We start from the raw sequence: 72,089 nt of genomic DNA, 5'->3' as shown, positions 1-72,089 counted from the left end.
ATGAACTTGATGAAGTTCTTCAAGAAATTCTGGAAATCGCGCGCTAGATCCTGCCTTCGCTTGTTTCCGTTTGAAATCTTGTTTCCCTCCGGAATGGACCAATAGGAGAGCGCCATGTAATTTAATTAAACTACCGCATTTTGGCCAGGGCATTGGTTATTACAAGTTTGCCATTCGCTAATTATTAATCCATTTAAAACTTAAATAAACATTTCAATAATTTAATTAAACTTCAAAAAATCATAGATTAATCATACTTAGTCCAAATAATCTGGGATTTTTTTTGTTAGATCCCAAATTTGATCTACTTTTTTTTAGACATAGTAGTGTAAGTTGTGCCTGGTAATTTTTTAGATTGGTTTAGGGATCTTTAACATGTGTGCTATTTTCATGTGTTTTACCATTTTAATCACCAAATATTCATGCCTTATCCAAAATTAATGAAATTTCATATGATGATTCTTGACACATTTCTGGAGATTTTGGTATATCATTTGTGATTTTTGGATCTCTAGATTGGTAGATATGAATTATTCTTTTTGAGTGTGACAATATGTGTCACACTATGCTATGCAATGTTCATGATTTATTTTTCCATGCTTCCCTTAGGCCTATGGCCCTGATTTTTTGTATGAGATACAATGTATATGTTAACTTTCAACATGAATTTTTGTGGATTCAATTGATCCATTTTCTATTTGATTAGGATTTTTGATTGTTGCTTAGCATTTTTAGGGCTTTGCTTGTGTAACATTTTTACATATGTTGCCAAATCCTCATCCCTAACCTTATGAATATGAAATTTGGTGGAGTGGTTTCTAACATGTATAGCTTTCATTTGGCTTTGGTCCCACTCATTTCTAATTGGATTTCACTGTTTTACAATTGATGGAAGTTGATACTCATATTGTGACCTAGTTTTGATTGTGTTTTTGCATGCTTTAACATGTTGATTTAATTGACATAGTTCCTTTTGTCCAAATGGCATGAAAATTGACATATAGCTCATTGAGTGTCCTCTGTTTAGGATATAATTTTTGTGGGATTTATTGAGCTGTTTTGATATTTTTTTGATTTGAATCATTCTGGTTGTTCATATGTGATTCAACTTTGATCACTTCGCCTTAAGTTGTGCATAAAATGAAATAAGTGCATAGTTTGGATATGAGACCAATTGGGATCTCTTCTTATTTTAATCATCTTGACTTTGATCATGTTTTACTTGCTGTTTTAAGATTTTTCCCTCCTTTGGACCCTAGGCTTGTCCTAGTGGTCTTGTTACTTATGTTTGAGCTTGACTTTGACTTTTCAGGTTAAAAAGCTAATGCCCCAAGGAGTTTGATTCATATTTGAGTTGTTTCCTTTGATCATTGTATACTAATTTGTTTGTGTTGTAGGGTGCTTGGTTCTCTTGGACTTGGTGCTATGCACATTATTGTTTGATTGTTGATTGATTCTTATGTTGTTGTTTTGTTTATGTTGGGATGCTGATTATATTTGATTGATTTCAGGTACCCTTAGTTGCTCAGTTCTCTTAAGAACTTGCATTGCTTTGCTTGTATAGCATTTGCATTGAGGTATAGCACCTTCTTCTTCATGTAGTCTGGAAGACCTGGCTTGTTATTTAGCCAGGCAACTGTCTGAAGTCCTCCTTAAGAGGCGATGTTTGTGATTGTTTATGTTTGTCCCAAGCAGGTAAAGTCCTTTTAAAGGCAATTGGTGGATATAAGAGATATGTAGCCTATCTCCCACTATTCGATGAGTCTTCTCCTTGCTCCCATTTCATGGTTGTAGCATTGAGATCCAAACCCAAGATCTATCGAGTCTAATATGTGGAGAGAGTTCCATCTTTCTGAACTCCCACACCTTCTGATATTCAATACTCTCTCTGACCAGAGATAAGAGTGATGAGGCACACCCCTCATATCCTTTCATCTGCTTCACCTTAGCCCCTCAATGGCAAGGTTAAGAGCAACTTTAACCCTATTACAGTTGGCTTTAATGCCTCACCCTTTTGCTTGAGCCTCATTGAATGGTTATAGTGTGTGCTACTTGAATTTATGTGATTGATTACTTGATTCATTTATACATGATTACTTGATTTGCCATTGTGCATGTACTATCATTGATTGCCATTGTGCATTTATCGTCTTTGTTTGCCATTAGTGCATGATCGTTTCATTTGTCCTTGTGACATTGATGTTTTCCCATTGAGGACAATTGTAAGTCCATATTGATTGGCTTTTGTTCCTATGACATGGAAGGGATAGAGTGTAAGACCACTTCATTGGTCACTCATATCCTCTTTGCTCTTTGATTGAGCTTGTTGTTGTATGTGAGGATTCATTGTAAGCCCATGTAAATTTGGCATTTGTTTTTCCTATGATCATATGTGGAGGTTAACCTAAGTCCAGATAGATTGGCAGTTGACTTCCATGTTTTGTTTTTGTTTTGCTTTGTGAGATTGGAGTAAGCCCATTTATTGGCATCCGGTATCATTGTTTATTTTAGGAGATCGGTGTAAATCCATTTATTGGTATCCGGTATCCGCTTTTGTGTGAGATTGGAGTAAGACCATTGAGTGGCATCCGGTATCACCGTATCTTTCATTTTACTAACTCGTTTTGTCCCTCATTCCAAAGGACACACTTGAATCATCTTCTATATGATTTCAAGAGGTGAACCTCTAGGAAGTTTTACACTCCATCATCCATACCTTTTGTTTCAAATCCTTTTCACATTGTTGACTTTTCAAACTTGTATATACATGTTGTGCAAACATTCTCACCTCTTTCCAAATTAGAAACTTGGACCTTAAGTCCATGATTTTCCAAACTTCATTTTGTAAATACTTCATTTTGAATTGACTTTAATCATACTTTGACCATATTTTGTAGATAATCCAAATCAATTAACTTCACCCATTCAAATGATTTTGTGGCTTTGTCCATGTTTGTTAAGTTTTCATACATTAGCTATAGGTTTGATTTACCCTAGTTGGTTGATATTAATCTCACCTATTTGTCCTTAGTTGATTGAATTGTAAGTCTTCCTTGCTTATTATAGGGTTAACCCCTCTCTAGCAAGTTGAAGCTTTTTTCACATGGTGGACTTGTTGTTTCTTAAGGTTGAGTTTTCTCCCGTGGGTAACGTAAGACCTTTGAGCTTGTGTTTTAAAATTGAATCCACTAACTTTTGGAAGTTTTTAGCCGAACTACGGAGTTTTGATCCTTACCTTTGATGGAAGGTACGTAGGCAACGGGTTCATCCGTTCGAACAAAAAAATAATTAACATGTACATTCTTTTCTCATCATCCCACTCATGTTTGCACAATATGTCAAAAACAAATAAATATTTTTCTTATACAACAATTGTGAAAAAGGTTCCCTAGGAGTACCTAGGACGTGATGGGTGCCTAACACCTTCCCATTGCGTAATTTACCCCTTACCCGATCTCTGATCTTTTCATTGGTTTTCTACGTGTAAAACTTCTTAGGCTTTTGTTCGCTTTTTAGCCAGTCCTTTGGATAAATAAAAGTGCGGTGGCGACTCTATGTTTATTGTATACTTTGCTTATGATTTAATCAATAGATCATATAGCGACGAATACACCGCTACATGCATATCAATCATCTTGCCCCAGCCTTCTGCGTTACCTGAATTAATGACCTCCAAAGCTTGCTTATATGACACAATCGAGGTACCTAGCTTCTTCTGTTCAACAAAAGCCACCTTCTCAATATCAATAGTCTCAAAAGCTTGGCACAGAGTTCCATGAATTTCGCCATCCATCTCTACATATTTGAAAGAGGATAAATGGCTAACAAGAATGTCCTCTTCGCCACACACGGTCACAACCTGACCATTCCACACATACTTTAGCTTTTGATGGAGATTTGAAGAAACTGCTCCGGCCCCATGTATCCAGGGACGCCCCAACAGACAACTATATGCTAGTTGAATATCCATCACATAGAAGACAATATTAAACACTTTCGGGCCGATCTTCACAGGCAACGTGACTTCACCAAAAATTGATTGCTTGGATCCATCAAAAGCACGGACAATGAGATCACTTGGTGTAAGAACAACCCCTTCAACATCAAGCTTACTCAGAACCTTCTTGGGTAACACATTCAAAGAAGAGTCGGTATCAACCAACACATGCGACAACACCGCGCCTTTGCATTCCATCGTGATATGCAGAGCTCTGTTGTGATTGCGACCCTCAGGTGTCAAATCTAGATCTGTGAATCCCAAACCATGTCTCGTGCTAACATTTGCAATAACACCTTCGAGCTGGTTAATAGAAATCTCTTGAGGCACGTAAGCCATATTCAACATTTTCAGCAAGGCGTTACGATGTGCCTCGGAACACATTAACAGGGAGAGAATAGAGATTTTTTACGGTGTCTGGTTTAACTGATCCACAATCTTGTAATCACTTTTCTTGATGATTTTCATAAATTCCTCCACGTCTTTCTCGAAAGAACCCTCGGGCACCTCCTTTTGCACTGGTTCTTCTTCACCCACAACTTGTTTCCCTTTTGCTTTAGCAAGAGCCTCAGCATTGTTATCCTTCAGAGCCTGTGGTGCAAACAAACAACCACTTCTCGTAAACCCTCCGGGTCCTCCCACATTGTCCACAGTCGAACCAACTGTTACAGGAGTCTTATCTGACAAATCAATCGTCACTAGAGCCTGATTTACCGGTCTGGTCTGATTTTCTGATCTTCTATTACTGCGGAAAGCATTGTCATACTGCCACGGAATTGCTTTACCATTCTCAAAAGGTCTTCCACTAGAAGCAGCAATGGTGGTAGGAGCACCAACAGTCACCGGAGCAGATATGGTCACCGGAGCAGCTACAGTCACAGGAGTACCAATAGTCACAGGCGCATTAACAGTTCTCGGAGCACATCCCGAACCTTTTGACGGTGTGAAGTAAATGGTAACAGTTGATACCTCTTCACGGCCTTTCACTACTCGACCAAACTGCAAACTACCTTCATCCATCAATCCCTGGATACCTCTTTTCAACTTCCCACAGCCGTTCTCATGATTATCACAATCTGAACAAGTCTCATCACAACCCGGGAACACTCCCCCTTTCAGTAGACGTTCTTTCACCATAAACAACGAAGTCTGAACATCATCAACATCGACTACCAAGTCCAAAGCTTCCTCATCTTCCACACTGTTTACTCTGGGTCCACCATGCTGAGGCATAAGATTATTCACTACATTCGGAACAGGAGCAAAGTTAATCGCCTTAACATCAATCAAATCCTGAACCTTATAGTGAAAAGCCCGACAATTCTCAATGTGATGCCCTGGTGCACCAGAATGAAAATCACAACAGACATTAGCATCATACCCAGCGGGAATCCTCGTTAACAGAGCCATGGTGCGAAGTTCGACAAACTTTAATCTGAGCAGTTCAGGGAGCAACTCAGCATAAGTCATTGGCAACGAATCAAAACGACGATCTGGCATTCTTTGTCTTGGTTGAAATTGGCGTTGCTGTTGTTGTTGTGGTGGTGGTCCTCTTTGTTGTTGTTGGGGTTGGGTTGCTGGAATAGTCACAGCAGCAACTTGACGATATTGTTGTCCTCTGTTCATGTTTCTCCGATGGTGTACCGCATTTGTCTCACCCTCTCTCCTTCTGGGTGCCCTCGAAAATGGTTTCTTAGAACTCGAAGAACTTGAGGAACCAGGGTCTTGGATTTTTCCTGCTTTGATAAGACTTTCAGTTCTTTCTCCGCATATCACAACATCTGAAAAGCTACCAAACGGGCAACTTCCCATACGGTCCATGAACACACCTTGCAGGGTCCCAATGAACATATCAGTCAGTTCTCTCTCCAACATCGGAGGTTGCACTCTTGCAGCTAGTTCACGCCACCTCTGGGCGTATTCCTTGAAGCTCTCACCAGTCTTCTGAAACAAACTCTGCAGTTGGGTTCTGCTCGGAGCCATGTCTATGTTGTGCTTGTACTGCCTTAGAAAAGCTTCACCCAAATCTCTCCAGCTTCTGACAGATTCTCTTCTCAAGTCCATGTACCAGTCCAAAGACGCTCCAGACAAGCTGTCTTGGAAAAAATACATCCACATCTTTTCATCATCAGTATATGCAGATATTTTCCTGTAGTAAGCTTGCACATGAGTTCGAGGACAAGAAGTGCCATTGTATTTGTCAAAAGATGGCGCTTTGAACTTGTAAGGAATCCTCAATCCATCAACCAAACCCATGTTAGTAACATCAAAGCCCAAAGAATTCTGACACTCCATGCCGCGAATTTTTTCAGCAAGGGCATCAACCTTTTTATCCCTCTCTTCCGTTCTTCCTACTTCATCATCATCACTGAGGATAATGAACATATCTTCTTGTCTGTCAACCAAATGAGCAGGATGGCGGGCTGGAGCACGGGCCGCTCAAGCATTAGCAGTCTCTGCAAAGGTGGGTTATCCATTAATTCTGATACCCCTCAATTCATCACCCATAGCATAGTTATTGACAGGGATGGTGGCAGCAGTAGTGTCATTAACAGGGGCTCCTTCTGGCGAATTCCGACTGACAGGGGGAATCACAACCTCTTGTTTCTGGGCCAAGGCTCGAAGTTCCTCTTGCCCTTGCACGACCCCTTGCATCATATTCATGAATTGGGCCATGTTAGCCCTCATCTCTGCTAATTCTGCCTGAACTTGATCCATGATCCTCTGTTGATTCAACCTTGTTGCGTAACGGTGCGGACGATGCTCAGCAATCCTGCCTAAGTGGGGAACCAGAATGAGAAACCTTCTTCCAGAATGCCTGTAATGCAAGAATGATATGTGTATGATGCGTATGATGCGTATGCTGCTTTATCAGGAATGAACCTGAAAAGGACATGCATATGCGGGTTAACTTTTTTTCTTTTTTTATGCATTATTTTTTTTGGAAATAATACATGCTATGATGCAAATTGATGAAGCCATGGCAGGTTGGTTGTGTATCCCAAGGCGTAGGACCAGAACTTCAGTATCGGAACCAACAGTCACCAACAAAGCAAGTCATCGTCTGAGCAAGTACCCTCAAATTCAACCCAGGGATCCGAAATAAACGGAACCCGCTGATAAATACCACGGACAGAACTCCGGCGTCTCAGAAATAAATGTCCATAAATCCGACTGAACCAAAGTCACCATCACAGCATCACTGACAGAACCCGTATCTGTAGGAATCAAACCCTCCCCTCACAGGTGAATTCTAATGAGGTCATCCTAAGGCGGATAATGGTCTCGATAATCGGACAAGATACTCAACGGGTTTGCCCTTTCGGGTGTGTCGTTGCAGCTCTCATCTAAACCAAAGATCCGAGAAAGAACGGTCACCGAAGTCAACAACTCGAAAGAGATAACCCAACCAGAATGGAATACTCCAAACAGAAGGACTCTCTCTCAAAAGAACCTCGTCCGGCTGTGGCATGTCACGTCGCAACATCATGTCATACAACATGTGAGGAAACATGAGACCACGCTAATCCTAGGTGTATACTCGGGCCTGGGTTTTAGCCCCACTAAGAACACCCACCCCAAATCAGAGGAACCAACCTGTCTAGAATCCAACACAATGATGATATGATGCATGCAAACATATATGCATAAATAACACACAATAGACTATAAACAAACAAACGCTAGGAAAGGCCCACTAGGGAAGATGGACCAGCAAGAGGTCAACTTCTATAGTCCCCAGCAGAGTCGCCAGCTGGAGCTCCCTAGGATTTCCCGAATCCAGGTACAAACGCGAAAAAGAGCGGCGAGGAAAAAAGAGTAGAGTCGCCAGCTATGTACTTTTATCCCAATAGGAGGGAAAGGTAGTACTGCATAACCAAGAGGGAACGGATAAAACAAAGTCTCAAACCAAAGAAAACTGAGTAAGGGGGCCGGTTACGTGAAGGGAAGGTTATCGCACCCCTTCACGTCTGTGGTACTCCACAGGATCCACGTTTGCTATTTATGTCTAAAGTGTGTGTAAAAGTCCTACATGCAATGCGAAAAAGAGAAAATCAAAGTAGGGAAAATAAAGAGTTATTGCTCGCACAGGCCCTACCCTGCTGCATACGTATCTCAAGAAGGATTGAGAATCAGAGCACCGTTGCTCGGCTAGCCTGTTTCTGTTTTTTTTTTGTGTTTTTTAGGTGAACGACGTTACTACACAATCTACCGGATGCTCGACCTTTGGAGACTTACTCACCTGTAGTAGAAGGAGTTAACGTGTCCTTAAGAGAAGATAGAGTTTGTTTGTGTTTTAGGAATGCTCATGCAAGAAAGGAAGTCCTAGACGAAGGAACCGTGCTACCTTAATTGACATGCAAACGAGAGACTATACGAAGTCTAGCAATCCTATGGGGATACAATCACACCACACAAAAACATATACAACATGAAGTAAACACACCAACAAGGGGGCTCAAACATACAAGGGTAAGGCTTTAGTCAAGAGGGGTCATATCAACCTCGACAAACAAGCCAAAACTGTAGGGGTATGCTGAAGCTCTTAACCACTAACATTGAGAGTTAGGGTGAAGCTGATCAAATACGGAAATGAGGATCAGACCTCATGCTCTTAACCAGGGCCTGGGTGAGCTTAAATCAAAGAAAGCGTGGGGATCCAGAATGAGGGACCCTACTCCACTTGACTGACTCTATACACAGATCTTGGGTTATGTTCAAGAGCATCAACACGTAGTGCGAGCATAATGAACGACTCAACGAATAACAGGGGGTTGATTGCTAATCCCTTCTATCTGTCAATTGCCTCTTCACTTAGGAGGACTTAACAAGTAATATGCCTCATTTAGAGGTCTTTAGCACAAATGTAAACAATCACAATCATTGCCTCTTAAGGAGGACTTCAGCCAAATGCCTGCCAAAAAGGTGGCAGGACTTCTAGACTACATGGAGTAAAAGAGTGGCTACCTAAGTGGTGTATCAACCACACTCCAAAGCAAAGCTCAAGCAAGAGCTAAAAGCGACTAATGTACCTGTACAAAAGCCAAACAGTCAATATCTCAGACAGAAAAAACCAACAGACAACAACAGTGGAACTTTCCAATATCTATACAATGCAAGTCACAAATGCAAACACTCAAGTGAGTTCATCACATCAATGGACCTACAACACAACAAGAGTTAGTGATTAAAGCAAATAGCATCTCATGTAATGAGATCACATCAACAATTAGTGTTAAATGCTCAAGCCTGAAACACAAAACACAATTGGTAAGTACAAACCACTAGTACAAAGACTAGGTGTAACACCTCAAAATTTGCCCTCCTCTCTTGGGACTAGCTTAACATATTGCATATCATTTTTAGGTCATTAGTCATTGCATCTTTGCATATCATGTGGAAACATTGAGTAAGCCATCCTCCTAGGTCTTTCTCAGAAGATAAAGAGTTTAAGGGATGCAAGCCTGAGGGTTCATGAATTGATCACTAATCATCTGAGGATTGTGCTTCAATTAGGGTTTCTTGGTTCCTCAAGGAGGTCGATCATTATCTTGGTTGAAATGGTACATCATTATCATCATGGTCTTATCATCACCAAGAGATTCATTGTGCTTGATCATATTCCTTGGGATTAGGGTTTTGACCTCTGGTCAACCCTAATCAATTGTATTATGCCAATCAGGGTTTGTTGAGGAGATGAGGTCTTCATTGAGAGAGGGATCATCATATGGTTATATTGAGCTTTTGGAGGCTAGGGTTTCATCCTTGGAGCCATTTCATCAGGAGATTGAGGCTCAAGCTCAACAGTCAAGCTGGAATTCATCTATCAACTGAAAAAGTTAACCACAAGTCAACTGATGGATTTGGAGGTGGGAGAGGGTTAGAAACACTTCATTCATGTCCAAACAAGTCTCATTTGACATTTCAAACATCAACATTGAAGAAAATAAAGTCAGGATAAAACTTTCCAAAAATAGAAAGTGACTTGTAATTCAAAATTGCCAAAAATGGAAAGGTTTTCTCCTCAAGATTACATGTCCAAAAATGCTTCAAATGAAATTTTGTCCAACATGAAAGTTGTAGATCTTGTTCTCCCATTTCCAAAAAGTCCAAGAACATGAATTTCCCATGTGTGGTTGGCAAGTTATGGATCAATCTTGGTCAAGAAAATTTGAACTTCAAAAGTGCATAACTTTTGTACCAAAAGGCTAAATGGAGTGGGATTTTTTGCCACATTCTTGTTTTGAAATGTTCTATCCAATTCAAGCATCATAATCCATGAATTTCCATTGCAAAAATATTTGAATTTTCATTTGGATTTTGGAGGGAAAAGTCCAATTCAAAAAATAGGCATTGCATTCACTTGGTTTCACTTGCATTTGCCTCCAAACCACATTTCCAAGTGAATTGAGACAGAAATGAGCACTGTTACATTGGTCGTTGTATGCATAGGATGGATTGGCTAATTTGCACATAACACTCCAACTTCACTAATACACATGCATTTGGCTAATCATGATTACCAACATCATTAACAGACCCTATATAACCATAATCATAACCGTTTTTGGCCTAAGCATAACAGAATTCTGAAATTGAGATCTAGATCCAAAAAACTCTTCAATTGTTCTCTCTCACTTTTCGCCAAAATTCTTCACAAACCTTGCTGTTTCCACGATTGAATCATCATCTACAACCATAACTGAGTTGGATTGAAGCAAGATTGCAAGGATTTTGAGCTGATTCTTGAATTGTTGAAGCTAGCATCATCAATGGCAACTGTAGATTTGAGCAAGATCAAGCAAGACTGAGCATCCAACATTCATCCAAATCATCACACTAGCATTGAAGATCATCTGTTTTTGCTTCTCAAGGCTTGAAAGTCACGAATTCAGTTCTGCAATCTCTTGAAGGTAAGATTTCGAATCTAACAATTCATGCAATTAGGATATGCATGTTGTAGATCTTGAATCCATGAGTATTCTGAGCTTTGTGGCATTAATTTTCATCAAGATTTGAGTGAGATATGTGGAATATAAGATTGATGTGTGAATTTTCTTTTACTCGATCCAGACATGATAGTGAGAGTTAGGTTGAATTGATGTTAGATTGATGATGTACATTGGAAGACGAATCTAATGATATAGGTTTTGTGCATTTTGGTGATAATTTGTTCTTGAGCTGGAAATTCGTGAAGAACATTGCATGAACCCTAGGTTTATTTCCAGATTCACGTGTTTGATCCGTTTTTTGCCTTGCTGCATGCGTTTGGTTGTTAGTGGCTCATGTATTGGACCACGTGTACTGGTCCATTAGTGAAACGCAGCGCTTCACACTGTAGCGCGCTCAATTTCAAAACCATACTCCCTTCGATTCCGGGCGAGAGCACCTTCATTTGGCCTTTTGTATTTTTACTTCATTTCATTCACATGTTCATACCATGCTTCATCATGCTCTTTTTATTTTTTTCATTCATTCCAAAAATCATAAGTCCATGAATATTAATCCAATTGAGATGAGGTTTTTTGCATAATGTTCATCATGATCTCTACTATTTTTTGATGATTTTTACAGAAATTGTGCACGCCTGGATTTTTATTTTTCCTAGAGAATGTTCATACATGTGTTTTCTTGATATGTTTTGCCATTTTGATTGTGAAATGATGAGATTTTATCCAACACTCTTGAAATTTTGCATGCTTAAAATAGACACCTTGCTGGTCATTTTGGTATAGAGTTTGCATTTTTCTCATGTCTGGTTGTGGAGTTATGATATGATTAATGTAGGTGTGACAATGTGTGTCACACCATTGCTTTCTTGACTTGTTGATTTGATTTTCCATGCCATTTCAATTCCAAATGATGTGAATTTTTGCATGATGCTACTTATGGATGTTAGGATTGCTTGTGAATTTTTGTGGAATTTTTGGATTCAATTTGGATTTGTTTGAGATTTTCTTTGCTGATTGGTCATTTGTGGACTTTTGATGAGTCATGAACTTAGATGATTTGTGAAATGCTTGATGTTTATCATATGGAATTGAAATTTTGCACATTGATTCTAGACACTTTGAAGTTTATCTTGGCTTTGGTTTGAGACATTTATCATGTGTAGATTCTGTTTTAGGCTTGTGTGAAGTTGATGCATGAAATTGTGCCCTAATTGAGCTTGTTTGTGCTTACCTTGCCTTATAGAATTTAATTACCTTGTTTCCACTTGTCCAAATGACTTGAATTTTGGTATGATGATCATGTGATGTGTGCTGTTTAGCCATGATTTTTCTGGAGATTTATTGAATTATTTTTGAGTTAGTTTGGATTGATTCATTCTGTTTGGTCCAATGAGCTTTGAACTTGCATGCTTTACCATATTTGGATTGTGAAATAATTTTGGTACATGATATGAACATGGTACCTTTTGGATGATGTTTTAATTTAATTGAACTTGATTATTGTCAATTTTCATGTTCTGTTTTGAATTATTTCTCCCTCTTTGACCCTAGGTCTTGTCCTAGGGGTTTGCTTATGTTTGAGTTATGTTTTCAGGACAAAGAGCATATGGCTATGAGGGAAATGATTCACTTGCTTGAGTTGACTAATTGGTCAATGTTGAACTAATATTGAGTTTGTTTTGTAGGTGGCTTCTAAGTCATTTGAGTTGAGCTTGAGCTTTGCCTTGATGCATAGCTTGCTTGTCTGTTTGCTTGTGTACAGTTAACTGTTGACTTTTAGTTTGTCTGTTTGACTTTTTGAATTGTAAACTGACTGAGTTAGATTGTTTTCAGGTACATTAGTTGCTATAGTTCTTTTGAACTTGCTTTTGCTGTTGCTTGGTTGCTTAACCAATTGAGGTAGAATTCTTTGACTCCATGTAGTCTGGAAGACCTGGCCTGTTACTTGGTCAGACACCTGTCTGAAGTCCTCCTTAAGAGGCAATGCTTGTGTTTGTTTATATTTGTGCCAAGCAGGAAAAGACCTTTGATAAGGCAATTGGCAGATACAAGAGATGTGCAATCCATCTCCTGCTATTCGGTCGAGTCATCCCTTTGCTCACACAACTGGTGTTGATGCATTGTGGATATTAACCCAAGATCTATGTTGAGTCAGTCATAAGTGTAGAAGGGTTCCCACTTTCTGAACCCACACTTCCTTTGTCTAAAGCTCTCCCAGGCCAGGGATAAGAGCTGTGAGGCACACCCCTCACTTCCTATTTCATCTGCTTCACCCTAACTCTCAATGTTAGGGTTAAGAGCTAACATCACCTGATACAGTTGGCTTGCTTTTGCAGCCTGACCCTTGTGTGAGCCCACTTTGTCTGTATATAGTGTGTGCTAATTGTGTGTATGTTTGCTTGGTTTTGATTATGCTTGCATGCTTTGCTTTGCCTGTTTAGGATAGCTTGCAGCCAGTGCAAGTTAGATAGAAAACTCAACCTAGGACCATTATGGAATACATGATAACTATTAGGCTCGAGTCAGTCTCCCTTCTAGTTTGTCATTTCCCAGTCTCTGGTTAGGAGATAGTTTCTCCCCTGTTAAGGGGAACTACGTTGCCCTGGTCCTCATACCAGATGAGGTACGTAGGCAGGAGGTCGCACGAGATCTCTCCGGGCACCCTTTTTTTTTGTGTGTGTGTGTTTGCTTGACAACTATCAGGCTCGAGTTCCCGACTCCCTGTTAGTCTGTGTGTTCACCCTTTTTTTCTTTTTGTGTGTGTTTGCTTGACAGTTGCTAAGCTCGAGTGCCAGACTCCTTAGTAACTTGTTGTCTGTTTGGTTCCTTCTTGTGTGTGTTAGGAGATGGATGTAAGCCCAGCGATTGGCTGTCCGTATCCTATCGGTGTTTGTTGTGTGGAGTCTGATGTAAGTCCAGCGATTGGCAGTTGGTTTCCTGTGTGTGTTTGTTGGTTCGGAGTCCGATGTAAGTCCAGCAATTGGCATTTGGTTTCCATGTTTGCCTGTTTGCGTGTGTTTTGTTTCGGCGTGCGTGAGCCGAACTACGGTAGCTCTGATTCTCATTCCAGATGAGATACGTAGGCATAGGATGCGATATCCTAGCGAGCCCTTTCCCCTCTTTCCCCACCTGTGTTGTTTCTAGTGTGTGTGTGTGTGATGTTTGTGAGCAGTTTTAGCAACCTTTTTCTTTCCTTTTGAGCGTGGATCCCGTCGAGTACGACGGATGCGTAGGGGTGCTAATACCTTCCCTTCGCATAACTGACTCCCGATCCCATCTCTCTTTGGTCGCGAGACCATGTCTTTTCCAGGTTTACTTCGAGCGTTTCCTTTCCCTCTTTGGGATAAATAACGCACGGTGGCGGCTCTGTTTGTTTTGTTTTAGCCCGCCGGTTGTTTTTCGCGGATGCGACACTAGGGTCAAAGGCAAGTCAAATAGTCAAAACAGAAGTCAATATTTCACATGAAGCACATTCAATCAAACAAGAAAGAGTCCTCAAAAGGACCAAAGCCAATTCATAAGGCAAAGCCATCAAGTGATCAAGATAAGGCAAAGGCAAGCAATGTGATCAAAATTGGACATCAAGAATAGAAAATTCACATTAAAACAGAAATGTATCCAATGATCATGAAACTTTCTATGTGAGTTTAACGTGTTATGAACAAGCATCATACCAAAAATTAAATCCAGAAGAGGTCAATTGGTGTATGAATGAAAATGCACGAGTACAAGGCACAAAATGTTACACCAAATGTCACACCACATGTCTATGTGTCCAAAACAGTGGTATCAAATGATAAAAATGCCAAACAAAAGCCAAAAAATCATGTCACATGTTATGATCAGGCATGTCAAATTTCAAGGCAATTGGATAAACCATGAGCATTTCATAAAACAAATAGCACAACATAGCAAATTAGCATCATGTTCAAACAATCAAGCACAATTGAAAATCCAGCAACATAAAAATCAGGAAATTAACATCACAAAATAATAGACATCAAAACAAGAATGTGAAAAAAAGTTTGGATCAATTTGGACATGTATACTATTTTTTGTGATTTTTGGAAGTTGAGTGAATAAAAGTGAAATAATATGAAATAAATGGAAAATGATATTTGAAATGAAAAATCATCAACATGCATCAGGCAGGGATCGAACCAAGGCAAAGCAGGTCACAGCGCTCAAGTAAAAAACAAATGGAAATATGCGCTAGGGAAGAATCGAACACAGGCCAAGCAGGTCCAAGGCGCGCTCACAAAATAAATCAATTAAACAAACATTGCCAAGGATCGAACACAGGTCTGGACGTTTGCAAGCGCGCTCAAGTGAAATAAAAGAAAAAAGCCAAGCGAAGGTTCGAATAGAGGTGTGTGAGGTCCATGCAGCGTTCAAATGAAATTAAAAGAAACAAGCCAAGCGAAGGAATCGAACTGAGGTGTAGAAGGTTGCAAGCGCGCTCAAATGAAACCCTAAGGCGCTGAACCAGACGGCCAGAATAGTGATTCCGATCGTCTTCTCTGGTCACACGCCGGTGGAGGTTCATCATTTTTTTTCAGAATCGCGCGTATCATACATCATTGGAAAGGTCTTGCTACCAGGAACAATATTATCATGATCAATTAGCCTAAAACTCCATGGATTAACCGGATCGAAGGAAAACAATATGAACATCAAAACTTCATTTTCACATATCTCACTCGATTCTTAACCAAATCAAGTTCTAAAACTATCAGCATCATCAGCACAAAAGGATCTATCTAATCATGTACATGAAAAGGCAAAACGTGAGGATCAAATTTCACTTACTTGGAACTTGCAGTGATGGAATTCGCGTGTTTAAGGCTCCAAAACATCTAGATCTTCTCCTCTACTTGTATCTTGAAGCTTTGTGTGCGAAATAGCAATTGAATCACCTTGAATCCAGCTCAATTTGAAGCTTCCATGCTCATGTTCAAGCTTTGGATCTGCACGAATCTGCACCAAATTCTTCAAACCAAACCTTGATTCTTACTCAATGATACATGCTAAACACGATTGTGCAAGAATTATGTGGAATTGGATGAAGAAATTTGAAAATTGAAGAGAGAGAAATTTGAGAGGGAAATGAGATTTTGATCCAAATTCTGTTATCCTCCCTGATTACAGTTATCATTAGGCTTATATACTCCTCATTAATCACACTGAAATTAAGATTAGGCATTGGTTAAGTGAAAATTAAGGAGAAATAAGGTGAATGGCAAATTTGGCAAGTGTGAGGTGGCATGAGCAATGTGCACGTGAACAGTGCCATGCAAGGTTCATTTTCACTTAAAAACATCCAATAAACAACATGGAATTGGTATTAGGCTTGTATGATTCACCAATTTTGAATTCTCCATTTTCCCTCCAAAATGCACTTGTATGGACACTTGATCATGTGAGCTTCTTTTATGCAATGCAATGGTTGATTTGGAAAGCCTTGGTCATAACAAGTATTTTGCAAAAAGAATGGACCAATTTGGAGTTTTGAAGCCAAAGTTATGCCATGTTGAACTTCCATGTACACTTTGTAATCATTTGGCCATAACTCCTCAACCATTAATCAGATGCTCATGATATAGGACTTTTTGAAAAGAGGAGAGAAAGATCTTAAACTTTCATGTTCACCAAAAATCCATTTGAAGCTTCTTTGATGTTGGAAAATCAAGTTGAATATGGTCCAAAAACTTGCCATTTTTGGAAACTTTGAATTACAGGTCACTTTCCATTTTTGGAAACTTTTGATTTGACTTCAAAACCTTCAAGATAGATGTTTGACATGATGAATAGGCCTCTTTTGAACATGATTGAGATGCTTCCACTCACTTCCCCAACTCAAAGCCCTCAGTTGACTGCACAATTGACTTGTATGGTCCTCAGATGACCTGGAAATGCCTTGATGAATTTGGGCCTCTACCACTTGGTAAAATTGCTTCAAAATGAACCCTAGCTCATATAAGCTCTTTAGAATAATCATGTGGCCTTCATCTCAAGGAAATACTTGCTCTTTTGCACTGAGGATTCTCTTGATGCCAATTCTGACTGATATGGTGCAATGCAATATGGAATGATAAATGACCTAAAAAATGAAATGAATGCATGAATGGGGAGGGCAAATTTGAGGTGCTACACCCTTGTTTCTTTGGAGGCCACTTCCTTTTTCTTCTCCTCAATCGTCCCCAGCAATTTGGTGACCTCTATGTCGGCATTCATCACCAACTCCCATTTCTCCTTCACAAAGGCCTCAGTAGTTACAATCTGGCGTTCATTTTCCCTAACGCTGTCGAGATGACGCAGCATGGGAACCAGAAGTTTTTCTAAAGCGGCCGTTGCACACTTAACATATTCTGAAAGTTGAAGGTCTTTGAGTTGGGCAAACCCATACAAGATCTCTGGGCCGACAGCAGGCTTATTCATAAGCACATGAGGGAGGTCTGGATTCAAGGCGTGAAAACGAACCTTGTCCATTAGAGCTTTGATTTTCGTCGCCTCAGAACCCATCTTACCAGAATGGTGAAGCTGCTCAGAATCTGAAGAAGCTTCACGTGACCTTACTAGGCTACGAAGCCTAGCAATTGCTTCTAGAGCACAAGGCTTTATGGCTAGCCCCTAGGAAGATGAAGGAGAAGTGGTTGATAGAGGAGTAGTCTGAGAAGGTTGGTTTTTTGTGGTGCCGACATCCCCTGGTCCCTTTGAATCCTGCAAAGGCGAGGAAGCTGAAGAAAGACTAGAGGCAGAACTATTCGAACTGGAATCCGTGTGCGTTGCAGGGCTAGTGACGGAATCAGAGTCACTATCACTAATATGGATAGGGAAGCCAATGAACTCACCAGCAGTGTCGACAAAGGGTGCTTAGTGAGTTGGAGAAGAAACCGACGACGAGGGAGTATAGTCGACGATAGGGTGAGATGGCTCACCAAAAGCATTAGCCTGTTGAAAGAGAAAAATATGTTTGTAAGAAAAGTCCAGTAATTCAAGGGAAAAGATAGTAAAACAAGTGATTACCTGTGTTGGTATAGGGGAAACAACATTTGGATTTTCTTCCCCCAAGACAGCAGCAATGAGGGTGTTAGTCGACTGCGAAGCCCCCACAGTTGGATCAGGAGCTTTATTAAGGAGGGATGTGTCGACCACAATAGTGTCGGTGTCTAAAGAAGGAGCCTCTGGAGTGAGCACTTTATGGTGTTTCTTTTTCTTGGCTTCACCACTCCTGGAGGGAGAATCATGCTTCTTCCTTTTGTGGCCCTGATGGCCTTTGGATTTGTGGGAGTGCTGAGAAGATGGTTGAGTCGGCTGGGGAGTCGGCTGAAGACATGAAGAGAGATTATAAGCAAATATTCTAATCAGAAGATCAGACAAGCCGACAAGAAATACCTCAGGTCTTGTGGCAGCAAAACGTTTATGTTTTTTGGATTTCTTGGAGTGAGAAGAGACAGTGGGGTCTGTTGAACGTGGTTGACCCTGCACATAAGTAAGAAGTTAGAGATTACGTATTGTTTTCCTTAGAGAAATAACAAGGTTGAGTGAGATGCTTCATATAGGTGCATACCGAAGAACTGAGTTTTTTCAAAACTTGGGAAATAGGTCACTCATCATCATCAGAGGACTTCTCAGGAGCAGACTGCAAAAGGGGAAATGACAGTTAAGAATAAAAACGAGGTAAAAGAAAACGACAAATCAACTAGAGTTGAACCTGAGTCTCTTGTGTCGAAAGAGTAGGCTCATTGGCAGGAACCTGATCCACAGTGTCTAGGGGGATCGTTGTAAAGAAATATAAAAAGCAAGTAAGCAATGAAATCCAACTAAAAGGAGGTGTTAGCTTTCCAGAAAAGTGTTACCAATTTGTGTGGATTCGAACACGCTAACATATTGAGGATTAATATGAAGTGGCCCTGAGTAGTAGGGCAGATAATGCTTCGTCGGTACCACTTTGTCAACCTTTTTCTTATAAGCATTTTGCATGTCTGAAAAAGGACAATAATACCAATATGGAATTGAATTGCCAAAGGCCAAAGCCAGCGGGCTAGATGGCAAAGGAGGAAATTTGATGTTTCCAAAATGAAGGGCGTAAAAATACTTGTCTTTCGCGTAACTAGTGATTTTAAGTCTTGGGAGCCTGTCGGTTACCTTCTCCTTTAATTTGGACGCGGCCTTAGAGATGGTCCGACGAAGATTATCAGGTCGATATACAACTTGGAAATAGTTCTGAAAAGCGAGAATTTGTTTGGCATGGAGAGCCTTACACTTGGTCGATTTCGCCTGCAAATAAACAAGAGCCTGAGTTAGTTGAGATCATTTGGCCTCAGGAGCGCCAATGTAAACAGCAAGATACGACTGCCACCAATCATCAAACAATTTGGTGCAGAAGAAGGCTGGTTGAAAGGGAGTGGAATGAAGCTTTGGCCGGTTTTCCCAAAGGGTCTCAAGATCTTCTTGGATCACACTCCAGGGTTGATCACAAAGGATGTTTGTGAGTAAGTCGGGAGAAGAATACAGGGACTTGGGAATAAATTGACAAAGGCCAAATTGTCTGGCTACCAAGTTGGGTTGGTAAGCAACTAGGCCAGGGTTGCTGCCGGAGGTTACAACCGACAGAAATTGGGGGACCAGAATACGTCTCCATATAAGGAAGGATTCATTTTTATGCTCATCTTCAGTCGGAGGAAAGCCCTGGTGAGCCATTCAGGACCTTCAGTTCGACGACTGAAAGGGGCCATAGAAGGATGAAAGTCGGCGCGGGTCAGCATGATGGTGAATAAGAGGCGAAACACCTTGACGTCAGGAAAAGTTTTGTCGATGGGCGTCAAAGGGATCAGTCGCTTTCAAAAAAGGTGTCGTTCTTTTGGGGGATACGCAACCCTTCTCATCCCATAGGGTGCTATGTCTTTAGATAAAATTGCGTTGAGCCACAGTTGTAAGAACCAAAAAGGTCCATGGACCAAAACATTTTTCTTCTTTGAGTTCTCAGGGTCAAAGAGTTTGATTTGACAAACAACTTCAGACAGAGATTCATAAAGAGAGGCCAAGATTAATTGGTCCAGAGCGATGTCACGCTCTTGGTGCAGCTGGGTTGCCAGAAGAGCAAAATGTTTGGCTATCTGCATAGATCTAGAGCAGAAAACGAAACGAGATAGCCAAAGAGTCAGGAAAGCCACATGTTCTTCAGTGGTCACATGGCCTGAAGAGGTGGCATGGTGATCAATAAAATTGTTGTATGTCAGCTTGCGAGAGTCACCAACGTCAAATCGCAGAGAGATTGGTGCTACGACTTCATAGTCGAAAACTTCGCCAGTCGGTTTTAAGCTGGTGAGGGCAGCGATATCCAAGAGTGTCGGCATAATCATGCCACACTTGGTATGGAAAGAATTGGTCGAACTATCCCAAAATTGGAGGGCAACCAGTAACATGCCACAAGATTGAGGAGGCCCACAATGGGCAATCTGCAGAAGGGTATAGCTATTTGTCCATTTCGAATGATCGATTTTCTCTGTTTCTAAGCGATCCATCCAGGCGCAAAACATAGGGCAGTTCTTGGGAGGAGCAGTCCTAAAATTCCTGTCGACATAACGAAGGGAAAAAGGTTTTTGGGAAGAAACCAAAGGTTCAGAGAGATGACTGGTGAGGAAAAAGGAATCTGTTTTGGTTATCTTAGGACGACGATTTTCTGGAAGTGGACCTAGAAATGCTAAAGGTTCGTCTGCCAAGGAGAAAGGAATCAATACCTGGGAACGTCAGATTTTTTCTTTCTCTTCTGCAAATGGAGGTTCAGGAACGTACTCCTTGCCATCAATGGTGAGTGGTTATGCGAGCTTCGCAACAGAGGGAAGTGTTTTGCTTTTACTTGAGCTAGCCATGAAGGAAGTTGAAGGTTTGGAGAAGAAAGATTGTTTTTTTTACTAAAACAGAGTGCAAGTGATTATCGTTTACTGAAGCAAAAAGCGAAAAAAGGAAAGAAGAAGAAGAAACAAGGGTTTTATAAGGGTTAAGCCCTAAGAAAAGGAAGAGTGAACGTTTGATCTTTTGATTCGACACGTGTACCCATGTTCCCACGTCTGCAGACACGTGGAGGCGAAAAGGCAGTTACGGCGGTAAGCACGTTTCAGTCATAAAGACGTGAAGTGATGGAGATGTGATTTTGTGTGTCTCGAGGAAAAAGGGAGACATGTGTCATGATTAGATGACATCATCAGCGTGGGGCAAACAGGTGTATTACTAAGTAGAAGTGGAAGCGGTAAGGAGCAAGTCGACATCTCAAAGATGCCATTATCTCACAAAAAGTCGACATTCGAAAATGGCATCTCTGGGGGGCATTTTGTTACCACAAGAAATTTATAAGGCATGTTGAAGGCGTATTCAATGAAAGTGCCTATAACCCATCAAGGGGTGGAGAGGTGCCTAAGATACGCAAGAGTTGAGAAAAACATAAGTCACCAGGAGATGAAACCGACAGAAGAATCATGTTTGGTCGAAAACCCATTCTGTCGACTGAAATGAAGACTGAGACTTAAGGAATTTCTAGTTGCGTCAAACGCATAGGAGACAGGGTCGACCCAACACCTGGGCGGGAGAAGTTTAAAATTTAAAATGACTAGCAGTTACAAGGAGAATAAGCGCCAGAACATGGAGCAGTTTGCAGAACGTGTATGGGGCAGTTTGTAGATCGTGTGGCACGACGTCTGCTATTTTTTAGGAGTTTTGACCTGTAGGCAGTTTCTTTAGTTTAGTATAAATAGGATATCCCACGAGGGGCTCGGGGTGTTCACTTTGTACCAAAATCACTTGTAAAAAAACTTCTCATTCCCAACGCGAGGAAGCAAGAGTTTTTGAGAGTGCTATGTACGCGAATCACCACATTTATTTCAATGCAACTTCCTTATTTTTCAATTGTTCCCGTTGAACACTTTATTTTAATTTCATTTACTTTCGAGTTATCACTTTACGTTGCCGTCTACGCCGTCGACACTGGTTCTATTACGATAATAGAATTTGTAACACCCTTTTTTCTACCCCAAAATACTTAACATATAATCAGAGTAAATAAGCACGCATATAAATAAAAGGGCGTCACATCGACGTTTTCAAAAACTAAGAGCTTTCAAAAACCAACATCATTCATCATCAATATACAATACACCTGGTCATTTAAAATAACACATTTCAATTATCATGAATATTCAAGCATATGCGTTCGCAGCGGAAAATAACGAATATCCATGCATTTCATCAAATGATCCATGTCCCATACCATGATCATCTCTCAATAATCTCTTCAATTAAACATGTTCACAATTAATAACATAAAACGTATCCAAATCAAATATGAGTTTCATACTACCAATCTACCCAGTGTTACATGACCAGAGCATTGACTCACTACTTAGTCTCTAAACGAAGTACCGCAGCTCTCCAGCTAATCTCGAGTGAGCTACCGTCCACTTACTTCAGCGATACTACTCCTGAGTATCTGCGCGATACCCATGTAAAGGTAACATTCAAACAGAAAGGGTGAGAATTCAAATCATTATGAAGAAGTATTAATCAAGCACAATGATTAAATCAACAATTAAAGGAATTCGTCACACTTCATATAACCATGTAAATAATATTAAACAACATTTACTTCACATGTTTCAAGCACACATAAAAACTCAAGGAGTATAATATTCAAATCCAATAGTATATTTTCAAAAATACACATAACGACAATTATCACATAATCACATAATTTGCCAAGTTATGTATCCAAACATCACCAAATTCAATTACCATATCTCATACACACATCACAATCACAACAATGCAAACATTCAACTATCACATGACTCTAATGTGACTCAATGCAAGACATGTGACTCTATGCATGTGGTACCATAATGTGAACCCAACGTTTCACCGCTTTCCGATTCAATATCTAGAATCCAAGCCACGCTTCCGATCCGGACAAGATCAAAGCCACTACCACGCCTATTTCCAATTAAGGATCAACGTGTGCTACGTCTATTTCCAATGAAGGATCACCGTTTACTACCTCGCCTATTTCCAATTAAGGATCAACGATTGCTACATCTACCTCGCCTATTTCCAATTAAGGATCAACGAGTGCTACATCTACCTCGCCTATTTCTAATTAAGGATCAATGAGTGCTACATCTACCTCGCCTATTTCTAATTAAGGATCAACGAGTGCTACATGTGAACCCACAGTTTCACCACTTCCACTATGAAGTCGACCATGTTATGAATGAATGCACACATACCAACACATATGCAATTAAGATCATCTCTACCATCTTAACATTCCACATATCACCATAATTCAACTCTATGAATTATCCACCAATGGTACATATACACATTCATAACATTATATATCATTCACAAATATAGGCTAATTATCAACTACTCACACTCCAATGGTACATATACACACTCATCATAATATATATCATTCATAATATTACATATACACATTCATCATAATATATATCATTCATAATAATACATATACACATTCATAATAATATATATCATTCATAATAATACATATACACGTTCATAATAATATATATCATTCACAAATATAAACTAATTATCAAACACGCACCCTAGAGTTCATTGCAAATGAATACAACTTTTAAAATCTCAATTTTTCAATTTTCAACAGTGGTAACCGGTTAACGCTCGGTGAGTAACCCGTTACTCAGTTTAGCAGAATGCAGATTTTTAAGCAAGTAACCGGTTAACGCTCGGTGAGTAACCCGTTACTTAGTTTAACAAAATGCAGATTTTTAAGCAAGTAACCGATTAACGCTCGGTGGATAACCCGTTACTATAAAACAACATGCAGAATTTTCTGCGTTTTTCATCGTTGGAGAACTTCCGGACCTCCGATTTCGATTCCGTAAAAAGCTACACGTTCAGAAAATTATAACTCATACAATACTCTAAATATATGACATTAGTTTACAGTTTTAACCCAATTAAATCACCATAAATTAAGAACACTCATCAAAACCTAACAATTCCAAAACATGCAATTTAAGGATTTCAACCTAAACATGTTCCTACCCATTGACCCGATCATACTAACCCATAATAATAAGGATTCCCCCCTTACCTCTTCAATTTTCTGGAAACCCTAGCTCTTCTCTTTACTTTTTCTCTCCTCTTTCTCTATTGCCTTCAATGATCAAATGAATCCTAATTCTCACTCTCCTCACCTCTTACTATTTATATTAGTATTCTATTTGGGCTTAAGTCATTATACTTCTAATTTAATTAATAGGCCCAATAAGACCTAATATTTAAATATCTCTATTTAATTCAAATAAATTAAACTAACACAACATACACACTAAGTTAATTAATTCAATTATTCCTCATACCTCATATCAACTAAATAATTAATTAACACACCAATTTAATTAATATAATCAATTATTATACCACCTAATAACCAATTAATTAATTAACACTCCAAATAAATAAAATAAAATATAGTAATAATAATATAATAAATAATTACTAAAATTGGATTGTTACAGAATTCACCAAAAGCGTGTTCGTCGTGTACGTCTTCTGAATGTTGTAGTGCTGTCGGTCACGAGTCACCCATAAGCTATAGCATCATTATCATTTCTTGTGGAAAAAACCTGTACTTGCTCAATACTTTGTCAGGAGCCGTTCCTCACAAAGCTAATTGTCTGTCGAATTGAATAAGTCACACTGTCACACTAGCACATGTCTTAGGATCAACTGGTCGATCCTGCAAGTAACCCTCAGTTGTAAGGCCTAGGGAGGACCAGCAGTTGTTTACCAATTTCCACAGTAAACAGAGTGTAACATATGCACGCTCAAATAACCGTGTTTTCAACCCATCACATGCGATCGAGAATACCACACGGTCAAAATGTTCTTACAACATCTCAAAAAACTAAGTTTCGGCTCTAGTCGAACCAAGACTCTTACGTACACATCATTAGTGTACCTTCACCTTTGTCCTTTGCTGAGGTTTTTACCCTTATCGAAAATCTCAACTAACGGGAATATATATATATATATATATATATTAATTTTGTAAAATTTATAAAATAAAATAAATAATTATAAAAAGTAAATTAAATTAATTTTAGAGATGAATTAATATTTATCCATTAAAAAATATTAACGGCATATTAGATGAATTATATCTATATTGGATACAATTTAATTGATTTTTAATTCTTTTTTAGTAAATTATTAATTGATTCCAATTTTTTCCTTTAAATCATCAAGATGTTAAATCTAATACTACTTTAATGTAGTATTATAATAGAATTTATTATTGGATTGAAAAATATTTTTATAGATATCATGTGTATAAAATTTAATGTAATACATAATATTTGACATGTTAATCAGATACATAAAAATTAATAACATACATAAAAATTAATGTTTCATGAAACTTCATCAAAACAATTAATTTTGATTCATCTCTTTTATCTATTAAATAATTTTTAATTGATATTAAATTTTATAAAAAAAATTTATATAATAAAAATATGGTAAAATACTTTTTCGGATCTTTTAACTATATCCTTGCGTTCAAATTAATTTTTTAAATTTTTTTCGAGTCAGATAAAAAACAAATTTGAATCCAAAAATATAGATAAAAGATTAAAAATAATATTTTACTTTAAAAATATTTAATTTTATATCAGATATATGATAAAAAGTTATTAAAAGTGTTAGTATTATTAAATTTGACACTTGTCATTTTATCCTATCGTGAACTTAAATCATTGTATATATTCTTTGATATTATTTGACATCCAATTTACTCAACAAATAAGATACCATAGTAGTTTACTCAACATTTGGAAACTTATCTGTTGCACAACACATAACCAACCTTCAATACTCAACTGGCCCCACATAAATTTGCCACATTTCTCTTTCCCCTTTGTCTCTCCTCTGTAATTCATCATATTCTCTCCCAAATCCGAAATCCTCGCTAAAAAATACACAATCTTACGACCAACCCATTCGCTGTCAATAACCAAAATTTCCCATTATTCTCTCACAAAACAAAATATGACATCTGAGATCCTTCCCATAACCAATCATCAAACACCTAACGCTCATTCTTCTTCTCTTTCTTCTTCTTCCGCTCTTACAATGTTGCTTAAATACGACGACGAAGAAAACCCATACACGAGTCTCTTACACTCTTCATTGAAAAACAACAACATCATGTCGATTAAGCCTCTTCTATCGAGGTCTTCAAGCTTCAACTCCTCAATCAATAACAACGACTCAATTGGCGCTGTTCCTTCTTTCTATCAGAAAACACGAAGGCGTGTTGCGAGTGAGGATTCACTGGCTTATGTTTCTAATAGTAGTTCTCGTGGATCTTCCTTTGGACGCGATGTTAGACATGTTGCTTCGGAAACGTTTCTATTGACTCGTCTTGGATTGAAGATGTTGACGTATCTTGGGTATGAATTATCAATTCTTGATTCAGTTTATTTCTATTTATAATCTATGCGATTTGAATTTGAAATGCTCACTGTTTATGTTTTTTTTTTGCCCCTTTTGAATTAACAATGTAATTAAGTGCTTAACATATAGGTCATTATGACAAAAGAAAATTAAACCAAACTGTTTCTATATAAACCATGAGCTGCTTCCTTTATAGGAATAAGCTAAAAGTAGCTTATGGACATGTATAAGCTGTTTTTATAAGTTCTTAGAGAGTCTCACAAGTGCTTATGAGAGTGGATTAACTAAAATAAACCAATTTAAATAGATTGTATATATGTCTATGAATTCAAACTGATTCATTTTGTATAGAGGAAAAAACTTGAGCCTCTTCTTTTAGCATTTTGAGTTGTGAGGAGATTCTACATTCCGATTAATTATGTGCTCTTTAATGTTCAATCATGGGGGTTCATAAATGTGCTCTTTAATGTTGAAGGAGTGTTTTAGCATTATGTGCTCTTTAATTTTGAAGGAGTGTTTGGGTTAACATCTTAATTAAGCGCTTCATCAATTAACATTTATCATACGGGGAGCTTATATGTAAGCTGTTTCTAAGATGAAAGGAAGACGGGGGGAAATATACTTTACTCTACATGTAAGCTGTTTTTATGAGTTATCTTGGGAAGCTTATAGTTGAAAAGATAGTGAAAAATAGGCTTAGGTGGTTTGAATATGTAGAGAGAAGACCTTTAGATTTTGTTGTAAGGAGAGTAGATAAGATGGAGAAGAGTCAAACAACCAGAGGTAGAGGAAGACCTAAAAAAACTATAAGTGAAACTATTAAGAAAGATCTCGAGATTAACGAATTAGATAGAAACATGGTCTTGGATAGAACATTATGGTGGAATTTGATCCATGTAGTCGATCCCAATTATTGGGATAAGGCTTGGTTGTTGTTGTTGTATATTGGGAAGCTTATAAAAAGCGTTTCATAAAAGCTAGAGCCGTTAAGTTCTTCAAAATATTTACAGTGTTTATGTCTTAAGTCCAAATAAGCTCTTCCAATTGGTATCAATAAAGAGGAGCACCATTGAAGACTCTTATTGGGCATGCATTCTTGCATTATGTTGTTATGTTAAATATTTGGACATAACTACTTGCTTTGTGATGTTTGTTTATTTGTTTTCCACGAATATCTTCACATATGCCTGTTATGGATGCTTTCTGATCACTATTTCTCTTCAGGGTAGGTTATAGATGGATTACAAGATTTCTTGCCCTTGGTTGTTATTCTTTACTGCTTTTACCAGGCTTTGTTCAAGGTTTGGATCCAGTCATCTATGGCATAACTATCATTCATAAATGCACAAATTTGATTTGAAAACATTAGTATCTCACATCAATAATCTATTGTAGTTGGATACCATTATTTCTTCTCCAGTGAAATACGCAGAAGTATAGTTTATGGAGATAAGCCACGAAATAGGTATGCTTTATTCATATTTTCTATCTGCATTCATAGTTGTAACTGCTGTACTTTTGATTAATAGTATGTTTCCTTTGCAGGCTTGACTTGTTTTTGCCTAAAAACAGTGACGGGCCAAAACCAGTTGTTGCTTTCATTACTGGTGGAGCCTGGATTATTGGGTATGTGACACCCATGTTTTGTTTCCTTCTGAATTTGCAAATAAGATGGAAAAAGGTGTTTGACCAATTATGTTTTTGAGAGGATAATACACTATTCAATAATTCAGTGTTTTCTGTTCATATATGAGCTTCAATTCTTAATTATACCTTTTACTCAAAATAGAAGTTCATGATAGTGAGATTTATGCTTTATTGATGTTTCACTACATCATGACAGTGATAAGTTTTTGATTAAGTTGATAATATTCAATCTCAAGAAAGAGAAGTTAACTATCTAATGTTTTTTCAATTTATTAGACACATAAATTCACCTTTGCAACATGTAAAGTCATTTCAATCCTTACAAGTTTTGAAGTATTTGTAATTGTGCAGTTACAAAGCATGGGGTTCTCTTTTAGGTCAACAGCTTTCGGAGAGAGATATCATTGTGGCATGCATAGATTACAGGTGATCTTTTAATTTGTTCCTCCATTTTGAAGCAGTATTATCTAATAGATGCAATCTGGTAGTATTAAAGTCAATATGGACACAAATTGTTATCCATACTAATAGAGAATTATTATATTCTTCTCCTCTCGTGTTATGTTTTAGTCCTGATTGTCATGTTTTTCGTTTGAGCAGAAAAAGGAGAACAATTGATCTTTTTGTATCAAAAACTCTGTTCAGAACTATCAAATACTGTTGTTACATAATCAAATTTTAAACTTTGCCCCTTTGGGTTATAAAATTAGGTAGTCACCACTGTGCTAGTACCCACAAGATTGAGAATTTGAAGTAAATAAATAAATTGATCCCTGAAAGTTTGGTTAACATTAATCTCCGAGTGTGTCAAACTTCTTCATACTTTCATCCTTTCGTTAATGGCCAATGATCAAAGTGTTGGAATTGCTAAATCGGCATGTTCAGTACATACTTTCATCTTTCTGTCAATGGTCATTAATCAAAGTGTAATGAAATTGCTAATTTGTGCACAACAATACTGTCAAAAGGACCAAATTACATATTTACTTAGATGTATTTCACGCCTAACGTGACATTTGTGTAGTTAACACATCTTATCACCAACTCTGCTACACTACTTGTTTAACGGTAGTTGATGGAAAGAGATAACTATGTACAAGTTGATAGTCGACACATTCGGGGACTATACTATTTGTAAACCCTGATAATTTCAGTGGCCAAAACTAAACAAGGTGCTAGTCTCAAGGGCAAAATTATCTATTTATTTGGGAATCTAAAATCACCTTTAAGATTATAATTGTTGAATCTATAAGTATATGGTGTCACAGTTGCCCGAGAATGCCAAAATAACATCATTCTTTACAAGAAAACTTCCCACATCAATTACAAATTCCAATAGAAAAGTTGTAATACATAGGTTGTCTAGTGCAGTAATTTTCCCTTCAAAGTGATAGATGAATATAGATTTCATTTCATTTAGCTGGCAAAGTGAGAGGTTATCTGATGTTTCCTAGGAATTAAACATGATAGATGCAATTCTCAAATATCAGAATGAATAATATCAAGGGGTTCAATGATTTTATCATAACTAGGAAGAAAATTACATGATGATATTTAACTAACCAAATTACACCAGGAGAGAAAACTGCTCTTGAAAATAAAAGAGACAAAATCACACTTGTAAGCAAAGTGAAAGGAGACAATCCGAAATGCACATGTTGATTCCAAACCAAGATCTGAAATGGAAATTATTAAATATAGAGTAGGACACAAAAGGTTATTGAAAAGAGTGTGTTATGTGCTTTTTTCTTCTTTCCATTATAGTCTCATCTGACATACACATATCTTTTTGTGCAGAAATTTTCCTCAAGCAACCATCAGTGATATGATAGATGATGCTTCCCAAGGTATCTCATTTGTATGCAACAATATTGCAGAATATGGAGGTGACCCTAACAGGTATATAATCGTTGTCTCATTATGGATGCACTTTCTCTAAAGTTAATGGATTCTCTTGATCACTGACGATCACTTGTTGTTTCGCCTGCACAGAATTTACATAATGGGACAATCAGCTGGAGCACATATTGCGGCATGTACAATCTTGGAGCAGGCAATCAAAGAGGCTGGTGAAGGAGAGTGTACTTGGAGTCTTTCTCAGATTAAGGCTTATTTTGGTTTATCTGGAGGGTATGCTGCAACCTGAGCACTTTCTGTGTTAAATGCAAATTTTGATTATGATATGTGATAATTTTGATTTACTGACATTACGGTCCTTATACCAGTAAATGAAACCAAAGACAGTACATTTTCTCAGATTGAGTACATCATGCAATGACGTACTCAATCTTTAATGTATAAAAGATCCATACAATTATTACATAATCTTCCAGATATGGTTTTATAGTACTCCTTAATGCTTATTGATTTTAGTATTTTACTTTTGAATTTGCATAATTTATTTGTTATTTTTTTCTTACCTGAAATCAGGTATAATTTGTTTAACCTAATAGATCACTTCCACAGTAGAGGCCTCTATCGTTCCATCTTTTTAAGGTACACTCTAAATCTATCTTAAAGTGAGGTAGTTTTTAGTTAATAGTATAATGATTCTCTGTTTTTTGTTATGTTAACTTTCAAATGCCTGCTTTTATCTATTATTGTAGCATAATGGAAGGAGAGGAATCAATACGGAGGTTTTCTCCTGAAGTAGTGGTTCAAGATCCAAATATTGGAAATGCTGTTTCTCTAATACCCCCTACAGTTCTTTTCCATGGCACTGGAGATTATTCTATACCATCAGATCAAAGGTTTAAGCATCTTTTAAAAGGGTTTTAACTTATGTACAGACAATAGAAAACATCAGTTTTTATAGATAGTTCAATGAATTCGTTATGGCTCGTAGTTTGGTTCCACTTTGCATTCTAGAGCTGTAGAATTTATTGACATGTTAGATGTTTTCGAGTAGAATTCATTTTGCTTCTAGTTGATTCTAACATGAAGCTAGAATTTGGAACTTTTGCCTCTAAATTGATTTTTAGTCTTGAATTTATTGTCAAACGACTTAAGCATGAATGCATCTGAACACAAAGCAATGCAAAGCTGTGTTATCATTGAAATATTTTAGGAAGAACTTACCAACTTAATTGATTACAAAAAATATTCAAGTAAGAATCGCTTTTTTGTGTGCAAAAATTGGGGAAGAACGGTTGAACCCGAGCTTTATGAGATAGATTAATTTTAGTTATGTTCAACTTTTGCTTTTACATGGCTAAATTAGGCTTTAAGACTAGCTTAACCATTTACACAATATAACTTCAAGACATGATATTCAATTTGTGTAATGAGTAGAGCATTTGAAGTATATGATAATTTTGCTTTCTCTAAATTGAAGCATATTGTTTTGTGCAGCAAATCATTTGCTGAAACTCTTAAAAGATTAGGAGTCAAAGCTGAATCAATTTTATATGAAGGGAAGACTCATACAGATGTGTTTCTACAGGTAACTGAAACAACTTTAATTCTGTCTTTTTTAATGATAATCTATGCTATACATTAAATGCAAGGAATAGCAATATTTCTAAATACTTGGGTCTATCAGATAAACTCTTATGCTATAAGAACTATTCATATTTTCATGTATAGAGTGAATTAGCAATATAAATATATTCAAAAGACTTATCCACAAGTCTGCACAAGAATCAACCCATGTTAAAACAGATAGATGGCGTGGAATCAAATGTGCTGGGATATTTATATCAAATGTCTATTATGCCTTTTTCAGGATCCTATGAGGGGTGGAAAAGATGACATGTTTGATGATTTAGTAGCATATATTCATGCTGGCGATCCTGAGGCTCTTTCCAGAGATGCAACGGCTCCACCAAGAAGACGACTTGTACCCGAATTCATGTTAAAGTTGGCTCACTCTGTCAGTCCTTTCTAGCCAACTAACAGAATCAATTGACAGCCAGATTAGTTTTATTCTTTTTTTGCTTTGTAAATAACTGTAAAAAAAGTATATTTAAATAGTTTTTTTTCTCAATCTATTAGACTTTATTTACAATAAAGGTTTAAATATACTTTTGTTCCTCTTATTTTAATAATTTTTAATTTTTAGTCCTCTATTTTAAAAATCATTTTTTTAGTTTCTGAATTTTATTTTGTTAAGATTTTGTTGATCTCCCTCTAATTTTGCAGACGTGACACGGATGATTAGGATAAAAAATATATTTTTAATGATGTGATATTGATTATTAGAATATTTTATTTTATAAATAAATAAATTAATAATTATATTTAAATTTATTCTAAAATTATTTAATAGAATAATAAATTTCTTAAGAGTTTATTAAGCCGGAGGCCTTAGACATTCGGCTCACACATATATCTCAAGCCCACACATTCACATTTTGTATTGTTTGTTTAGATATAGAGAATTTTTTATACCATCTTATGGGGTAGAAAAACATGCTATGGAAAATTTAAAATGTTTCTCAGATTTCGAAGATACATCTTCGGACACATCATGTCTTAAGTCAAAACGTTAATTGATTCAGAGATGTATCTTCGTAATATTTTAAAACACACCCCTCTATGAAAAACTCATTTTACATGTTTATTATTCCGGAGATGCATTTCCATTTAGGGTTTACGAATATTCATCTCTGTAACCTATCAGAATAATGCAAGTTATGTTAGTTTTATGGTTATTCAGATGAAAATGACGATTTATAAATGTTAAGGACCCTGATGAGCATTAAACCATACAATCGATATGCAAAAAATGACATAAATCTAGATGGTCAAAATAAGTCATCAGCCGATACACAATATAGTCGAAATAAGTCAAAATAAAATACAATCAATAATAAATTTAAAGTACAAATACTACTAACTACTGCGTATCTCCTTGGCCTCTTTTGCCCCTATCCTTCGACGCTGTCTCTGGTACATCAGTGCCTCTCGTGTCTCCGTCATAATGACCTTTAGGACCTTCCTCGCCTCAAACCCATCAGAAAATATACCTCTGTCAATGCTTTCCTGCGCAATGTCCATAATGTGACGACATCTAGGTAAGACATCATGAGCATGATCTAACCGTGCCTGCTCTTCCTCTAGTATCTCCTGATGAGCTGGCCTCGGTGGCTCTCCTGGAGCAGCCTACACCATATACACATGTGACACCCTGAAGAACCACCTGATGTGCGGTACCAGATGACTAAGATAATCATCAAACATGACATCCATATCTCTATGTGTCATAGCAGGAGGAGCAGAGACAACATGGTGTCTGAGAATAGTCTGAGTGTAAGTGAACTACCGCATGGCGCACTCAGAAATATGAGGAAATGTGAGACCTGAACCGCAAGCTAACCATCTCGAGTATAACACCATGTCGTCAAATGGCCGTGTCTCACGGTGATCGACGTAGCTTTTAAAATGCATATCCTCGGCAACCAAGCGGTCAAGATACACTCTAAATGGCTCTATCGCCTAGTTCCGTCTGAGTGTGGAAAATGCATAAGCATGCAGAATATCCTCAGTATAAGTCGGTATACATGACCATCTAGAGATGTGCGGGAGGTGCTGGAGGATCCAAGCCTGAAAAAGTGTTAGAACAAAGGAATCATCAGTAAGGGTGTTGCAAAAATGTAATGAAAATGACACACAAATACTAAAATACAAATAAATATTATCGTCAGTAGTGTGATGCTGCCTGTCACCTGCTTCGTCTTTCATCTACAACCCTCTGATAACTTCGAGTACAAGAATACCAAACAAGCGACCCCTAGTTGTACTCATGGATACGCTCGAAGTCCTCGAAGTACCGTATGTAAACGACATCCACATAAGTGACACTCTTGTCCTTAAAAATGGAAGTGTCAACCAAATATAACAGGTAGGCTCACATAACACACGCTTTATGCATCCCCACCTACTCGTCATCACATCTAGCATGCTTTTCTCTAAGGAGCTCATATGTATATACCTTTTTCAAGAATTTAAACCTAGCATGAGTGTTAGCTGGAAAATTTCGACCTGAATAGCATGAAGCCAGGTCGACCAATAGGAGGTCGGAAGTAGGATCGACGAAGGGGGAAACCAAGAGAGCTGGGTCGACGAAGGAGGTGAGTTTTCCAAAGTCGAAGGTCAGCTTACCATGATGGGAACTGATCGTGGGAAGCAGAAAGTGGGAAGTTACCAACAATGTGGGTGACAGGCTCCGACACGTGGCACGTCGTGAATGGGTCATAACCTCATAACAATTATTTCTTATTACTATTTAAGTAGATGTAATTTTCATTTCAAGGGGAGGCATTTTTTAACATTGCAATAGGAATACACTTGAAGTATCAAGCGTTTGAGAGAAAAAAGTTAACTTTCTGCAAAATGTACTTCTGCTTCCACCTTTATTTTCAAGTCATTTAACTTGTCAAGTTATTTTCATTTTCTTCGTTCATTTACATCTATATCTTGTCTTTAATCCTTTCTTACTTTTACTACATTTCTATTCTACAAGCACTTCAATTGTTGTTCTAGTGTTCCAAACACTTTACCAACTAAACCAACATATACTTAACACACATCCGTCTATGACTCTGTAGCCGGTCCTGCAAGTAAACCTCGATAGGAAGGCTAGATATTGTTGCGTAACCAAATTAGCACACCCAGTGGGACTCATTGTTTTCAGTATATGCAACTACGTAGTGGCAAGATGGTGTCACCATGACCACACGAAGAAACGTCTTCGGGGGAGACACAGTCGCGTCACAAACAACCGATGTTGGTTCCAACACTATACATGTGGTTTCAAATGCATATAGTGGGCCAATTCTAACATTGTGTCAACTTCAAACGCCGACGCCGATGACGATGGGAACTCCTAGGCAATATATGCCTAGTTTTACAGTCCCCATGCACATAACGTTGGGGATGGCAACTGAGTTTCTGGAAAGTATGCATAATATTGGTTCGACATTTGGCGAAACATCGTCATCATCATTCCCATGCTACCAGGGGTTAGGACCGTTGGCAAACCAATTTGGTCGACCCCCGAGTTTTGGATTGTCATCTCAGTCAGTCCTAACTTTCACATTAAGTTCTATCATAGTCATGAAACAACAGATGGATGAAAGTAATCATGAGATGATCCACATGCTGACTCAGCAAATAGGTACCATACTGAGACCTTTAATCCAAGATTCGACCTAGAGTTACCAACAATTGACAACTTAAATGACCCTAATAGGGGATTTCTTAGGGGCTCTTAGAGTGCAAGTTCGTCAGATTCCCTCACCTCCGCCTCGACCGGAAACCCCGGTCCGACAAGAGGAGATGGCAGATGAAATGGTCGAACAAGAATACCAGGAAGTTGAACAAATCCCTTTGGGTGGCTCGAAGGCCTCCCGTTGTTTTAGTAAATAGGAACCAGGATCCTGACCATGTGGTCAGGTAGATTCGACAAGAGACAACGACTGGGGAGCAAAACCTAGAGGTTATTGTCGAGCGAATCATAGTGCAAAATGGAATAAACCCAGGCCTATAAAGGATGAAATACTCTTCGTCTTTACCGGATTTTGTTTTACGAACAAAATTGCCTAAGGGGTGGAAGGTCCCAAAATTCACCAAGTTTACCGAAGATACCGAAGAATCTACCGTCGAACATGTTTCCAGATATCAAACCGAAGTTGGCGACATAGAGAATAATGAGGATTTGAAGTTGAAATGCTTTCCAAGTTATCTTACAAAGAATGTGTTCACTTGGTTTACGACGCTTCCTCCACAGTTCGTGCAAACGTGGACACAGTTAGAGAGATTGTTCCATGAACAATTTTACATAGGACAGTCGAAAATAAGTCTGAAAGAACTAGCCAGTGTCAACCGAAAGACCACTGAGTCAGTTGATCAGTACCTAAACAGATTTAGACTATTGAAGGCTAGATGCTTTACTCAAGTCCCTGAGCACGAGTTAATCGAGATAGCCGTAGGCAGTTTAGATTATTCTATCAGAAAGAAATTGGATACCCAATATCTGAGGGATATGGTGCAATTAGCTGACAGAGTTCGACACGTCGAATGCTTGAAAGCTGTAAAGACCAAAATTGGTCGATACCATAAGAAATAAAAAGTGTCTTATATCGCAGTTGAGGAATACTCTTCGGACGATGAAAAGTTGGTCGACGAGAGCGAGGTCAACGTGGATGAACTCAAGCCTGGACCTCCTTACACGTGTAAAGTTTTAAAACCATTGAATGGGAAAAATACCATTGAAGCAGAAAAAATAGAGAAATACGTTGCAAAGACTTACACGTTTAATGTATCTAAGTGCGACGAGATATTTGATCTATTGGTTAAAGATGGTCAAATTGTCGTTCCCCAGGGTTTAAAGGACCCCCTCTAGAACAGAAAAAGAAAAGGGGATTCTGTAAGTTTCATAGTTTTTTTTGGTCATAAAACTTATCAATGTGTTCTTTTCAGGGACTTGGTGCAAAAAGCATTGAAAGAAGGAAGGCTTCAATTTGGCGAAAGACCAAAGATGCAAGTGGACTTTGGTCCTCTAAAGGTTGAAGAAACCTTGTATTCTGAACCTCTTGAATGCATGATGGTGGAGACTACTGATGGTCTCATGGAGTCTTTGGATGTTGTGTCTCTAGCTAAGTCTTTCAAAGTACTAATGGTTGAAACTATTGATGATTTCGACAGGAGAGCTAAAGATGGACTAGAATAAGCTTATCCCTAAGCAGAAAAAAACCTAACAGATTTCCAAGAGAAATGCAAAGTAAGTAGGTCAAAAGTGATACTATGTCCGAAGTGTAGCACTGTGTTTGACGAGAAAACCGCTGAAAAATTGGAAGCTGACAAAAAGAAGGCATCAGAAGAAGAGAAGCATGTCGTCCCCAGATTTGTGTTCGACAAACATGAAGCACAATGTTGAAACAAAGAATACAGGAGGCAGTTCCAGCAGCCTCGACCAAAGACTTTCCTTTCACCATTAGATATCCCACAGGAGAAGTGGGTGGAATCGGTGCACCAGAAGGGGGGCAAGAGGCCAAAGTGGAGAGTCCTAGATTTAGAGAAAGAAACAGCGACGCCAGAAAGGAAAATCGAAGCAAAGGGTTATGTAGTCTCTCCCAACTAGAAGGGAAAAACCCAATGACTAGAACACAATGGAGGTGCTACCAATAGAACAAAAATGTTGGGAAAGAGGCTCCAACTTCGCAGTTGAGGCCTGTCGAAACCTCTGGACAAAAGAGACAATTTCCAAAAGCAGTGTGAGTAGAAAAAGGAAAGATCATGGATAATCATATAATTTCCATGACTGTTGATCCTACAGGGAAGAAAAGAGTGGTATCTTCCTAAAGTATGAAATGTTCGCCTCAGGTCGAGAAAGAGAAAGATCCAGAGGACGTGCTTAAATAGAATGAGGAGGAGTCTGAATACTCCCCTCAGTTGGAGGAGGGGGAACCTGAATTCTCTCCCCAATATGATGAAGAGTTCGACGAGGATATGTACGACGATACTAATGATGACACTTATGGTGACGATTTCATCGTGAACTGCGACATTGTATCAGTGTTGCCTGCTGAATACGATATGGTTTCAGAAGTCTCCGAAATAAAGGAGGACTTTATTCCAGATGAAACTATTGGAGCTAAACCACTGTGTTATTATGTTATGAATAATGGCGTGGTCGAGGAGAAAAAGGCCATGTTTGAAAAACCTAGCCTCGGAATGATGTACCATTTGAGCCTTTATTCATAAGGGCGAAGGTTGACGGGATAACAATGAACAAGGTATTCATAGATGGGGGTGCAGCCGTAAACTTAATGCCTTATACTATATTCAAGAAGATGGGGAAATGCGATGATGATCTCCGACAACACAATATGGTTCTATCTAACTACGGGGGAGAAACTAGTAATATACTTGGTGTTATCTAGGTTGATCTAGCCGTTGGCACAACCACACACTCGAAGCTTTTTATGGTAATAAATTCCATAGAAAATTTGAACTTACTCCTAAGACGAGAATGGATCCATGGAATAGGACCAGTACCCTCAATTTTACATAAAAGGCTCATAATCTGGCGAAAGGACGACATCATAGAAAACATCGAAGCTAACCAGAGTTATTACAGGGTTGGTGAGGCCATGGGCTCGAAGAATTTTTTTGACCATCATTTGGCAAACATCGCACCTTGTGATGACGAATCAGGGTCCTATACTTAAGTCAACATCGGTCGCGTGTTGAACCTCGATCCCGACTACTGATTCATATGGGATGTTGAAGAAGAAATGGAGCCAAAGATGGTAATTCCACCTATGGGGTGGCTCGCAGTCGATGGAGATGACTTCTGAGTCAGAATGTTTGGCTCGAATTTCGGCCTATTTGGCTGAGAACAAAAGAAAGTCGGCCCTAGAAGGGGAGAGACTTCATAACTTGGCTTTCGAGGCCAAAAAGGGAGAAGATGGCCGACATGACCAAACAATAGCTTCAGAAAGCTAGAGGCTTGATTGAAGGATAATTACCACCCAAGGCGCAGCGAAATTTAAAATTTTCTCCATTTAGTGATCCTTACGAATGGGCATGACCAGTGATAGAATCGTTACCTCTTGTGGCGATTCAAACCTTTGGTGCAGATCTCTTGTAACGATCAAAACCTTGGATACAAATCCACGGAGCGATCACGAACGTTGAATGATGACAACGTCTCTACTCAGTCCACACGAACGGGTTCCTTCAATCTCAGTGCTAGCTGGTACGAATGAAGGCTTTGAGAGAGAGAGAGGGAAACGAAATTCCAAGTCTTCACTTGAGTTCACTTGAGTGATAATGCTTCTACCCAAGGGGTCTATTTATAGAACCACTTGTGTGGGCTTCAAGCTAAAAAGCCCACTTAAGTGCATTTTGGCCCATATCTCATAATATGCCAAAATCACTTAAGTATTTGGTACCTTACCATATTTCGTATTCCACTTAAGTGCACCGTACCTTACGGTGTTCCTTAGTTACTCTATTTCTCATAAATCCGTCCTTTGTGTGTGACCCTATAGGTTTTCGCGACGTTGGCAATTATATTAAATCACGCATTTAACATAATAAACAGTGAGCGGTATCTAGCAACACATCACTGCTACCCAAGTCACGAAAATGTCATGTGATCTGACAAAACCTCCTGTGATAATAATTATGTGTATAATTACCCTTTTGCCCTTATGTCTATACTGAACACAAGGTATAGACCGTGTCATCCTTGTCCAGTTCAATATTGGGCCCATAGACATTTATCCTGTTACGCAGGATGGGCAAATTCCATCTAGGACACTCATGTCCCTCAACATGCTTCGTGGAGTACCCATCAACCGTCTTTATGGTCATCCAGTAACGGACAACGTTTGATCAACAATAAAGCACTCGACTCTACATCTAGGGTCCATAGTGGTTTCAGGTCGAAGAGTGGTATACACCATTATCACCATGAGAATAACTTATGACACTTTGCATAACTTTCTATATAGTATTCTCATAGCGGGTCAATCCGGTATAAATATTACTCTTAATATTCATACTTATGTTTAAGACTTGATAACTCTTTATCCATGATCCATGAGATGTGATCATCAGTCTACAAACATAATAGTCTTAATGCTTTAATGTTATCCCACCTCACAATAAAGCTCGACTACGGATACTTTAAGAATAGTGTCCTTATGTTTAATGTGATCTCATGATTAAGTCATACTTGATACATTAAACGGACTATCTATTCTAGGGACTTTATTAAACAAACATAATAAAGAAAATGCCTTTTATTATTAATAAATAATTCGATACAAGTACCAAAACGTATTGGCCTCTAGGGCTTACACCAACATTGATTGCATCTATGACAATGAGCCTTTAAGGTTTGAGAAAAACCCATTGAATGAGTTGCAGAAAATGCAAGCACAAGACCCACTAGAAGAAATTGATCTAGGATATGGAGTCACAAAAAGACCAACGTGTCGCAACCTGAAAAAGGAGATGCGAAAAAACAACCGGCGAGAAAGAAATGACAGAAGAGTCGCCACCGTGCGTTATTTATCCCAAAGGAGGGAAAGGAAACGCTCGAAGTAAACCTGGAAAAAGGAAAGGAAAAGACAAGGTCTCGCAACCAAATCTTGGGTTCGGGAGTCGATTATGCGAAGGGAAGGTATTAGCACCCCTACGCATCCGTAGTACTCTACGGGATCCACTTTTGTTGTTCTTGTCTAAAGGGTGTGGGTTTATCTAATGTACTATTTACTAAAAGAGGGGGTCAAAAGAAAATGACTCGCACGGATATCGCATCCACTGCATACGTATCTCATCTGGATATGAGAATCAGAGTCTTCGTAGCTCGGCTATCTATGGGTTAAAGAGGAGTGTGCTCGCTAAGACATCATGTCTTATGCCTACGTATCTCATCTTGAATGAGAATCAGAGCAAACCGTAGTTCGGCTACCTACGGGTTAAGGGTTGTGTTTTTTAGATGATCGACGTTACTACGCAATCTACCGGATGCTCGACCTTTGGAGACTTACTCGCCTGTAGTAGAAGGAGTTAACGTGTTCTTAGGAGAAGAAAAATCAATGAGTTTGTTTGGGGTTTTAGGAATGCTCATGCAAAAAAGGAAGTCCTAGACGAAGGAACATTGCTACCTTAATTTACATGCAAACGGGGGACTATAAGAAGCCTAGCAATCCTATGGGGAGAAGATCACACCATACAAAACAAACATGCATAAAGTAAAATGCCACCAAGGGGGCTCAAACCTACATGGGTAGGGCTTTAGTCAAGAGGGGTCATATCAACCTCGACAAACAAGCCATGGAATAGGTAATCAAATGGGCTCTTAACCACTGTCATTGAACGTCAGGGTGAGCAGATCAAAAGGGTAATGAGGATAAGACCTCATAGCTCTTAACCCTGGACAGGGTGAGCTCATGACAAAAAGTGGGGATTCAGAAAGGTGGAACCCTCTCCACTGACTGACCGGACAAAAGATCTTGGGCTTTTGTTCTGAAGCATTAGCACGTAGTGCGAGCATAAAGAACGACACACTGAATAACGGGGGATTGATTACTAATCCCTTTTATCCGTCAATTGCCTCTTCAGGGAGGTCTTTGGGCACAAAAGTAAACAAACAAAAGAAAACATTGCCTCTTATCGAGGTCTTCCAGCTAAGAAAGCGGTAAAATGCGGGAAAGATAAAGGGATCAAGAGATCTACCACACGGATAAAGATCCGAAGTAATAACAGCTAAAGAAATAAGAAACCCAGAGATCTCTCGAGCTGGCACCATCAAAGAAAGCAAGTCAATACAGGTAATCGGAACAAATCTCCAGATGGTATCCCACAAATAAAGTGGAATGCCAAGCAAGCTATCCTTTCAGGAGTCATGTGAGCCCTCACAAAAAACTCAACAAACAGGTTAGAGTGACAAGATGGGGTGCAATCAAGAGTTGCCCCAAATCAAAATATAACCAGATGAATCATACCATTAAAATTCACAAAAAGAGCTCACAAAAAGCAACCAAGTGTAGGAGGCCTAAACCTCTTGTCAAATACATGCATCAAAAGGGTATCAAAATTCAAAGTCAGGGGGCAAGGATCCACACATCAAGGCATGACATACATACTAAAACATGTGCCCACATGCAAAACCTAACGATACCCACTCTTCCAAATTCACCCATAATACCTCATACATTCAGAGTATTCAAATTAAAAGCATAAAGTAATGGGAATAAGGCAAACCTGACTGGAGAGGATTGATTGAAATTGAATTGCACCGTTGGCTTTGCAGAACAATCTTAGGGTTTATATGAGAGGGAATTGGTTCTTTGCAGATGAGTTCCCTTCAGTCTCTGGAGGTTGCTCTGAATTAGTTAGAATCTCTCCAGGGTTTTGTTCCAAGGAAACTTCAGAGTGTTTTCAGCCTTCACCAATTCTCCCTCTCTTTCTTTCTTTTTCCTTTACTGAAATTTCAGAATTTATAACCTGATTTTCGTGGCTTTGTGGGCTCAAATGAGAGAGGTTCAAGTCCAAGATTTTTCTGTTATATTTTATTTATTTATTATTTTTTTTTCGTTTTTCGTTTTTTTTAATTTTTAATTTTTATTTTTTTTTCGTTTTTTTTTAATTTTATTTTTTAAACGCGTGGGCTTCGCCTAGCGAGCATGACAGTTCAAGAAATTCCTCTAAACGTAGGTGATTCTGGTGGCTTTTCTTGGGACTTACTAGGCGACCCATTCTGCTCGCCTAGCGAGCATGACAGCTCATGAACAAACTTTTGCTCCTTCAAGATTAACGTTTTGACTGATGAATAGACCCCATGTTGGAAGTATCTCAAGCCATTCCCTTGTGTTGACTGATCACCCAGATAGGACCCACAAAGTGTCTTGGATGATATTCAAGCTTCTTGGATCTAATTCCGATTGACATGATGAAATGCAATATGAAATGTTAAATGACCTAAAAATGAATGCATGAATGATGGGGGCAAATTTTGAGGTATTACAGCTGCCCCTATTCAATCAACTGGAGACCCGAAAAGAAGATAGCAACGGCTTTCGCACTTTCGAGGTATCAAGGGATTGAATACAATAAAAGCCCGAAAATATGCACTGAAGTGAAGTGAAGTAACAAATGCCTGTCAGAATCGGCAAAGAGGTGGTCTTGAAAGAAGAATCCGTCTGGTACGGTGAGAGTCAGTCTGAATACCGAAAAAGAATGTTAACCTGGATACCAAAATAAATGATAACACAGAAATAACCATGGCCTGAATGCCGCTCATCAGTCTGAATACTGGAAATGACTTCGATCTGAACATCGAAAGATATGAGATTATTAATATTGGTATGAACACTGAGAGGCTGGCCTGAATGCCACAAGTTGCGTCGACCTGAATGTCGGAAACTTTTTCGATCTGAACATCGGAAAACTGGCCTGAACGCCACTTCGGTCTGAATACCGGAAACTGGCCTGAATGCCACTTCGGTCTGAATACCGGAAACTGGCCTGAATGCCACAAGTTGCATCGACCTGAATGTCGAAAACTTCTTCGATCTGAACATCGGAAAACTGGCCTGAACGCCACTTCGGTCTGAATACCGGAAACTGGCCTGAATGCCACTTCGGTCTGAATACCGGAAACTGGCCTGAATGCCACAAGTTGCTTCGACCTGAATGTCAAAAACTTCTTTGATCTGAGCATCGGAAAATTGGCCTGAACGCCACTTCGGTCTGAATACCGGAAAAACTTCATGCCTGTCAGCATCGGCAGAAATAGGGAAAGATAATAGAGGCGGCGCATGGGCCAATGACACTTGCTGGGGATAATACAGGTAAGTCATGAACAATCTTCAATCTGAGTACTGGAAACAACTTCTGGCTTATCACTTGGGATACCGAGAATGTTTTATGCTTACATGCGTATGTTTGAATTTTTCAATGGCGTAATGCTCCATGAAAATGGAAATGCTACGCGATTTGGGAGGATGCAATGCAATATGATTCTACATGCAGGGATGCGAAATGCTAGGTAGAATGCCAAGCCGAGGCAAGGGAATCTGCTGGGGAAATGATCACCATCTTCTGGATCCTGGCAAGGCCGTTGGAGATGCACAACACAAAGAACTCTGTGGGGAAATGACCCGTCACACAATGTTCTAGCAATGACGAAATACCGAGACTCTGACTGGGGAGAGAACGACACTGAAAACCTGCTGTTGGGGAAAGTGATAGTGGTTCTGGCAACCATAATCTGCGAGAGAGATGACTTAGCAGGGGAAGCAAACACCGATACGGTACTGAGATTCTGCTTCAAGGAAAAAGACCATGGATCTGGCGTCGAGATCATCGATCTGGCATCGAACCTTGAGGAGCAGCCGCTTCTGCTGGGAAGATACAGTCTGGCACTGTCAACTCCGCTGGGGATGTATAGTTTGGCACTCTCAACTCTACTGGGGAGTGTATATTCTGAAACAACCGCTTGGGGGAGGTACAACAGTGAGAGCCTGCTGGGGATCGAAGAATCCAATGCTCTGATTAGCTTTGCAGGGATAAGATACCAACTTTGACTGTTGGGGGAGAACATTCGCGATCATCGGCTGGGAACCTTAATGAAATGCCCCGAGGGTACCTGTTCTGAATAGACGATCTAAAGCACTTAACATTTACAGCAATTTTAAATGTTTATTAAGCATGTACCTGTAAAGCTCTTATGTTTCATGATGCAATGTTTATCAAAAATTTGGACGTCATTTTTGCAAACAAAACAGTAAAATGAAAATGAAAACAGAGATGTACTGAATAACACGATTTTATTGATTGAGTGGCCTCTGAATAGGCATTTACATCCGGAAGCAATCCCTGGAAAGAGGTAATCGCGCAAAAGATAAAAACAGAAATTAATCTAATGGCAATGGGAAATGGATTTCTATTGGGTTCCAATTCTGCTATGACTTGCTCGTCTTCAAGATCATCCAGATGATCAGCTTTCTGAAAAGAGTGATTGGATTGTTTCCTATCCTTCAAAAGTTTCCAGTCATTGACACGAGATGAGATTCAGAACTACTCAGAACGTAGTCATTCGTTTAATCCCTAACTTTTGCCTGGATCGCCCTTTTCGGGTTTTCAATCCACCGGGATACCCATTTTTGCCTAAGTTGCCTTTTCAGGTTTTCAACTTACCGGGTGTACGATCTTTTCATTTTTAATCCCTAATTTTTGCCCGAACCTTTTCATTTTCTTGGTTCGTCGGGATGCCCATTTTTGCCTGGACTATTCTTTTTACTGTCCAGCGGGTCTATTTTATGCGAAGTATTTTTTAACTGCGTCTGAGTTCACAGGGGAAGTGAAGTTTTCACCATCCATAGTTGCAAGCATTAAGGCCCCACCATCAAAAACCTTGGTGACAATATACGGTCCATCATAGTTAGGAGTCCACTTGCCCCTGTGATCTGTCTGAGGAGGAAGGATCCTTTTCAACACCAAATCTCCGACCTGGAAGCATCGAGGATGCACTTTCTGATCAAAGGCTCTCTTCATCCGACTCTGATACAACTGCCCATGACAAATGGCTGCCATTCGCTTCTCTTCGATAAGACCCAACTCATTGAACCTTGTCCGAATCCATTCAGCTTCGTCTAACTTGACATCCAACAAGACTCTTAGAGAAGGAATCTCCACTTCAACAGGTAGGACTGCTTCCATACCATACACAAGGGAGTAAGGGGTTGCTCCGGTCGATGTACGTACTGAAGTACGGTACCCATGCAAGGCGAAGGGTAGCATCTCATGCCAATCTCTGTATGTAACGACCATCTTCTGCACAATCTTCTTTATGTTCTTATTTGCCGCCTCAACAACACCGTTCATCTTAGGGCGGTAAGGGGAAGAATTGTGATGCTGAATGTTGAAGTTCTGGCACAACTCCTTCATCATTTTGTTGTTGAGATTAGAACCATTATCAGTAATGATTCTTTCGGGAATCCCATAACGACAAATGATTTCTTTCTTGATGAAACGGGAAACCACATGTTTGGTGACATTCGCGAACGATGCTGCTTCGACCCACTTGGTGAAATAGTCGATGGCAACAAGGATGAAGCGATGGCCATTGGAGGCGGTCGGCTCAATCTTTCCAATCATATTGATGCCCCACATAGCAAAAGGCCACGGTGAAGACATCACATTCAAAGGATTTAGCGGAACATGTACCTTATCAACATAAATCTGGCATTTATGACACTTCCGAGCATATTTGAAACAATCAGATTCCATGGTCATCCAGTAATATCCCGCTCTCAACAATTTCTTAGCCATTGCATGTCCGCCGGCATGAGTACCGAAGGAGCCTTTATGCACTTCCTGCATTAACATGTCTGCTTTGTGTCTATCCACGCATCTGAGCAAAACCATGTCGAAGTTCCTCTTATACAGGACATCGTCTTTGTTCAAGAAGAAACTGTCTGCCAATCTTCTCAAAGTCTTTCTATCATTGTTGGATGCCCCTGCAGGGTACTCTTGATTCTTCAGAAAGCGCTTGATGTCGTGATACCAGGGCTTGTCGTCAACTACCAGTTCAGCAGCAAACACATACGCGGCCCTGTCGAGGCGCATCACATCGATCTTGGGAGCGTGGTTCCACCGAATCACGTTGATCATGGAGGATAGAGTGGCAAGAGCATCTGCCATCTGGTTCTCATCACGAGGTATGTGATACAGCTTTACTGTTGTGAAGAAAGTCAATAGTCTTCTCGTGTAATCTCTGTAAGGGACCGAATTGGACTGGAGGGTGTTCCAATCACCATTCACTTGATTGATCACTAGAGCTGAATCTCCGAAGATGTCCAGAGCCTTAATTCTCAAATCAATGGCTTACTCAATACCCAAGATACAGGCTTCATATTCAGCTTCATTATTTGTGCACTCAAAAGTCAGACGAGCGGTGAAAGGCATGTGGGCACCTTTCGGAGTAGTAATGACATCGCCAATTCCACTTCCTCTGGCATTGACAGCCCCATCAAACAACAAAGTCCACTTTTCGTCTGGATCAGGTCCCTCCTCAACAACTGGCTCTTCACAGTCTTTCATCTTGAGGAACATGATGTCTTCATCTGGAAAGTCAAACTTCATCGGCTCATAATCATCAATTGGCTGCTGAGCAAGATAGTCTGACAGAATACTCCCCTTGATGGCTTTCTGGGATGTATACTGGATATCGTACTCTGTCAGTACCATTTGCCAATGAGCAACCCTTCCGGTGAGAGCTGGCTTCTCGAATATGTACTTGACTGGATCCATCTTGGAGATCAATAAGGTTGTGTGAGTCAGCATGTATTGTCTCAATCGCTTAGCAGCCCATGCAAGTGCACAACATGTCTTTTCAAGCATTGAGTATCTCGACTCGCAGTCTGTGAATTTTTTACTCAGGTAGTAGATGGCATGCTCTTTCCTACCTGTCTCGTCATGTTGACCGAGAACACAACCCATGGAATTGTCTAGTACTGTCAAATACATAATCAGCGGTCTCCCTGGGACTGGAGGCATAAGGATAGGAGGATTATGCAAATACTCTTTTATCTTCTCGAAAGCCCTTTGGCAATCATCATTCCACCTGATAGCCTGATCTTTTCTCAGCAATTTGAATATTGGCTCGCACGTGGCTGTTAGGTGAGAGATGAACCTTACAATGTAGTTCAACCTCCCTAAGAAACCACAGACTTGTTTCTCTGTTCTTGGCTCAGGCATTTCCTGTATCGCTTTCACTTTGGCCGAATCCACCTCAATCCCTTTTTCACTAACAATAAAACCCAGTAATTTTCCAGATCTCACCCCAAAAGTACACTTGTTCGGATTAAGCCTCAGCTTGAATTTTCTCAAACGCTCAAACAATTTCTGCAAATTCACCAAATGTTCTTCTTCCGTCTGAGATTTGGCAATCATATCATCAATATAAACCTCGATTTCATGATGAATCATATCATGGAAAAGAGTCACCATCGCTCGTTGATATGTTGCTCCGGCATTTTTCAGACCAAACGACATCACCTTGTAGCAGAAGGTGCCCCATGGGGTTATGAATGTTGTCTTCTCCATGTCTTCTGGTGCCATCTTAATTTGATTATAGCCAGAAAAGCCATCCATGAAGGAGAATACCGAGAACTGAGCTGTGTTATCCACCAAAACGTCGATGTGAGGTAATGGGAAATCATCTTTAGGACTAGCTCTGTTCAGATCCCGGTAGTCAACACACATCCGTACCTTTCCATCCTTCTTAGGTACTGGAACGATATTTGCAACCCATGGCGGATAATTTGTGACTGCTAGAAACCCTGCATCCAACTGTTTTTGCACTTCTTCCTTTATCTTGACAGCCATCTCTGGTCTTGTTCTTCTGAGCTTCTGCTTGACCGGAGGACAACCTTCTTTGAGAGGAAAACGGTGTACCACAATATTTGTGTCAAGCCCTGGCATGTCCTGATAAGACCAAGCGAAGATGTCAACATATTCTTGCAGCAAATCAATCAGCCCTTTCTTCACATTATCTTCCAAAGCAACCCCTATCTTGATTTCTCTCTTGGCGTCCTCGGTGCCGAGATTAATCACTTCAACAGACTCTTGATGCGGTTGAATGACCCTTTCCTCCTGTTTTAATAACCTGGTAAGTTTTTCAGGGAGTTCACAGTCTTCATCACCCTCTTCTTCAGCTTGAAAGATTGGATTTTCAAAGTCGAAGCGAGCCATAGCAGAACTGTTATCAATAGGATCCGGTGACGTGCATCTGCATGAGTGATGGTATGTGCTTATGAGTGTGAACAAGGAATGAAAGCTAAACAAAACATTGCCAAAATGTATTTTTTATTTTTTGAAAACTGCAAAAATAGAAAGACAGTGAACAAAATATTTGAATGCAAAAAGACGTCCTTTATTTATGATAAAAAATGCAGGTATCCACATAGATGAGCCCTACAATGAGTCATTACGCCCTGGGCGGGACATAAGACTTGGACATGCATGAATAAACAAAGAAAATTACTCCTCCAGAAAAGTGACTTGGACAATCTCCTCAGAAGACTAATTGTTGATGACTTCACCTGGGATCCTCGGACGCACCCAGTTATCGATGTCGCAATCGCTATCCCCATCTTCTTCGTTGACCGCAGAGATCTGGCTATATTGAATGATACCAGCACTGGAGAAAGTAATCGGCCCCTGACGAGTCTGGGGCGTTGAAGTACACACATCCGAAACATCGGAATCAAGTTCAACAAGTACATCAGAATCAAACGCCATGTTTGGAATATCAGCGACAACATCATCATGGATCACAGAATCAGTAGGAACAACATCTGCGAATTCATCAGTAGCATCTTCAAACACTTCTTCCTCAACTCCTTCCGCATACTCTTGGACAGACATATCTTCAACCTGGAGGATACCTTTGTCGAGCAAGACTTGGATACCCTGCTGTAGCTTCAAACAACCTCCACTCTGAGTAGCACAATCCAAACAACCCTTCCCACAACCGGGGAAAACATCGGCCTTCAACAAGTATCCCTTGATATCCGACAACGAAGTCTTCAGCTTCAACGTATCTTTGACGGATCTGGCTTCCCCTTCCATCATATTGACATTTGCACCACCATGCTGGGGCATGGGATTGTTGACGACATTCGGAGCCGGTGCAAGGTTGATGGCCTTTGAATCTATGAGGTCCTGAACTACGTGCTTAAAAGCTTTGCAGTTCTCAATATTGTGGCCAGGTGCCCCAGAGTGGAAGCTACACCTAGCGTTGGCGTCGTAACCCACCGGAAGTCTACCAACGGGAGGAGCCAGAGTGCGTAACCGCACAAGTTGTAGTTGTTGAAGACTAGAAAGCAACTGAGCGTACGACATTGGAAGAGTGTCGAAACGCCGGTCCATCATCCTTTGCCTCTGTTGATAAGCGGGTTTGTTACCCGGTTGTTATGGTTGGTACTGAGCTGGTTGGCGTTGGGGTTGTTGTTGTTGTAGTGGTGCTGCAGCTGGAATGATCACAGCCGCAACATACGTTTGCTGATGATAGTTCTGAAAGTCATTCTTCCGGTTACCTCTGTTCTGATAAGAAGATATGGCACTTGCATCCCCTTCTCTCCTCTTCTGTCCCTGAATGAACGACTTCTTCACCCCTGATGAAGATCCACCTCTACTCTGGGTCTCGTATGTCTTCAGGTAATTCTCCACCCTCTCTCCGGTAGAGACTACATCAACAAAGTTGGAGGCATTTCAACCCACCAGGCGCTCCAAGTAAGGTTCGGGCAGAGTGTTCATGAACATGTTAGCCATTTCCTTCTCCAACATAGGAGGTTGAACACGGGAAGCTGTCTCCCTCCAGCGTTGAGCGTATTCCCTGAAGCACTCATTGCCTTTAAGAGACAGATTCTGAAGTTGAGTTCTGTCCGGAGCCATGTCTGCATTATACTAATACTGCTTCACGAAAGCCTCAGCCAAATCCCTCCAGCAGCGGATGTGGGCTCTGTCCAGCCTCATATATCATTCCAGGGATGCCCCAGCTAGGCTATCCTGGAAAAAGTACATAAGCAGCTTTTCATCGTCAGAGTATGCAACCATTTTACGGAAGTAGGCTTGCACATGGGTCTTCGGGCAAGAGTTGCCGCTGTATTTGTCGAATATCGGGACCTTGAATTTCGGTGGTACCCTCACGCCTGGGACCAATCCCAAGTCAGCAACGTCTACTCCCAGAGGATTCTGTCCTTCCACTGCCTTCAACCTCTCTTCCAGTCTCCGAAACATAGGGTTCATACCATGACTCATTCTAAAGTCTTCCTGAAGCAAGGGGAACTGATCCTCCTGGTCATCATGGACGGGTTGTTGACCGGAGGTGACATGTAGGATCGGGGTAGGCCCCGGTCCACTGGGTCCGTTAACCTCTCCAGCTGGAGGATCAGTCAACGTCTCTGGTTGAGTAGTGGCGGAATTCCTCTGCATCATCTGTCTGAGCTCTTGCTGTCCCTGAGCCACCCCTTGAACCACATCCATGAACTGATTCATGCGAATCTTCATCTCGGCGAGTTCTACTTGTAGGCTTTCCATTACTCTCTGGTGGTTTTTATGGGTACCGTACCGGTGAATGCCTGAGTCAGCTATCCTGCTAGTGGGACACCAAACAACTGAGAACACTCTGGCGGTACCTGTTATGCAAGAGATACTGACGGATATGCCAATGCAATGACATGTTTATCAGTTCCAAAGGGTATTCTAACCCCTTGATTCCAGTCTCACATTTGATAAACGGTGTAAGAAGAAAACCCCAACTAGAATCAAGAAGATGATATAAACCCCTGGGAATAGATAAACATGTGTTAAATGATATGAATGCAAAATGATGTGATGCAATGATGTGATGCAATGCAGTGACATGGGAATCAGGATTGCTGGATCCGCTTGAATATCTGTTGGGTTGCACTGTCTGAAGAGAAACCCACTGAAGAATATAATACAAGATCAAAGCTTTGCTCCAGAAAACCGGGTTGGTTGGAGGTTAAGGTTTCCTGAATTTAGCCCGCCCCTCACTGGTAGGTTCTAAGAACAGAAGTTTGTCAACTTCGGCCCTTCGGTCGAGAATAATACGTTTACCACTGAAGGTTTGGCATTATTACGGGATAAAAGACCTCCACTGACTCCCCTCAACAAGACATCCTAATAGCAAGTTCCCAGTCTCGGGGTCCTCGGATTGATCAACGAGAATGCGCCCACCAGAGCTAACATAATCACGTCTCGGAGGAGAGGCCTCGACTGAGTTCTCGGGAAATGGTCACCAGAGTCGACGATTTCTAGAGGAACATCGGCCGTTATGGAACACCCATAGGATAAAATATATCCAAAAGAAACCTCGTTTGGATGTGGGTCTTCATGAACGACTTAACGTAGCAACACGCCACGCAAGCCTTATGACTATCCACTCTAAAACCTGTGTGTACACTAAATCCTGGGTAATGGGCTTATCTCTCATAGAACACCCCATCCCAACAAACAAACGAACCAACAACAGAGCCAACAGATACAACAATGATATGTACACAATGCAATGAAGCAGGTAAATGCTAAAAAATAAATAACTGTACAAAAGAATGAACACCCAATAAACAAACAATCTACAAAAGCTAGGAGGGACTCGCTCAGGGAAACCAGGGTCCCCAGCAGAGTCGCCAGCTGTCGCAACCTGAAAAAGGAGATGGGAAAAAACAACCGGCGAGAAAGAAATGACAGAAGAGTCGCCACCGTGCGTTATTTATCCCAAAGGAGGGAAAGGAAACGCTCGAAGTAAACCTAGAAAAAGGAAAGGAAAAGACAAGGTCTCGCAACCAAATCTTGGGTTCGGGAATCGATTATGCGAAGGGAAGTGTCATACCCCAAAATTTGCCCATTAATATTTTAAGACATTTTTCAGGGCATTCCGACTCATTTTTATGACACTGATCTTAAAGGAACAAAGGCCCAGCTCACGAATGGCCCAATCCAGAAAATGGCCCAAACTGACCTGTTCGCTACACGTTCGCTACACGCTCGCCTAGCGAACGTTCGCTACACGTTCGCTACACGCTCACCTAGCGAACGTTCGCTACACGCTCGCCTAGCGAACGTTCGCTACACGCTCGCCTAGCGAAGCTGACAGACAACAGAAAATTTCGGGCTTCATTCTGAGCCCATTAGGTCATCAAAGGAGTATTATAAATACCCCAACTCCAGAACGAAAAGGGGAGGACGAAAACAGAAGAAGACGGACGGAAACCCTAGCATAGAAACCCTGGAGAGTAGCCCAGAGAAGTCGGAGTGAAGAAACCCTGACGGCCGCTCATCCGCACCGAAGTTACCGCCGCCCAACTCAACCCGATACCAAAAGTGACTTGCCAATTCAGCATTACCACTCCATTGTAAACAGGTTTGAGTATCATTATTGTTTTATGCTTCCAATTTGTAAATCTCTAAATACATAATGCATCATGATTGAATTTTTGGATATGTAATTAGACTTTGCATGTGAATTCCAGTATGCCTGGATATCCTGAGTGTTTGACCATATTATTTCTGTAATTGAATGCAATAAGGCATGCAGCATGCTGAGATCATACTGTTCTGAAATTCAAAACCCGCAGCCGCTCGCTAGCACATCGCTAAGCGAGCATGTAGCGAGCATTCGCTAGGCCCTCGCTAGGCGAGGCAGAGGCGAACGGGACAGCCGGTGATATTTGTTATGTCCTATGCGTAACCTGATCTATTCTATGTTAATTATGCACTGTTTTGCCTGACATTCATGCTGCTGTGTTTTCTTTTGCAGTGTAATCCTCGATTGCACCCTGATTGGTATTCTAACCCGTTTGCCGAATTTTGTAAAGGTTCACATATCCCAGGAAAAGAGTGCTGTTTAGGCCTTCCACTTTATTTGTGGGATGCCCTTATGAAGATCCACCCTAAATTGCTTAATTAATTTTAATGTATTAATTTTAATGTATTAATTTTAATGTATTGATTTTAATGTGGAGATTCATCCTAATTACCTAATCGATTGTAAAATACGGCCTCTAAATATGTGATCTTGGACCTCTCTTTTGCCTTACGATATTACGACACCACGGTCATGTCCCGCGAATGTGGGGATATACTTAGCAATGGCCCTTCGATTAAATCATCATAAAATAAATCATAGTCCCTCGGATGTTGCCTTCGAATATATGATTTCGTCCCTCGATGACCCTTCGGTGTAGCCTACGGTTAAATGATGATCGTCCCTTCGAATGCTAAGGTATCCTTACAACTGTTGCCTTCAATGACCTATCGATGACCCTACGATGACCCTTAAACATCCAAAGGGTAAAATTACTTACTTCTCAATAGTAAGGACAGTTTTACCCTCATAAGGATAGGAAACATTCATAACGACCTTAGGAAGGTATAACTCTCAATTGCTGGATCATAACCTAAAACATTTCCCACCCCTCACACTTTGCAAATCCTAGAAAATCATCACTTGGTATACATTCATACTAGAATCATTACCAAGTTACATTTTTCTAAACCGTTTTCAAAATCAAACGAGATAAATACTTTGTATACATTCATACGAGAATCATTACAAAGTTAAACTCTCTTTTCAAAACATTTTTAAACAATTCACCAACACTTTTCAGACAAAAATATAAGTGATCCAGCAATTAAGAGCCCATGGATAACCATGGATACAAAGGGTGCTAATACCTTCCCTTTGTATAATGTACCTCCCGAACCCAAAATCTATTGAGGTCTTTCCTGTTCTTTTCCACCTTTCCTTATTGGATAAAAGAAAAGTCGGTGGCGACTCTTGCTATCCGCGACATTGCGATAAAAAGCAAAATACCCCAAGTCAGTTCACCGTATGACAGAACTGGCGACTCTGCTGGGGATACTTTAAAAAGAGAGGTTACCTTAAAAACAAGATCACTTATTCCAAATTGTGTGATTTACTTTTAAGGGATTGCTTGGGTATTTTTGAGTGAAAGATCTTACACCCGGATCTAGTGTATCTTAGGTAAGTAGCAATAGATCATCGCGACTATCCGGCGTATACTGGAATGGTTAAAATGATGGCTACGGTTAATGTGACACTTTGGATGTCCTGATGTTCCTCATGTCCACTTGAGGAAAAATTTGGCTTCCGCGTGGTGTCATTAAAGCATTAACCAGACCTTTAGAACCCTAATTGACTCATCCTAGCCATTAGAAAGTAGTGAGATAACTGACTTCGGTTCCGACTGGGGTTGGTTGAGACTCGATACTACACTCTTTGAGATTGGACTTTAGGGAAGCTTCGGTCAACCACTTGGTGTTGCACTGAAGTGGACTTGAAGGAAGGTCAATGATTGGAGATCCTTTTAGAACCCGGTTACTATTCTAGGACAGGTTGAACCAACTAAACTTCAGTGGGGAGGGTACTTACCTATGGAACTCATGCAAGCCTTAAAACCTAGGAATGATGGTTGTGTGACTTGCTTGTGCTTGTTATTTATTTAACCTCATAACATCATAACATCATAACATCATGACATCATAACATTGTACTAACCATTTCAAGGACTTAGGGATTTAACTTTGCTCTGTTTTGTAAGGCTATGGCTCCCAGGAAGACCATCCGGATCAATTTTGTAGCAATCGCTCCTCAACTCAAGAACTTAGTGTCAGAACTTTCCGATCATGCGCAGTTCATCAAGAAACACGGTTCTCTCCTCAATTTGGTTACCACTGGTTTCAAAGAAGATATGATGAGAGTTTTATTCCAGTTCTTCGACCCTAAACATCATTGCTTCACATTCCCGGATTATCAGTTGGTACCTACACTGGAAGAATTCTCCAGACTGCTTGGGATACCTATCCTTGATCAAATACCTTTTAGTGGTTTAGAAAAGGTTCCGAAGTCTGAAGAAGTTGCCGCAGCTTTACACATGACGAAGTCCGACATTGAAGCTAATTGGGTAACAAGGAGTGGAGTTAAGGGTTTACTTGCCAAATTCCTGACAAATAAGGCCCGATAATTCTTAAAAGTTATGAATGTCCGTGCTTTCGAAGACATCCTGGCGTTGCTAATCTATGGCTTAGTGTTATTCCCTAATCCAGACCAATTCATAGACATGAATGCTATTAAGATATTTCTCACTCACAACCCTGTACCTACCTTGCTGGGAGACATTTTGCATTCCCTCCACACTCGTACCATGAAGAAGCAAGGGACTCTCATGTGCTGCATACCTTTGTTGTCTAGGTGGTTTATTTCGCACCTTCCTCAATCAGTCTTGAAGAACGAGCAGAATTTGAAATGGTCTCAAAGGATAATGTCGCTCTCCCACCCAGACATCTGTTGGTGTCCTCAGTTCAAGGAAAATGTTACCATCATTGACCGTTGTGGCGAGTTCCCTAATGTACCACTCCTAGGAATAAGAGGAGGTATTACTTATAATCCTGCTTTAGCTCTGCGACAGTTTGGTTGCGCTCGAAGAGATGGTCCACATTAAATGATCATCGAAGGCATTGTGTTCGACTATGACAACGATCCCCATGGTCTCCGTCAAAGGTTTGTACGAGCTTGGGGCATGGTGAAGAGAGGTACGTTAGGAAAGAAAAATTCTATTCCTATGGAACCTTATCTCAGATGGGTACGCGCCAGAGCTCGTGAACTTGTCATGCCATATCTTGCAATCGGACCTCAGATTGTCGAACCTGAAGCTGAAGGAGGTGCTCCTCAGATCATTCCTTATCCAGATATGCCTACCAATGTTGAGGAACTAAAGAGATCCTGGATCCAGTTGAGAGAAGAAAGGGATACTTTCAAGACTCAGTTCGTCGCAGAAAGGAAGAAAGTGTTAGAACTTACCAGTCAGCTTAATGAGGAACGAAGACTCAATGCGTATCTTCGCCCAAAAAGAAGTCGCCCCTGGGAGACTTGAGCTTTCATTGTATTTTTATTATTATTCCTTTTGTAATGAACATTGATCAAAGAAATTAGCAATAAACATTTCTCTCTTGTTGGTGATTTACGCAAAGTTAAATTCCAAAAGTCCTTGAAAACATTTCATGCATTGAATAACATAACATAACACTGCATAACAGGTATTCTACAAGTTCAGTGTTCTCACGGTCTTCCTATTACAAACAGAAAAATGGATCTCGAACAAACTGTCAAAGATCTCCAGACTCAGAATGCTCAATTCAAGGAGATGATGCTAAGCTTATCCAAGGGGCAGGAGGAACTGAAGGTTCTTTTGCTCGAAAAGAAGAAAGACAAGAAAGCTGTGAGTTTCATTAACCCGGGAAGAAGGCGTAAAGGACAGGCCGTAGGAGTCAAGTTTGGAATCCCGAATGGTCCAGAAGAGGGGGCGGAGAATGATTCAGAGGAAGAGAATGCTGATTTCTCCAACCCTGAGGATGACGATGCAGATTATGAAAATGAACAGTACTCTCCAAGAGATGATAAGTACAAGTTGCTGGAAGAACGTATGCTAGCCATGGAGGGTCAGAAGGCGCCCGGTCTGGATTTCGAAAGTTTGGGTCTGGTCTCCGATGTGACCATTCCTCGCAAATTCAAAATCCCCACTTTCACTAAGTACGATGGTGCGTCTTGTCCTCAGATGCATCTGAGAGCTTATGTGAGAAAGATTCAGCCGCATACCACTGACAGGAAGCTATGGATCCATTTCTTCCAAGAGAGCCTGTCTGGCACACAGTTGGAATGGTATTATCAGCTCGAGAGCTCTGACATCCGCACCTGGACTGATTTAGCAACAGCTTTCTATAAACAATACCAGTATAACTCTGAACTAGCGCCTACCCGGCTACAGTTGCAGAATATGACTATGGGATCTAAAGAAAGCTTTAAAGAATATGCTCAAAAGTGGAGAGATTTGGCTGGCAGAGTCAAACCCCCTATGACTGACAGAGAATTGGTGGACATGTTCATGGGCACACTGACCGGCCCATTCTACAGCCATCTACTGGGAAGTTCTTCATCAGGTTTCACTGAACTTATATTAACAGGTGAACGTGTTGAAAGCGGCATCCGAAGTGGAAAGATACAGGCGGCTACCTCTGCAAGCACCAAAAGGTCCTATCAGGGGAGGAACGAATCAAATGCTGTGTACGGTCAAAAGGGTCGTAACAAGAAAAACCGTGACCACGACATTGGAGCAGTTACGATTGCAGCACCACCATCTCAAAACTTCCAGCCCAAACAAGACAGGCCAAGAAGGCAGTTCACCAGGATCAATATGACCTTGGCACAGGCACTGCAGGGAATGCTAAAGGCAAATTTGATCACCCTTAGAGATCCTCCTACAAATCCCAACACTACCTCTTCTCGTTATAATCCCAATGCCAGGTGTGCATATCACTCCGATAGCCCCGGGCATGATACAAACGATTTCTGGTCATTGAAGAATAAGATTCAGGATATGATCGAAGCTGGAGAAATTGAGTTCGAGCCGTCGGAGACTCCTAATGTCATCACTGCTCCTATGCCTAACCATGACAAGACTGTTAATGCTATGGATGACGATTCTCACATTTCCAATGTGGCGGACTTAACATCTCCTCTCCCGATCATAAAGAGGAATTTATTGCAAGCTGGTTTATTTCCAGGTTGTGCTGAAGATTGCAATCTCTGCATACTCCGGCCCGAGGACTGTTTGAAATTGAAGAATGGTATTCAACGGCTGATGGACGATCGTACAGTTCTCTTCGAAAGGATTCCTAAGGCGGAAAACCCTATTGAAGAAATATTTGTGATTGCTAGGTCCAAAGTTCCAGTGAAGATTACCGCTACCAGGGCGCCTGTGAAGATTACTGCTGAGCCCAGGGTTGCTCCCCTAATCATCACTGCACCTGGCCCGATCCCGTATTCCTCAAGCAAAGCTATTCCGTGGAATTATGGCGGTGATGTTTACGTCCATGGCATGAAGCAAGTGGATAATGCTGCTAATACTAGTGGCATTGTTGGGACTAGTAAAATTACTCGAAGCGGAAGGATCTTCTCTCCAGAAATCTCACCTCCTGTCCTTGAAACTCGAGGAAAGGAACCAGTCAATCCTTCTCAGTCAGAGACACCGGTCGAAGTTACTCCCGAAGATGTTGCCAAAAAAGAAATGGAAGAAGTGCTGAAAATCATTCGCAAGAGTGATTTTGATGTTGTAGAACAGTTGGGGCATACCCCGTCTAAGATCTCGATGTTATCCTTGCTGTTATCTTCCGAACCTCATGCCAATGCATTGATAAAATTCTTGAAGACCGCTCATGTACCTCAGGAGACATCTGTCGATCAGTTCGAACATTATGTTGCTCACTTGGCTGTTGACAATGGCCTAGGCTTTTCCGACGCTGATCTGACACCAGCAGGAAAGAATCACAATAAAGCCCTGCATATCTCCATTGAGTGTAGGGGAATCACTTTGTCTCATGTGTTGATCGATAATGGCTCTTCCTTGAATGTGCTGCTGACAGCTGTGCTGGATAAGCTGGATTGTAAAAGCATTGAACTGAAACCTAGTGACATTGTGGTACGTGCTTACGATGGTGCGAAGAGTGTTGTCCATGGCGAAGTAGTCCTTCCTATCAAGATAGGACCTCAAGTCTTCAACACTACCTTCCATGTAATGAACATTCGTCCTCCCTATTCCTGCTTACTGGGACGCCCTTGGATTCATGGGGCAGGCGCTGTAGCCTCGTCTCTCCATCAAAAGTTGAGGTATCCCACAAAGGGCAAAATTGTCACCGTGTGTGGAGAAGAAGAGTACATTGTCAGTAGTGTGCATACCTTCAGATACGTCGAGATGGATGGTGAATTCATTGAGACTCCTTGTCAGTCATTTGAAGTAGTTCCTCCGACCAATCCTGTCCTTAAGCCAACTTCCTGTGTACCCAAGGTTATTTGTGCTCCTCCTGCTATGATTTCTCTGAAGGACGCTCAAGCCGTGGTTGAAGATGGTGGTCGTACTGGCTGGGGTCAATTGATCGACGTACCGTACAAGTCTGACAAATTTGGCCTGGGGTTCAGCTCTGACAAGAGTCAAATTAATGCTGTAGAAGATGCTGACAGCGATTGCGACCTGGATAGCTGGATTTTCCCAACAATTGGTGACAGACTCAATAATTGGAAGGCTGAAGACACTATCCCGATTTCCTTTAGTCAGGAGTAATTGTTATTGTCTATTTTAGTGTTGCAAACTTTTGTTTTTTTTACAATTGAACTTCTCCAAGCGTTGTGTCCATGCCCGGGGCACAATAGCTAATTTGTTAAGGGTTTTGTCATCTTCATAAGCATATTCATATCCAATAAATCAATGGACTTTTTGCATTCAAATATTGCGCTCTTTATCTTTTCTGTCATCTTCCAAACGAGCTATGTTTTCTTACACACACTCACGTAACGAATTGCAGATCCATACCCACTCTGGATCCTGTTGACAATAGTTCTACTACTGTTCATTATGACTTTGAAAATCCGATCTACCAAGCCGAGGATGGAAGTGAGGAGGATTGTGAAGTACCTGGAGAACTTGCCAGACTGTTACTGCAGGAAGAAAGGACTATACAGCCACACGAGGAGTCAGTTGAGACTGTAAATCTGGGTACTGAAGTAAACAAGAAAGAAGTCAAAATAGGAGCAGGCTTGGAAAACAGTGTCAAAAGAAGGTTGATTCAGATGTTACATGACTATGTAGAGATCTTTGCCTGGTCTTATAAAGACATGCCCGGATTGGATACTGATATAGTAGTGCATCGTTTGCCAACGAAGGAAGATTGTCGTCCTGTTAAGCAAAAGGTTCGCCGCATGCGTCCTGAAATGTCTGAGAAAATCAAAGCCGAGGTTATGAAACAATTTGATGCAGGTTTTCTGGCTGTTACTTCTTATCCTCAATGGGTTGCTAATGTGGTACCGGTACCAAAGAAGGATGGTAAGGTGCGAATGTGCGTAGATTACCGAGATTTGAATAAAGCGAGTCCCAAAGATGACTTTCCACTCCCGCACATCGATGTTCTGGTAGATAACACCGCTCAACACAAGGTATTCTCATTCATGGACGGCTTCTCAGGATATAATCAGATTAAGATGGCGCCTGAGGACATGGAGAAAACTACGTTTGTAATGCAATGGGGCACGTTCTGTTATAAAGTAATGCCATTTGGTTTAAAGAATGCAGGGGCAACGTACCAGCGTGCTATGGTGGTTTTGTTCCATGATATGATCCATCATGAAATAGAAGTGTATGTGGATGACATGATAGCCAGATCTCATACTGAGGAGGAACATCTCGATCATTTATACAAACTGTTCGAGAGGTTGAAGAAATACAAGTTGAGGTTGAACCCGAACAAATGCACCTTTGGGGTAAGGTCCGGCAAACTCCTGGGCTTTATTGTCAGTGGTAAAGGGATTGAGGTTGACCCGGCCAAGGTGAGAGCTATTCAAGAAATGCCAGTTCCCAGTACAGATAAAGAAGTCAGAGGTTTCTTGAGACGCTTGAATTACATTGCCCGATTTATCTCCCATTTGACCGCCACCTGCAAACCCCTCTTCAAACTACTGAGGAAGAATCAAGAGATGATATGGAATGACGAATGTCAAGAAGCTTTTGACAAAATCAAGAAGTATCTCCAGGAACCTCCGATTCTGGTACCGCCCGTTGAAGGAAGACCTCTAATCATGTATTTGACCGTGTTAGAAAATTCAATGGGGTGTGTATTGGGGCAACATGACGAGTCTGGTCGAAAAGAGCATGCCATATACTACCTTAGCAAAAAGTTTACCGACTGTGAAACAAGATACTCACTGCTTGAGAGAACTTGCTGTGCTTTGGCCTGGGCTGCTCGCCGACTAAGACAGTATATGTTGAATCATACCACTTTGTTGGTTTCTAAGATGGATCCCATCAAATACATATTCGAGAAACCCGCTCTCTCCGGAAGAATAGCAAGATGGCAGATGATCTTAACAGAGTATGACATCCAGTATACTACTCAGAAAGCAATCAAAGGAAGCGTGCTAGCTGATCATTTGGCTCATCAAGCGGTGGATGATTACCAATCTATGAATTTTGAGTTTCCAGATGAAGATGTCATGTTTGTTACCAATCATGAAGAACATGGACCGGATGAAGGACCCGCACCGGGATCCCGATGGACTATGGTTTTCGATGGATCTTCTAATGCGTTGGGCAACGGTGTTAGTGTCGTAATTATTTCTCCCAGGGGTTGCCATACGCCTTTCACTGCTAGACTATGTTTTGATTGTACCAATAATATGGCTGAGTATGAAGCATGTATTTTGGGACTCAGAGCTGCCATAGACCTAAGGATCAAGTTTTTGAGTGTGTACGGAGACTCAGCATTAGTAATCAGTCAGATCAAAGGAGAATGGAACACTAAACATCCGAATCTCATCCCTTATCGAGAGAAGGTGTTGTCACTAATCCCATACTTTGGAGAGATTACATTCGAACATATCCCACGAGAAGAGAATCAGTTGGCAGACGCATTGGCTACCATGTCATCTATGTTCAGAGTCAAATGGGACAATGAAGCTCCCATGATCACCATTGAGCGATTGGATGAACCAGCACATTGTTATGAGCTTAATACTGATGAAGTGGAAGAGAAACCTTGGTTCCACGAAGTAAAAAGATATTTAGAAACTCAGGAGTACCCTGAGGGGGCATCTATCAATGACAGAAAATTCCTGAGGAAGTTCTCTGCTAAATTCTTTTTGAGTAATGGAGTATTATACAAACGTAACCATGATTCGACTTTGCTTCGCTGTGTGGATAAAAAGGAAGCAGAAAAGATTATGGGAGATATGCACGACGGTATTTTTGGGACTCATTCTAGTGGACATACGATGGCCAAGAAGATTCTGAGATCAGGGTATTATTGGTCTACCATGGAAGCTGATTGCCACCATCACTCCAGAACCTGTCACAAGTGCCAGATATATGCGGATAAAGTACATGCACCTCCTGCTCCATTGAACGTGTTGACCGCCCCTTGGCCTTTTGCGATGTGGGGCATTGACATGATTGGAGAGATTAAACCTACTGCTTCTAATGGACATCGCTTCATCCTTGTTGCTATTGATTACTTTACAAAGTGGGTAGAGGCAGCCTCATTTGCTTCTGTCACCAAGAATGTGGTGGCACGATTCGTCAAGAATAATCTCATTTGCCGATACGGCGTTCCTGAAAGAATTATTACTGACAATGGTACTAATTTGAACAACAAGATGATTACTGAACTCTGCACGCAGTTCAACGTAAAGCACCATAACTCTTCTCCGTACCGACTAAAGATGAATGGCGCTGTAGAAGCTGCTAATAAGAATATCAAGAAGATCATACAAAAGATGACGGTGACGTACAAAGACTGGCATGAGATGTTACCGTTTGCTCTTCACGGTTATCGCACTTCAGTATGCACTTCGACAGGAGCCACTCCTTTCTCTTTAGTCTACGGAATGGAAGCCGTTTTACCAGTGGAAGTTCAGATTCCCTCTCTACGAATCATGAAAGAGGCGGGCTTAGATGAAGATGAATGGATTCAGACTCGACTCGATCAGATAAACTTGATTGATGAGAAGAGACTTGCGGCTGTTTGTCATGGACAGATATATCAGAAGCGCATGACCCAGGCATTTAACAAAAGAGTCAAGAGACAGGTATATCGAATTGGCGACTTGGTAATAAAGCGTATCATTCTACCACAGGGTGATCCCAGAGGCAAATGGATTCCCACGTACGAAGGGCCGTTTGTAGTTAAGAAGGTATTCTCTGGTGGAGCCATGATACTAGCTACAATGGACGGCGAAGACTTCCCGCATCCCGTGAACGCAGACATAGTCAAAAAATACTACGCATAAAAGAGACCTGCTAGGTCGACGTACCTAGGCAAAAGTAAGGGCATCCCGGCGAACCAAAAAGGTTCGGGCAAAAATTAGGGATAAACATATAAGGATGTACACCCGGCAAGTCGAAAACCTGAAAAGGCGGCTTGGGCAAAAAAGGGTATCCTGGTGGACTGAAAACCTGAAAAGGCGGTCCAGGCAAAAATGAGGGACTAAAGCGTACGACTATGTTCCGTTCTCAGTCAGCTCCAACCAAGTTCAAGGGACTGAACAAGCCAATCACTTCTATCCGACAGCACGGGATGAGAGGCTTGAAGACATAATGGCAGTAGTGGAATTAAAAGTCAATAGGGCGTTTTCGGCATAGCTTTCTCTTTGTTTTCTTGACAATTTCCTCTTACTAGGATTTTTGTCTCCTTGTACACAAATTGCCTGTTTATAGGCCCTCTTTCGAAATCAATATAATTTTAGTTTCAAAAAAAAATGCTCTTGTTTTACTTTCTCTGTTTTGTTTGCATAAACGTCCATTGATTTAATTCGAATTAATATATGCATTTGGATATGATCGATGTTTACCAAAAATGCGTGCATAAAATAGAAATAGCGATTACTACTAGACTTCAGGATCGAGGAGAAGGTCTAATCATGCTTTCCAATGAATCCGTTGCTAATCCTATCCCCCAGCAAAGCCAGTCATTCCCAGAAGAGAGTGGCATTACTAGACAAATGGGTCATCTCTTCCACCCCCAGCCAGGCTTCTGTTGAACATTTCTACCATCAGACAGAAATCAAGCATCCCCGGCTAAGAAAGGGTCATCGATACCAGTATCTCCCAACCAGAAGATTGAGAGTTGTTTTCCCCAGTAGAGTCCTCTGGAAGAACTTTTCAGATGCATAATTCATTCATTACATCATTTCACAGCATACGCATGCATACATCGTTTGCAGTTATTTTCAGAAGCATAAAACATCTCATGCATCATGACATGGCATGAAGCTAACTTTATTTTTCAGGTTAATTATCTTCCTGATACAGTCAAAATAGAGAGCCATTCAGACGGACATCTTCATCGATTACGTTCAGGATTCAACTACATCTTTCAGATATACTCCATGTCAACATTCATTCTGACATCCTCCTAACGATGGCATCTATAAGCCCATCCCAGACATTTATTGCAAATACAACATATACAAATACTATCAGATATATCCTAGCGTACGGTTCATTCTGATTCAGCTCTACATATGACTCTTTCAACTCAGATGCGATCTAACGTACGATCCATTCCGACCTTCAACAACTCCAATACGGTCTAGCATACGACCCAGTTGGACCTTCAAGGCCTCAAATTCTACCTAGCGTACGGTACATTCTGAAGTGTAGTCTGGCGTATGACTACCCCCTTTATCATCAGATGCAGCCTAACGGACGGCTCGTTCTGCTACTCAGAGACGGTCTAGCTTACGACCCGCTTGGATGTTCATCCCCTCAAATGCTACCTAGCGTACGGTACATTCTGAAGTGTAGTCTGACGTATGACTACCCCCTTCATCACCAGGTACAGCCTAACGGACGGCTCAGTCTACAACTCAGATACGATCTAGCATACGATCCATTCTGATCCTTCACCCCCAGTAACGATACAGCCTAACGGACGGCTCGTTCCGCAACTCAGATACGATCTAGCATACGATCCATTCTGATCCTTTATCCCCAGCAGTGTATGACTCATTCGGATTCTTATCTTGTTTTGATTCGGCACAACATATTACTCCTCCAACAATACGGTCTAGCGTACGACCCATTCGGATCTTCATTCCTCAGATACTACCTAGCGGATGGTACATCCCGAGGTGTAGTCTAGCGTACGACTACTTTTCGTCAGATACAGCCTAACAGACGGCCCATTCTGCAACTCAGATACGATCTAGCGTATGATCCATTCTGATCTGTTATCCCCAGCGGCGTATGACCCATTCTAACTCCCCAGTGAAGTCGACGGCCTAATGAATGACTCACTATACGGTCTAGCGTATGACCCAGTGACACCCATGACTTCAGATATCTTCTAACGTACGACGTACTCTGAAGCTCTCATCATCAAACTTCCTAGATGGCATCTTTAAGCCCATCTCCATCAAGACTAACTACTTGACAAGTGCAAATTTTTGGGGCATTCTAAGTGTTCAATAATCTTCCACCTCCAGACCACGAATGGCGTACATACCATTCTGACTCTCTCGATTCAAGAATATCGAACAGGGGCAGCTGTCATACCCCAAAATTTGCCCATTAATATTTTAAGACATTTTTCAGGGCATTCCGACTCATTTTTATGACACTGATCTTAAAGGAACAAAGGCCCAGCTCACGAATGGCCCAATCCAGAAAATGGCCCAAACTGGCCTGTTCGCTACACGTTCGCTACACGCTCGCCTAGCCAACGTTCGCTACACGTTCGCTACACGCTCGCCTAGCGAAGCTGACAGACAACAGAAAATTTCGGGCTTCATTCTGAGCCCATTAGGTCATCAAAGGAGTATTATAAATACCCCAACTCCAGAACGAAAAGGGGAGGACGAAAACAGAAGAAGACGGACGGAAACCCTAGCATAGAAACCCTGGAGAGTAGCCCAGAGAAATCGGAGTGAAGAAACCCTGACGGCCGCCCAACTCAACCCGATACCAAAAGTGACTTGCCAATTCAGCATTACCACTCCATTGCAAACAGGTTTGAGTATCATTATTGTTTTATGCTTCCAATTTGTAAATCTCTAAATACATAATGCATCATGATTGAATTTTTGGATATGTAATTAGACTTTGCATGTGAATTCCAGTACGCCTGGATATCCTGAGTGTTTGACCATATTATTTCTATAATTGAATGCAATAAGGCATGCAGCATGCTGAGATCATACTGTTCTGAAATTCAAAACCCGCAGCCGCTCGCTAGCACATCGCTAAGCGAGCATGTAGCGAGCATTCGCTAGGCCCTCGCTAGGCGAGGCAGAGGCGAACGGGACAGCCGGTGATATTTGTTATGTCCTATGCGTAACCTGATCTATTCTATGTTAATTATGCACTGTTTTGCCTGACATTCATGCTGCTGGGTTTTCTTTTGCGGTGTAATCCTCGATTGCACCCTGATTGGTATTCTAACCCGTTTGCCGAATTTTGTAAAGGTTCACATATCCCAGGAAAAGAGTGCTGTTTAGGCCTTCCACTTTATTTGTGGGATGCCCTTATGAAGATCCACCCTAAATTGCTTAATTAATTTTAATGTATTAATTTTAATGTATTAATTTTAATGTATTGATTTTAATGTGGAGATTCATCCTAATTACCTAATCGATTGTAAAATACGGCCTCTAAATATGTGATCTTGGACCTCTCTTTTGCCTTACGATATTACGGCACCACGGTCATGTCCCGCGAATGTGGGGATACACTTAGCAATGGCCCTTCGATTAAATCATCATAAAATAAATCATAGTCCCTCGGATGTTGCCTTCGAATATATGATTTCGTCCCTCGATGACCCTTCGGTGTAGCCTACGGTTAAATGATGATCGTCCCTTCGAATGCTAAGGTATCCTTACAACTGTTGCCTTCAATGACCTATCGATGACCCTACGATGACCCTTAAACATCCAAAGGGTAAAATTACTTACTTCTCAATAGTAAGGACAGTTTTACCCTCATAAGGATAGGAAACGTTCATAACGACCTTAGGAAGGTATAACTCTCAATTGCTGGATCATAACCTAAAACATTTCCCACCCCTCACACTTTGCAAATCCTAGAAAATCACCACTTGGTATACATTCATACTAGAATCATTACCAAGTTACATTTTTCTAAACCGTTTTCAAAATCAAACGAGATAAATACTTTGTATACATTCATACGAGAATCATTACAAAGTTAAACTCTCTTTTCGAAACATTTTTAAACAATTCACCAACACTTTTCAGACAAAAATATAAGTGATCCAGCAATTAAGAGCCCATGGATAACCATGGATACAAAGGGTGCTAATACCTTCCCTTTGTATAATGTACCTCCCGAACCCAAAATCTATTGAGGTCTTTCCTGTTCTTTTCCACCTTTCCTTATTGGATAAAAGAAAAGTCGGTGGCGACTCTTGCTATCCGCGACATTGCGATAAAAAGCAAAATACCCCAAGTCAGTTCACCGTATGACAGGAAGGTATTAGCACCCCTACGCATCCGTAGTACTCTACGGGATCCATTTTTGTTTTTCTTGTCTAAAGGGTGTGGGTTTATCTAATGTACTATTTACTAAAAGAGGGGGTCAAAAGAAAATGACTCGCACGGATATCTCATCCACTGCATACGTATCTCATCTGGATATGAGAATCAGAGTCTTCATAGCTCGGCTACCTATGGGTTAAAAAGGAGTGTGCTCGCTAAGACATCGCGTCTTATGCCTACGTATCTCATCTGGAATGAGAATCAGAGCAAACCGTAGTTCGGCTACCTACGGGTTAAGGGTTGTGTTTTTTAGATGAACGACGTTACTACGCAATCTACCGGATGCTCGACCTTTAGAGACTTACTCGCCTGTAGTAGAAGGAGTTAACGTGTTCTTAGGAGAAGAAAAATCAATGAGTTTGTTTGGGGTTTTAGGAATGCTCATGCAAAAAAGGAAGTCCTAGACGAAGGAACAGTGCTACCTTAATTGACACGCAAACGAGGGACTATACGAAGCCTAGCAATCCTATGGGGAGACGATCACACCATACAAAACAAACATGCATAAAGTAAAATGCCACCAAGGGGGCTCAAACCTACATGGGTAGGGCTTTAGTCAAGAGGGGTCATATCAACCTCGACAAACAAGCCATGGAATAAGTAATCAAATGGGCTCTTAACCACTGACATTGAACGTCAGGGTGAGCAGATCAAAAGGGTAATGAGGATAAGACTTCATAGCTCTTAACCCTGGACAGGGTGAGCTCATGACAAAAAGTGGGGATTCAAAAGGTGGAACCCTCTCCACTGACTGACCGGACAAAAGATCTTGGGCTTTTATTCTGAAGCATCAGCACGTAGTGCGGGCATAAAGAACGACACACTGAATAATAGGGGATTGATTACTAATCCCTTTTATCCGTCAATTGCCTCTTCAGGGAGGTCTTTGGGAACAAAAGTAAACAAACAAAAGAAAACATTGCCTCCTATCGAGGTCTTCCAGCTAAGAAAGCGGTAAAATGCGGGAAAGATAAAGGGATCAAGAGATCTACCACACGGATAAAGATCCGAAGTAATAACAGCTAAAGAAATAAGAAACCCAGAGATCTCTCGAGCTGGCACCATCAAAGAAAGCAAGTCAATACAGGTAATCGAAACAAATCTCCAGATGGTATCCCATAAATAAAGTGGAATGCCAAGCAAGCTATCCTTTCAGGAGTCATGTGAGCCCTCACAAAAAACTCAACAAACAAGTTAGAGTGACAAGATGGGGTGCAATCAAGAGTTTCCCCAAATCAAAATGTAACCACATGAATCATGCCATTAAAATTCACAAAAAGAGCTCACAAAAAGCAACCAAGTGTAGGAGGCCTAAACCTCTTGTCAAACACATGCATCAAAAGGGTATCAAAATTCAAAGTCAGGGGGCAAGGATCCACACATCAAGGCATGACATACATACTAAAACATGTGCCCACATGCAAAACCTAACGATACCCACTCTTCCAAATTCACCCATAATACCTCATACATTCAGAGTATTCAAATTAAAAGCATAAAGTAATGGGAATAAGGCAAACCTGACTGGAGAGAATCGATTGAAATTGAATTGCACCGTTGGCTTTGCAGAATAATCTTAGGGTTTATATGAGAGGGACTTGGTTCTTTGCAGATGAGTTCCCTTCAGTCTCTGGAGGTTGCTCTGAATTAGTTAGAATCTCTCTAGGGTTTTGTTCCAAGGAAACTTCAGAGTGTTTTCAGCCTTCACCAATTCTCCCTCTCTCTCTCTTTCTTTTTCCTTTACTGAAATTTCAGAATTTATAACCTGATTTTCGTGGCTTTGTGGGCTCAAATGAGAGAGGTCCAAGTCCAAGATTTTTCTGTTATATTTTATTTATTTATTTATTTTTTTCGTTTTTCGTTTTTTTTTATTATTTATTTCATAAACGCATGGGCTTCGCCTAGCGAGCATGACAGTTCAAGAAATTCCTCTGAGCGTAGGTGATTCTGGTGGCTTTTCTTGGGACTCGCTAGGCGACCCATTCTGCTCGCCTAGCGAGCATGACAACTCATGAACAAACTTTTGCTCCTTCAAGATTAACGTTTTGACTGATGAATAGACCCCATGTTGGAAGTATCTCAAGCCATTCCCTTGTGTTGACTGATCACCCAGATAGGACCCATAAAGTGTCTTGGATGATATTCAAGCTTCTTGGATCTAATTCCGATTGACATGATGAAATGCAATATGAAATGTTAAATGACCTAAAAATGAATGCATGAATGAGGGGGGCAAATTTTGAGGTAATACACAACGTACATAAGTACTAAAGTTGGGTCAAAGATGAAGTTTAAACTGATCAAAGTGTTGACAGAATACAGAGATTGTTTCACCTAGAACTACAGAGAAATGTCTGGTCTAGATCAAAGTGTGGTGGAGCACCGGTTACCTATTCAACCTGGGAAAAGGCCAGTAAAGCAACATCCTCAATGGTTTGTACCAAAGATCACTATAATGATTAAGCAAGAGATTAAAAGACTTCTCAAAAGTCAGTTCATCATAACTGCAAGGTATGTCGAATGGATAACTAATATAGTACTTGTTATTAAGAAAAATGGAACTCTCAGAGTCTGTATATATTTTAGAGATTTAAATAATTCTACTCTAAAAGATGAGTACTCGATGCTCGTGACGGAGATGCTAGTCGATTCGACCGCAGACTTCAAATATTTGAGTATGCTTGATGGATATTCTGGCTATAATCAAATTCTCATAGCCGAGGATGATGTCCCCAAGACGGCATTTCGACGTTCTGGAGCTTTGGGGACATATGAATGGGTTATGATGCTGTTTGGTTAAAAAAACGCTGGAGCAACCTATCAAAGAGCCATGAATGCCATATTCCATGATTTCATTGAAAAATTTATGCAGGTATACATTGATGATATTGTGATAAATTCGTCATCTGAAAATGATCATCTTGATCACCTTAGACGCTCATTTGAGAGAATGAGAAAATATGGATTAAAAATGAATCTATTAAAATGTGCTTTTGGTGTACTTGCAGGAGACTTCTTAGATTTTGTGGTACACAAGAAAGGCATCGAGATCAACCAAAACAAGGCAAAAGCAATTTTGGATCTCAAGCCTCCGTCGATAAAGAAACAACTCCAATCTTTGTTGGGGAAGATAAACTTCTTGAGAAGATCCATATTGAATCTAAGTGGCAAGACGAGGGGTTTTTCACCACTCCTCAAGATCAAGAAGGAAAGTGATTTTCACTGAGGACAAGAGCAATAGGAGGCTTTCGACGCCATCAAAGAATACCTCACAAAGCCTCCAATTTTGTTACCTCCCAGTAGGAATAAGAATATGAGTTTTTATATTGTTGCGTCAGATACGACCATAGGAAGTATGTTAGCTCAAGAGGATGTCACTGGTGTCGAAAGACCCATATACTACCTCAGTCGAATTTTGATAGATGCTGAAACTAGGTAAAATATGATTGAAAAACTGTGCATATGCATGTACTTCTCATGTATGAAATTAAAGCAATTTATAAAACCAATTGATGTTTATGTTTTGTCTCATTATGATGTTATTAAACATATGTTGTGTAAACCCATTCTACATAGTCGAATTGGGAAATGGGCGCTAGCATTAACATAATTTTCTTTAACGTATAAGCCTTTGAGGGCTATGAATGGCCAGATAATGGCGGATTTTATTGTGGATCATGCCATAGTCGAACTTTCACTAAACATGGTTGACACGAACCCTTGGCGGTTATATTTCGACGGGTCAAGCCACAAGAATGGAACATGAGTTGGAGTATTAATATTATCCCCACAAGACATTTCGATGAAGTTCAAATGTAAATTTGACGGAAAATGTTCCAATAACGAAGCAGAATATAGAGCCATAATAACAAGTCTCAAAATCCTAAGAGATTTAGGGGCCAAGAAAGTAGAGGTTAAGGGAGACTCAGAATTGGTGATTAGACAAATCACACGAGAATACAATTGCATTAAAGAGAATTTGCTGATGTATTTCGCAATGGCGAGACAACTATTTGAATGCTTCGAGGTTGTCAGCATTACGCATGTGGCAAGGATGGAGAACTAAGACGCCAACGAGTTAGCACAAATCTCCTATGGGTATAAGGTATCGAAAGAAAAACTCAAGAACTTTATTGAGATAAAGGAAAAGATGGTGTTTAACGTCCCGCCATCACCTAATATGGCAATCCCAAAAACTGGGGGACAGGAGACTCCGACAGCAGCTTCAGCTGTAACGAATGTCTCAAAAATTTCGAAATTTTTGCAAGACATGAAGTTTTTGCCATTGACAATTTTTTGCAATCAGATTGGAGAAGACCAATCATAGAGTACTTGGAAAATCCAGTCGGAAACACTGACATGAAAATTAAGTACATAGCTTTAAGTTATGTATGCTTGGGAAATGAGTTGTTGAAGAAAACTATAGAAGAAATATTGCTCAAGTGTCTTGGAAATACAGAAGCTTACTTGGCCATATCTGAAGTACATAGTGGAGCCTATGGGGCACACCAAGCAAGCCATAAGATGAAATAGATTATATTCTGACAAGGCATTTATTGCCCGAGTATGTTAAAAGATTGTATCAAGTTCGCCAAAGGGTGCCAAGAATGTCAGATGCACGCGAGCGTCCAACACGTACCATCAAGTGAGATGCACACAATCATCAAGCCTTGTCCTTTTTGTGGGTGGGCGTTAGATGTCATCAGTGAAATTCGATCAGCCTCATCGAAACAACAAAAGTTTATCCTAGTCAGAATAAACTACTTTACAAAATGGATAGAAGCTATCCCTTTGGTAAAAGTGGATCAAGAGGTTGTGATCT

General features: G+C 40.4%; 1 protein-coding gene across 1 annotated transcript; it reads left to right on the top strand.

The window, feature by feature from the left end:
- The first annotated feature begins 25,797 nt into the window (after positions 1 to 25,797).
- On the top strand, positions 25,798 to 32,138 carry LOC127074899 (probable isoprenylcysteine alpha-carbonyl methylesterase ICMEL1). Its single transcript, XM_051016308.1, has 11 exons — positions 25,798 to 26,450; positions 27,679 to 27,755; positions 27,850 to 27,919; positions 28,000 to 28,080; positions 28,453 to 28,527; positions 29,899 to 30,000; positions 30,094 to 30,231; positions 30,532 to 30,597; positions 30,708 to 30,851; positions 31,453 to 31,543; positions 31,826 to 32,138. The coding sequence occupies exons 1-11, from the start codon at positions 26,047 to 26,049 to the stop codon at positions 31,985 to 31,987; spliced, it is 1,410 nt and encodes a 469-aa protein (XP_050872265.1). The 5' UTR covers positions 25,798 to 26,046; the 3' UTR covers positions 31,988 to 32,138.
- Positions 32,139 to 72,089: the final 39,951 nt, after the last annotated feature.

Source organism: Lathyrus oleraceus, chromosome 4, assembly GCF_024323335.1.
Source record: "Lathyrus oleraceus cultivar Zhongwan6 chromosome 4, CAAS_Psat_ZW6_1.0, whole genome shotgun sequence".
In the NCBI taxonomy this organism is placed as follows: domain Eukaryota; kingdom Viridiplantae; phylum Streptophyta; class Magnoliopsida; order Fabales; family Fabaceae; genus Lathyrus; species Lathyrus oleraceus.
The sequence above is the reverse complement of the archived record's forward strand: the minus strand, read 5'-3'. Positions and strand labels throughout refer to the sequence as shown.

Excerpts from the sequence above, each read along its gene's own strand:
- LOC127074899 (XM_051016308.1), top strand. The coding sequence starts at position 26,047 with ATGACATCTGAGATCCTTCCCATAACCAATCATCAAACACCTAACGCT. Across the intron at positions 26,451-27,678 it reads AAGATGTTGACGTATCTTGG|GGTAGGTTATAGATGGATTA; the intron begins GTATGAATTATC and ends ATTTCTCTTCAG. Across the intron at positions 30,598-30,707 it reads TATCGTTCCATCTTTTTAAG|CATAATGGAAGGAGAGGAAT; the intron begins GTACACTCTAAA and ends CTATTATTGTAG.